The sequence below is a fragment of the Bufo bufo genome, chromosome 10 (assembly GCF_905171765.1).
Source record: "Bufo bufo chromosome 10, aBufBuf1.1, whole genome shotgun sequence".
Classification (NCBI taxonomy): Eukaryota; Metazoa; Chordata; class Amphibia; order Anura; family Bufonidae; genus Bufo; species Bufo bufo.
Window position 1 is genome coordinate 145,089,978 of NC_053398.1, and position 60,948 is coordinate 145,150,925.

General features: G+C 53.7%; 4 protein-coding genes across 7 annotated transcripts; 2 read left to right on the forward strand and 2 right to left on the reverse strand.

The window, feature by feature from the left end:
• The first annotated feature begins 3,424 nt into the window (after window positions 1–3,424).
• On the forward strand, window positions 3,425–9,186 carry PRSS54 (serine protease 54). Its single transcript, XM_040408969.1, has 5 exons — window positions 3,425–3,616; window positions 4,955–5,111; window positions 8,235–8,491; window positions 8,615–8,736; window positions 8,809–9,186. The coding sequence occupies exons 1-5, from the start codon at window positions 3,508–3,510 to the stop codon at window positions 9,184–9,186; spliced, it is 1,023 nt and encodes a 340-aa protein (XP_040264903.1). The 5' UTR covers window positions 3,425–3,507.
• A 929-nt stretch (window positions 9,187–10,115) lies between these two features.
• Window positions 10,116–21,783, reverse strand: CCDC113 (coiled-coil domain containing 113). Of its 3 annotated transcripts, none has more exons than XM_040410002.1 (9): window positions 21,733–21,783; window positions 14,576–14,702; window positions 12,563–12,727; window positions 12,033–12,191; window positions 11,781–11,861; window positions 11,286–11,441; window positions 10,658–10,765; window positions 10,413–10,568; window positions 10,116–10,336 (listed from the first exon to the last, which is right to left on the reverse strand). In XM_040410002.1, the coding sequence occupies exons 2-9, from the start codon at window positions 14,666–14,668 to the stop codon at window positions 10,235–10,237; spliced, it is 1,020 nt and encodes a 339-aa protein (XP_040265936.1). In that variant the 5' UTR covers window positions 14,669–14,702; window positions 21,733–21,783; the 3' UTR covers window positions 10,116–10,234. The 3 variants fall into 3 exon arrangements, with proteins under 3 accessions (XP_040265936.1, XP_040265938.1, XP_040265935.1); XM_040410004.1 differs by lacking the exon at window positions 21,733–21,783 and adding an exon at window positions 15,526–15,902; XM_040410001.1 differs by lacking the exon at window positions 21,733–21,783 and adding an exon at window positions 15,440–15,902.
• A 55-nt stretch (window positions 21,784–21,838) lies between these two features.
• On the forward strand, window positions 21,839–31,845 carry CSNK2A2 (casein kinase 2 alpha 2). 2 transcript variants are annotated; one of them, XM_040410005.1, is made up of 12 exons: window positions 21,839–22,019; window positions 22,857–22,968; window positions 23,075–23,176; window positions 23,266–23,316; window positions 23,388–23,447; window positions 23,567–23,650; window positions 23,752–23,862; window positions 23,938–24,039; window positions 30,629–30,729; window positions 30,814–30,962; window positions 31,042–31,134; window positions 31,224–31,845. In XM_040410005.1, the coding sequence occupies exons 1-11, from the start codon at window positions 21,916–21,918 to the stop codon at window positions 31,116–31,118; spliced, it is 1,053 nt and encodes a 350-aa protein (XP_040265939.1). In that variant the 5' UTR covers window positions 21,839–21,915; the 3' UTR covers window positions 31,119–31,134; window positions 31,224–31,845. The 2 variants fall into 2 exon arrangements, with proteins under 2 accessions (XP_040265939.1, XP_040265940.1); XM_040410006.1 differs by having other exon boundaries at window positions 23,391–23,447.
• Window positions 31,846–35,651: 3,806 nt separating this feature from the next.
• MMP15 (matrix metallopeptidase 15) lies at window positions 35,652–50,410 on the reverse strand. The gene is made up of 10 exons (XM_040410007.1): window positions 50,126–50,410; window positions 47,752–47,900; window positions 47,411–47,533; window positions 46,976–47,283; window positions 46,737–46,898; window positions 46,347–46,564; window positions 42,862–43,000; window positions 42,634–42,784; window positions 42,134–42,249; window positions 35,652–36,577 (listed from the first exon to the last, which is right to left on the reverse strand). The coding sequence occupies exons 1-10, from the start codon at window positions 50,234–50,236 to the stop codon at window positions 36,153–36,155; spliced, it is 1,902 nt and encodes a 633-aa protein (XP_040265941.1). The 5' UTR covers window positions 50,237–50,410; the 3' UTR covers window positions 35,652–36,152.
• Between the last annotated feature and the right edge of the window lie 10,538 nt (window positions 50,411–60,948).

A 60,948-nucleotide genomic window follows, 5' to 3' on the forward strand; every position in this document is an offset into this window, starting at 1 on the left:
AGTGTTTATAATGTCAGAGAGCAGAGATAAGGAGCCCATCAGCTCCTGGTCTGACGGAAAGGACAGAAAATCCAAAGGGCGCTACTAGAGCATCTCAGCTCTGCACAGAAAAAAGGACAACATATTTTTAATAAAGACCAATTGAAAAAAATATTTTTAGTTTATAATGAGTGCAATGCAATAATTAAAAAAAAAATTGTCCCCAAAGGTTTACATAGCCTTTAAGTGCACCCTTCCTTCTGGACTGACAGGCCGGGCTCCCCGGGTGCACGTTTGCTTTATGTTTGTTTGCATTTTGTATATTTTTACATGCAAGTTAATACGTTGTGAAGTATAAAGAATTTTTGATTGAAATAAAATATTACCTCATAACAGATTGGTGTCGTATTTATATGTAGTTGTTCAGAAAAGCGCCAAAACAGGATAAAAGGTACCGAAAACAGAAGGTCTGATCACAGCTCAGTCCGGACATCTCCAGTGCTGGTGTAAATTCACATTGTCCTGTGTCCGCATCAGACGAAGCTGAAACTAAAGCGTCTCTAACAAATTTACATAAAAGCAAATATTTTTATTCAAAACATACCATTATGATTTAAAAATACCTTAATGAAAAGATTACATTAGTCTTTGGCCTTCTTTTGAATTAAAAAAAATTTCTGTAGTTTAGTTATTGCTCTGCGCCTACGGAGGGGTCTAGGCAGTAATGGGCATTTTATTGTGATTTATGTAAAAAAAAAAATGGTGTAAATTAGACCAGAAATCTGTGCTAGCTCCGAGCTAACGGGATGGAGTCTGTCACCTGCGACCACCTTGTCAAACCGAGGGCAAGAAGCGTCAGGTCACCGGATTTCAACACCGTTTTCCTTTTGTTGATCCGAGGCTTCATTTTTCTTAAAATGCTAATTAATCTTTTGGCCCAACAATAATATCCGGATTGCACCAAAACGCTGCTCCTTTCCACGTCCACGACCTCCCCTTTCCGTGTCCTCGACCTCCCCTTTCTGTGATCACTCCCTCCTCTTTCCACGACCTCCCCTTTCCGTGTCCTCGACCTCCCCTTTCTGTGATCACTCCCTCCTCTTTCCACGACCTCCCCTTTCCGTGTCCTCGACCTCCCCTTTCTGTGATCACTCCCTCCTCTTTCCACGACCTCCCCTTTCCGTGTCCTCGACCTCCCCTTTCTGTGATCACTCCCTCCTCTTTCCACGACCTCCCCTTTCCGTGTCCTCGACCTCCCCTTTCTGTGATCACTCCCTCCTCTTTCCACGACCTCCCCTTTCCGTGTCCTCGACCTCCCCTTTCTGTGATCACTCCCTCCTCTTTCCACGACCTCCCCTTTCCGTGTCCTCGACCTCCCCTTTCTGTGATCACTCCCTCCCCTTTCCACATCTCTTGAAGCTCATCAAGAGAATGCCAAGAGTGTGCAAAGCAGTAATCAAAGCAAAAGGTGGCTACTTTGAAGAACCTAGAATATGACATATTTTCAGTTGTTTCACACTTGTTTGTTATGTATATAATTCCACATGAGGTAATTCATAGTTTTGATGCCTTCATAGTCATGAAAATAAAGAAAACTCTTTGAATGAGAAGGTGTGTCCAAACTTTTGGTCTGTACTGTATACAGAGCAGCCTCCATATGTGGTCTGTACTGTAGTTGGTTGCATTGACATTATACCGCCACCTGGGTGCCGGCACAGGCAGTGGAGATTACGTCTTCACTTCACGACCACCTGCGCTTTTCGTACACTACCTCAGGTTCCAGTCCTAGTGAACGGTGGGTCAGGGAGTCATCAGCTCCAGTTCTCTATTTCCGTCCTGAGGGCAGCTGTGGCCAGGCACATAAGTACCTGATGCACAAGTGTTAATTAACGCTGCAAGGGTCAGGTCATTGTGTATCTGACCATCTGCCACGAGGAGACCTTGGGTGGCCCCCAAGGAATCATCCCGAAAGGGCCCATGGGGAGTCTGCACTTGACTACATACAACTGTATAAACCTACAGCATGTCCTACGCTATTCCACATCCACCTTTCTCCAGTGCACTGACATATACCAGCCCGATAGAGGCCAAGAGTCCAGTCCTGAGATCTCTGCCGCTGTGATTACAGTTCTATGAACACATATAACAAGAGATGGCGGCATTGTACCCGTCTGACTGTAACATCTATTTATCTGGGCCGGGTGTTCGCCTTCAATACCGCTAATCAGTTTTAATTTATATTACTGACTCCAGGCAGAGGACCTCCATCTAATAACTGTACAGCTTCTATTACTGACTCCAGGAGGAGGACCTCCATCTAATAACTGTACAGCTTCTAGTACTGACTCCAGGCAGAGGACCTCCATCTAATAACTGTACAGCTTCTATTACTGACTCCAGGAGGAGGACCTCCATCTAATAACTGTACAGCTTCTAGTACTGACTCCAGGCAGAGGACCTCCATCTAATAACTGTACAGCTTCTATTACTGACTCCAGGAGGAGGACCTCCATCTAACAACTGTACAGCTTATATTACTGACTCCAGGCAGAGGACCTCCATCTAATAACTGTACAGCTTCTAGTACTGACTCCAGGCAGAGGACCTCCATCTAATAACTGTACAGCTTCTATTACTGACTCCAGGAGGAGGACCTCCATCTAACAACTGTACAGCTTATATTACTGACTCCAGGCAGAGGACCTCCATCTAATAACTGTACAGCTTCTAGTACTGACTCCAGGCAGAGGACCTCCATCTAATAACTGTACAGCTTCTATTACTGACTCCAGGCAGAGGACCTCCATCTAACAACTGTACAGCTTATATTACTGACTCCAGGCAGAGGACCTCCATCTAATAACTGTATAGCTTCTAGTACTGACTCCAGGCAGAGGACCTCCATCTAATAACTGTACAGCTTCTATTACTGACTCCAGGCAGAGGACCTCCATCTAATAACTGTACAGCTTATATTACTGACTCCAGGCAGAGGACCTCCATCTAATAACTGTACAGCTTATATTACTGACTCCAGAAGGAGGACCTCCATCTAATAACTGTACAGCTTATATTACTGACTCCAGGCAGAGGACCTCCATCTAATAACTGTACAGCTTCTAGTACTGACTCCAGGCGGAGGACCTCCATCTAATAACTGTACAGCTTATATTACTGACTCCAGAAGGAGGACCTCCATCTAATAACTGTACAGCTTATATTACTGACTCCAGGCAGAGGACCTCCATCTAATAACTGTACAGCTTCTAGTACTGACTCCAGGCGGAGGACCTCCTAGATAACATTTCGCGCCTTTCTCACGTCCCCTGACATCACAGCCATCCTCGTCCATTCAGAGCTGCAGTTGCTCCCGCCTGCTCCGTTACCATGGAGATAGGGATGTCTGTTGTCCAGTGCCCTGTCCTGGAGACGTGGGGCCGTGCAGTCTCTCTTGTATGTGGGGCCCCTAAGTTAAGATTTGTCCCGAACAGGTGAATATGAGGTGAGGAAAAAACGTCCATAAGTTGCATGTGTCAGCCCCATTCCTGTTTGCCTCTGACACCATTGCTGTATTTCAGGGCCCACGTACTGATGTGCTGCTGGTTCCTCATTGCCTGCTCCTGCCGCTCGTCTGCCAGTGAGTATCCGCCATACCCTACATGTGGTGCCAGGGCCGGGACAAGGCATTTTCCTGCCCCTCCTCCCCAGCCATAACATTTATTGAAATAGCAACTGGGCCATTAACAAAGAAGAGGTTAAAGGGAAACCATCAGCAGATCCAAGCCCGTGGATCAGGGGCTGCGACAGACGCCATCATCACAAAGATCTACACTCCAAAATACTGTGAGAGAAGAGTCCACAGGGCGCGGGGAGAAGAGTCCGCATGGCGAGGGGAAAAGAGTATTCAGGGTGAGGGGAGAAGAGGGCGCGGGGGAGAAGAGTCCGCAGGGCGCGGGGTAGAAGAGTCCGCAGGGCGCGGGGTAGAAGAGTCCGCAGGGCGCGGGGTAGAAGAGTCCGCAGGGCGCGGGGTAGAAGAGCCCGCAGGGCGCGGGGTAGAAGAGCCCGCAGGGCGCGGGGTAGAAGAGTCCGCAGGGCGCGGGGTAGAAGAGTCCGCAGGGCGCGGGGTAGAAGAGTCCGCAGGGCGCGGGGTAGAAGAGTCCGCAGGGCGAGGGCAGAAGAGTCCGCAGGGCGCGGGGGAGAAGAGTCCGCAGGGCGCGGGGGAGAAGAGTCCGCAGGGCGAGGGCAGAAGAGTCCGCAGGGCGCGGGGAGAAGAGTCCGCAGGGCGCGGGGGGGAAGAGTCCCCTGGGGGCGCGGGGTAGAAGAGTCCGCATGGCGAGGGGAGAAGAGTCCGCATGGCGAGGGGAGAAGAGTCCGCAGGGCGAGGGCAGAAGAGTATGCAGGGCGAGGGGAGAAGAGTCCGCAGGGCGCGGGGGAGAAGAGTCCGCAGGGCGCGGGGGAGAAGAGTCCGCAGGGCGCGGGGGAGAAGAGTCCGCAGGGCGCGGGGGAGAAGAGTCCGCAGGGCGCGGGGGAGAAGAGTCCGCAGGGCGCGGGGGAGAAGAGTCCGCAGGGCGCGGGGGAGAAGAGTCCTCAGGGCGCGGGGGAGAAGAGTCCTCAGGGCGCGGGGGAGAAGAGTCCTCAGGGCGCGGGGGAGAAGAGTCCGCAGGGCGAGGGCAGAAGAGTCCGCAGGGCGCGGGGGAGAAGAGTCCGCAGGGCGAGGGCAGAAGAGTCCGCAGGGCGCGGGGGAGAAGAGTCCGCAGGGCGAGGGGAGAAGAGATGAAACTGTGAGGTGCAATAAGTCACTGAAGCAAAAAATTGACCCCCCAATCTTTGCTGTGCGTTGGTGCCCAATCTTTGCTGTGAGTTGGTGCCCTGGGTGGATTCCTGCCCTTACCTACCTCTGGTCCGGCCCTGTACTCTTCCAGTCTGGGTGCACCCAGCAGTATGGCTGACCAGTGGTGGCTTCTGTGTCTTGTAGGCTGCGGGACGTTGAATGTACTGAAGACACGGTTCCTCGATCTCTCCAGTTTTCCATGGTTGGCATCAGTTCAGGACTACAGTGGATCCCATCTTGCAGGGGGAGCAATCATAAGTGAATTCTGGATAATGACGGCTCCATCTGCTCTGAAGCTGAGGTGACTGATCTCCAGAGAATATTCTAGAATAACTCCCCACCATGATCCATGAGATCCTCCTGGTGTTTGTTCTGTTCTGGAGTGATCTTTAAGGTGACCATACGCATTAGATGAATGATAGCCGACAATCTACGGCCCCATTCACACTGGATTTATTTTGGTATGGATGCTACACCGAAAATCCACTGGCAGCAGCTCTGAATCTGCCTCCCATTGTTGTCAATAGGAGGCAGACTGCAGCCCATGTGGCCATGGTTATAACCGCAACCACACCAAGAATGGACAGAAGTCTGGTGTCCGATCACAGCTCCATTCAGTAGGTCTATCTATATTCCAGTATACAGTATTAACAGTGAAAAACTGCTGCAGATTTTGACATTGTGAAACTCACTGTGTGAACCAGCACTAATAAATTTCAGGGTGTCCCAACTGTCCCCCCAATCCAGATGTCAGAGGGGAAAAAAAGAACTGAGCATACTGAATTTACCCAGCCCTTTTATTTTCAAAGGAGATATCCTGACGGAGGAGGACAGAGGAGTGTGGAGGGGGACAGAGGAGTGTGGAGGAGGACAGAGGAGTGTGGTGGGGGAACAGAGAAGTCTGGAGGAGGACAGAGGAGTGTGGTGGGGGACAGAGAAGTCTGGAGGAAGACAGACTCTGTCACCCTCCAGACCCATCTCAACTGTCCCCCTCTAAACTCTTCTGTCCTCCTCCAGACCCCCCTGCCCCCCCCCCCCATATTCTTCCGTCGTCCCCCCAGACACCTCTGCCCCTTTCCAGACTTTTCTGTCACCATTCAGACCCCTCTATCCCCCTCCAAAACCCTCTGTCCCCTCTGTGCTCCTTCAGACTCATCTGTCCTCCTCCAGACTCCTGTCCCCCCTCCAGACCCATATGTGTCCCCCTCCTCAATCCTCATCCAAATTCCTCTGTCTCACTCCCAACTCCTCTGTCCTTATCCAGACTCGCCTGTTTCACAACAGACCCCTCTGCCCCCCTTCAGACCCCTCTGCCCTCCTCCAGACCCCTCTGCCCCCCTTCAGACTCCTCTGCCCTCCTCCAGACCCCTCTGCCCCCCTTCAGATTCCTCTGCCCTCCTCCAGACCCCTCTATCCCCCTCCAGACCCCTCTATCCCCCTCTAGACCCCTCTATTCCCCTCCAGACTCCTCTGTCCCCTTCCAGACTCCCTTGTCCTCCTCCACACCGCTCTGTCCCCTTCCAGACTCCCTTGTCCTCCTCCACACCGCTCTGTCCCCTTCCAGACCCCTCTGTCCCCCTCCACACCGCTCTGTCCTCCTCCAGACCCCTCTCTCCCCATCCAGACTCCTCTGTACCCCTCCAGACTACCTTGTCCTCCTCCAGACTACTCTGCCTCCCTCCAGACCGCTCTGTCCCCTTCCAGACTCCCTTGTCCTCTTCCAGACGCCTCTGCCCCCCTCCAGACTCCCTTGTCCTCTTCCAGACGCCTCTGCCCCCCTCCAGACTCCCTTGTCCTCCTTCAGACCCCTCTGTCCCCTTTCAGACTCCCTTGTCCTCCTCCAGACTCCTCTATCCCCCTCCACACCGCTTTGTCCTCCTCCAGACCCCTCTCTCCCCATCCAGACTCCTCTGTACCCCTCCAGACTACCTTGTCCTCCTCCAGACTCCCTTGTCCTCTTCCAGACCCCTCTCTCCCCATCCAGACTCCTCTGCCCCCCTCCAGACTCCCTTGTCCTCCTTCAGACCCCTCTGTCCCCTTTCAGACTCCCTTGTCCTCCTCCAGACTCCTCTATCCCCCTCCACATCGCTTTGTCCTCCTCCAGACCCCTCTCTCCCCATCCAGACTCCTCTGTACCCCTCCAGCCTACCTTGTCCTCCTCCAGACTCCCTTGTCCTCTTCCAGACCCCTCTCTCCCCATCCAGACTCCTCTGTACCCCTCCAGACTCCCTTGTCCTCCTCCAGACTCCTCTACCCTTCCACACCGCTCTGTTCTCCCTCCAGACCCCACTGCTCCTCTCCAAACTGCAGTTTATCTGCTATGAACAAAAGGACTGGAAATTGAAACCCAACAGCCCGATCCCCCTTGATATCTGCTATGGTTGGAGAGTCGAGAGGGTTAGGCCAATATACAGCTGATACGTATGGCCATCTTTAGGGTTAAAGGGGTTGAGCCAAGATTTAAAGTTATTCACCACCCACAGGCTCAAGGTTGCGGTCTGATTGGCAGGGCCCACGCGCTCGGACACTCACTGACCACAGGAATGATCACGGGACGGTTCGCGAACGCAATCAAATGTTTGTGAACCGCAAGTTCGCGGCGGGTCCCATTCATTTTAATGGCAGGCGAACCTGAAAAACCTTCAGCTCATATTTGCAGCCAAGAAATAATTACTAGAAGTGCACAAATAGTCCCACATTCGAATTTGCGATCTCCATTCATTATTTTTTTCAATGCAAAATATTGGCAATATAATTTTCGCGTACACGCATGCGCAAATGCACTATACAGTACCCAAATGCACTATAAAGAAAGTATATTGGTATATAACACCCCGCTTTAATCAGTTTTTTGGGGGGGCGACTGGTAGATCACACCAGTTATAATTATTTTTTCTAATTGCGTTTGTCCCTCTATATACCTGCAGTATCGCGGCAGAACCGCACACGACTGCCGCACAATACAAATGCACTATAATATACTTTCTATGTTAGATAGTATATTATAAGTGTATAACACCCCTCTGTACTGCACACCTATACCAGTCCTTAAAAGGACTTTTGTGGCCCTATGTTCGCGTGTTCGGCAAATCGCGAACGCGCAAACTTCGCCGCGAACCACAAGGCCCTCTCTAATCATGAGTCCTTTGTATCCCCCATATGAATGGGATATTGCTCGAGCCTGCCAATCCATTCAGCTCTATGGGAATGGTGGAGATAGGTGAGCGCTGCACTTGGCTTCTCTTCGTCTCTCCATAGAGATGGATGGAGCGGTGAGCGTGTTCAATCATCACTTCATTCAAATGGGGGGGGGGGGGACACAGGACCCCTGTTCTCGTGATCAGTAGGGGATAAGTTTAAATCCTGGCACAACCCGTTGACTGCTGCTGACTGGGCTCCGACATGTTCTGTCTGTCCTCCTCAGGAGAGATCTCTCGGCTGTGGTGGGAATCTCGGAGCTGGACATTATGGGCAGCAGAGCGTCCTACGTTATCCACAGGCTCATCATACATGAGGAATTTGATGAAATTCTCCACAGCAATGACCTGATGCTGCTTATGACCAGGGACAAGATTAAATTTGGCCACAGGGTTCAACCCATATGCTTCCCAAGCCCGGACCCTCACAACTCTGCTCTCAGCAATTGCACGGTGTCCGGGAGGACAGGCTGGAAAGAGTCAGGTGAGAGCGGGGCACAGGGTCTGCACGGCCTGGGTGTGGGGGGGTAGTTTGGGCCTGCAAGGGGTGAGGTCAGGGTACAGAGCCAGCTGTTATGCTCAGGACCTCTGCTCTGTTCTCTGACAGGACATTCGGGCTCTACGCCTTGGTGCAGGTTGTCGGTGGAGAACATGAACCTTTGTCCTTTGCAGCGGACTGTGTCTACAGAGTGCTGTATCCACCGTGGGAGCGGTGAGCGTGGCTGTGCGGTAAGTCATCGGTCAGCACTGGGAGCCTGTGCGTAGAACGTGTGAGGGTCACTAGATGTGTCTGCTCCGCAGGGCACAGAAGGCAGCCCGGTCTCTTGTCAGGTGAAGGGTGAAGAGCGATGGCTGCTGGCTGGAGTCCTGCCCGCTGCTGGCGTGAGGTCCCATGTTCCTGTCCTCTACACTCGCACCTCATATTACAGTGACTGGATTTCATCTCGTACCGCGCAGGCAGGGCGGCCATTCATCCCTACAGTCACCATCAACACTGTAGTTGAAGCGTACAACCAGCTGCACTTCCGATCTGCAGTCAAGAAGTCCCAACCTCATAAAAAGGAAGACGAGGGTCTGCTGTACGATTATTACAATGGAAACGAGCTCCCGAAAACCTGCGGCTATTCACGCAGCCCTGATGTCCACCTCATTGCCATTGTCATTTTACTTACAAGATGAAATAAACATGAGGAACCTGAGGAGCACATGTAGCCGCCACCCTGTGCCAACTAAGTGCCCACAGGTTACTGATTTCAGGGTACCAGGCAGGGCTGGAGATATGGGGTTACCAGGGTAAAGAACAGGAGAGAAGACACAAGAAGCCATTAGACAATACCACCACAGATTAGGCTCCAGGACCATAAGGGATGCGGAGTCTCCAGCAGATTTAGGCTGCCGGGTTAGGAGGTCCACCGCTCATACTAAGTGGAGTGTAATGTAAATGACTGGCACAACAGACATGGCCTCCCCTCATCACACTGTGCCCTGGTGTACAAGGGTCTGTACTAAACCCATTCATCAGGCGCCATGCATGTTTCATACCTCAGTACATGGTTCTTACTCCTATATGTGACGTACGCAGGTCCTAACCTGTTATCTAATGTATATGACGGCTTATCTCTCCAGACACATGGGGAGAAAGCCGCTGCCAATAGTTCCTCTCCCAACAAAAAGGATAGGGCAATTGCATGCGACCTGCCTGATCCCCTCCAACATCAGCCGTCAGGGAGATTCTGGACGCCCCATAGCTAAACCCACAGAAATCGTGGTTTCAGACTATAAACATCTAATGTGTATGACCGGCTGTAGGGGAATCATTACTACCAGCTGGCACCCGGGTCCTGCAAAACCTCCATAGACACGGAGGGCACAAGGTGCAGTGGGCACCTCAGCCATGCAGAAGAGGAGGAGGCTGGATGAAGGTCCATGGGGTCCCTGCCATTGAGGACTGTTGAGGTGCAGTATGTGGCTGATGCTTGCTCACACCTCCATAACCCAGCGCCCAATGCGACAGGTCACCTTCTATTGGAGTCGTGTAACCGCCTCCGTATTACAGCTCGGCAGCCTCCATGGGCTGTGCTCCCCATTGACAATGAACCAAATGGAGACAGAAAGTTTATTATTTTACCTCCATGTTATATTACATGGAAAACAGAAGAAACTACTCAAAAAAACCCACGAAAACAACAAGGAGCTGAGCCACGTGGCTGGAGAAGCTGACAATCATCTAAAGACCCGGGATGTCAACGCCCTGTAGCGGCCCATATTCTGACGTCAGGCTGGCCGCCTTTATCTGCTCCCAACTTCTGCGCTGTGTCCTCAGGGAAAGCTGTGCAGTCAGGAGAAGACATGGTCAGAGGTTACCACATGGACAAGTCTCCTTCCACCACCACGTCGGCACTTACCTCAGCAATCTCCACCTTCCTCTCCCACGCTCGCACATTCTTCTCCAGCTCTTCCTGCTCCATCTTTTCCTGCACGTACTCCAGAACGTCTGGGACCCGATAGTCGCTCAGCTGCTTCCTCAGCTTCTTGTTCAGACTTTCAGCCTTTGCTCGTTCCTGACAAAGGTAATCAGGGACAGAGAAAGGGTCAGAGGCCGGAACAAGGTGCAGACAAAGCCCCTTTGACATAGTGCCCCCCCTGTTACCTGCTCCACCTGTTCAGTCTCCACCTCAATTCTCTGCAGAATGTCATTGCGCATCGAAATCTCTGCGGCCAAATGAGTGGACTCCGCCATATTGTTCTGTAGCCTTTTCTATATAGATAGTCAAGAGAGTCAGTTTTTCCAGAGCGTGGCCCCGACCCTCCCCGTATACACCAAAACCGTGGCGCTCCCCGTATACAACCCGAGCGCGGTCCCCCCCCGACCCTCCCCGTATACAACCCGAGCACGGTCCCCCCCCGACCCTCCCCGTATACACCAAAACCGTGGCGCTCCCCGTATACAACCCGAGCGCGGTCCCCCCCGACCCTCCCCATATACAACCCGAGCGTGGTCCCCCCCCCGACCCTCCCCGTATACAACCCGAGCGTGGTCCCCCCCCGACCCTCCCCGTATACAACCCGAGCGTGGTCCCCCCCCGACCCTCCCCGTATACAACCCGAGCACTGTCCCCCCCCCCCCCTCCCCGTATACAACCGGAGCGCAGCCCCTCGTCCCACCAACTCTCCCCGTATACAATAAGAGTGCAGCCCCCCAACTCTCCCTGTATACACCCAGTGTACATCCTGACCCTCCCCATATAACCCCCTCCTCAGGGCGGCCCCGCAGTCACCTTGTAGGAGTTCAGCACTTGCAGGGTGTCGCCCGTGGTCAGTTTTAGCTGCAGCAGGTCCTGGTTCCGTTCATCAATTCGCTCCAGAAATTGGGTGTTTTCAATTTTCAGCTGCTGGAAATCCACCTCGTTCAGCACCTCCCCCATCTCCTCCTTCTGTAAATGGTGAAAGTGATGTGAAGAAGCCCCCATCCCCTCATATCCAGGGCTGTGAAGAAATATTCACCTCCTCCAGGTGTCGCCCATCTAAACCTGGAGACATGGGATAGATGGGGGTGCGGGCATGTCTCTAGGGGAGGACACCCCCATACACAGCAGTGTGGCACAAGTGCGGTGCGCGCCGCCATACAGGGACACGATAGGCCCATGTCAGGGATCTGCGACATGTCCCTCAGACTGACTGCACAATGATGGGAGTGTTGTGAGGAGGGGAATACTACTACCCATGACCTGCGGACATGTACGGGGTGGAGGGACCTGCGGCATGTTGAGTACCTGCTTGAGCTGCATCTGGAACTTCTTCTTCTGAACTTTTAATGCCGCGTTCTTTAAACGGAGTTTATCCACCAGACTGTCCTGGTCAAAAAAGAGTGGGGTACACAAATCATATACAGTACACCACCCTGTACCCCTATATATTATCTATGTCATGTGTACCCCCATATGCACCCTGACATATTATCCATGTGGTGTGTGCCCCCCATATCTATGCTGCACCCCCAATATACAGTATATCCAGGGACTGACTCTTGCCAGCATCTTCTCTTCCATGTAGCGGAGAGATTTTTCGGGGTTCACGCCTTCCCCCTTCTTGTTGCTCACAGCGGCTCTGCCGATGTCACGCTCAAATTCATACTTGGCCTTTTTCATTTCTGAGCTGCGGACCTCGGCCTCCTCCATAGTGGCCTGAAATAAACAGCCAGAAGGACGGGTCAGAGCGAGCGGAGGAGGGCAGCACCCCATGTCCTGTCCATACACCCCCTGAACCCACTGACCCGCCAGCAGGTATCAGGAAGATGAGGATTGGGCAGCTAGTTTTCAACATGCCCAATACCGTAGTTCTTGTAGAGATAAGTTGGCACCAGAAAGGTCTTAGCAGAGGAGTCGAGCCTCATTCTTTACACATTGAAGTTCTGCAGCAGCTGAGGTGTGCATTATGAGGTTCTGCAGCAGCTGAGGTCAGTTACACTGCTTACGCAGGTAGAGATAAGCAGTGCTGTATAATCACAGAACAGAGACGGGGCTGCGGTCACCCTCCATACAGGTGCCTCACTTACCTTGTAGCCCTGCAGGATGCGCTCGGTGTTGTCTGCGTTCCTCTGCGCCTCCTCTTCGGACTCCTCCAGCTCCCGCTGCACCAGTTCACACTTCTGATCCACACTCAGGCTCAGCAGCCGCTCAGAGATTGTGCTGCGCGACTTAGAGCGCCGCCGACTGCGCATCTACACGAGAAAGAGATGGCGGGTCTATAGGGGTGTACACTGCTGCACAGAGGACAATACGGGGCACACCCTGCAGCGGTATATATACACGAGAGATGGCGGGTCTATAGGGGTGTACACTGCTGCACAGAGGACAATACGGGGCACACCCTGCAGCGGTATATACACAGGAGAGATGGCGGGTCTATAGGGGTGTACACTGCTGCACAGAGGACAATACGGGGCACACCCTGCAGCGGTATATATACAGGAGAGATGGCGGGTCTATAGGGGTGTACACTGCTGCACAGAGGACAATACGGGGCACACCCTGCAGCGGTATATATACAGGAGAGATGGCGGGTCTATAGGGGTGTACACTGCTGCACAGAGGACAATACGGGGCACACCCTGCAGCGGTATATACACAGGAGAGATGGCGGGTCTATAGGGGTGTACACTGCTGCACAGAGGACAATACGGGGCACACCCTGCAGCGGTATATACACAGGAGAGATGGCGGGTCTATAGGGGTGTACACTGCTGCACAGAGGACAATACGGGGCACACCCTGCAGCGGTATATATACAGGAGAGATGGCGGGTCTATAGGGGTGTACACTGCTGCACAGAGGACAATACGGGGCACACCCTGCAGCGGTATATACACAGGAGAGATGGCGGGGCTATAGGGGTGTACACTGCTGCACAGAGGACAATACGGGGCACACCCTGCAGCGGTATATACACAGGAGAGATGGCGGGTCTATAGGGGTGTACACTGCTGCACAGAGGACAATACGGGGCACACCCTGTAGCGGAATATACACAGGAGAGATGGCGGGGCTATAGGGGTGTACACTGCTGCACAGAGGACAATACGGGGCACACCCTGCAGCGGTATATACACAGGAGAGATGGCGGGTCTATAGGGGTGTACACTGCTGCACAGAGGACAATACGGGGCACACCCTGCAGCGGTATATATACAGGAGAGATGGCGGGTCTATAGGGGTGTACACTGCTGCACAGAGGACAATACGGGGCACACCCTGCAGCGGTATATACACAGGAGAGATGGCGGGTCTATAGGGGTGTACACTGCTGCACAGAGGACAATACGGGGCACACCCTGCAGCGGTATATACACAGGAGAGATGGCGGGTCTATAGGGGTGTACACTGCTGCACAGAGGACAATACGGGGCACACCCTGCAGCGGTATATACACAGGAGAGATGGCGGGTCTATAGGGGTGTACACTGCTGCACAGAGGACAATACGGGGCACACCCTGCAGCGGTATATATACAGGAGAGATGGCGGGTCTATAGGGGTGTACACTGCTGCACAGAGGACAATACGGGGCACACCCTGCAGCGGTATATATATACAGGAGAGATGGCGGGTCTATAGGGGTGTACACTGCTGCACAGAGGACAATACGGGGCACACCCTGCAGCGGTATATATACAGGAGAGATGGCGGGTCTATAGGGGTGTACACTGCTGCACAGAGGACAATACGGGGCACACCCTGCAGCGGTATATATATACAGGAGAGATGGCGGGTCTATAGGGGTGTACACTGCTGCACAGAGGACAATACGGGGCACACCCTGCAGCGGTATATATACAGGAGAGATGGCGGGTCTATAGGGGAGTACACTGCTGCACAGAGGACAATACGGGCACACCCTGCAGCGGTATATATACAGGAGAGATGGCGGGGCTATAGGGGTGTACACTGCTGCACAGAGGACAATACGGGGCACACCCTGCAGCGGTATATACAGGAGAGATGGCGGGTCTATAGGGGTGTACACTGCTACACATGGGTTTAGTGGCGTTGTTTGTGGGGTCCGGATCTCACCTGGCTGAAGTCCAAAGGAGACGCTGAGGTGTCGGGGGGTGCGGCCGGGGTCAGCTCCTTGGGATCCAGTCGCTTATAGAATTTTTCAAACATCTCAGTCTCGGCTGTGAGTGCGGAGAGCGCGTGTCTGCAAGAGAGGGAGGAAGCAACGTATAGACCGGGAACATGAGGCGGGGGTGCAATAAACTCTGCAAATGTTTTATATAACCTTATATATGGGAATGTGTCAGTATATAGGTCAGTATATATATATATATATAGGGGTAGGTGTATAGGTCGGTATATATACAGGGCAGGTCAGTATATATATATATATATATATAGGCAGTTATATATAGGGGTAGGTGTATAGGTCGGTATATATACAGGGCAGGTCAGTATATATATAGGCAGTTATATATAGGGGTAGGTGTATAGCTTAGTATATATAGGGGTAGGTGTATAGGTCGGTATATATACAGGGCAGGTCAGTATATATATAGGCAGTTATATATAGGGGTAGGTGTATAGCTTAGTACTATATATAGGGGCATGTGTATAGGTCGGTATATATACAGGGCAGGTCAGTATATATATAGGCAGTTATATATAGGGGTAGGTGTATAGGTCGGTATATATACAGGGCAGGTCAGTATATATATATATAGGCAGTTATATATAGGGGTAGGTGTATAGGTCGGTATATATACAGGGCAGGTCAGTATATATATAGGCAGTTATATATAGGGGTAGGTGTATAGGTCGGTATATATACAGGGCAGGTCAGTATATATATATAGGCAGTTATATATAGGGGTAGGTGTATAGGTCGGTATATATACAGGGCAGGTCAGTATATCTATACAGTTGGGGAAGGTGCGGTACCGCGTGTCCCGGATCAGCGCCCGCAGTTGCTCGGGGCTCAGCTCGGACAGGTACAGCTCCTCCCCAGCCTGGGACTCGGTCCTCACACTCTCCGCGTCCGTCTCCGCCATGGTTGTCAAGGTAAACAGGCAACGACTCCGGCGTCTCCAAGTAGATGAATCACGTGACTGATTTTATGCCTGCCCCAATATTACCATAGTTACCACACCTCCAAGATGTTATTACCATATATATATATAATCCCGCCCACAACAGCATCCTACAGAGAGGGGGCGGGATTACAGGAGGTGCAGCACAGGGGGCGGGGTCACAGCAGGGAGCCCCCCAGTGGTCGGAACAGCTTCCTGCCGACGTGCGCCGTGCTTAACCCCTTGAGGACTGGCCGAGCCCATTTTAGTTTTTGCATTTGGCTTATTTTTGTGTTGGATAAGATGCATTTCTAATGGCACCAATAGTATTGGAAACAATTCTGAAAAACAACAACAATTCCACCAAGTGTTTTTGGGGTTTTGAAATCACAGCATTCGCTGTGCGCTAAAAATGACACAACATCCTTGTGCGATTACGGCGATACCAAAGTGGTATACTTTTATTTTGTTTTTATTCCTACCATGTTTGGGGTACATACAACTGTTTGATCAGTTATTCAGTATTTTGGGGGGATAAGTGACGGAAAAATGACGAATCACGTGTTTTTATTTTTTTCGGTTATGGCGTGCACCGCGCAGGAAAAAGATTTTGACAATTTAATAGTCCAGACATTTTCGGACGCGGCGATCGATACCTGTTATGTCTAAGGGTGAGATTTAATTTTTTTCTTTTTTTACTCAAAAACTTTTAGTCCCTTCAGGGATCTTCACCGCTCAGAGCGGCGGCAATACAACCCTCCCCCATTATGAGGCCTCGGCCCACAATCCGGGAGATGCAGTGTGGTGCGGAACGGAGGCGCAGATCGGAAGCACTACGGAGTGCGTCCGTGGGTTTTCTCTCCGTGCCTCCGCACCGCAAAATAATTTTCTATTTTTTTTTTACGGTGCAGACGGATCACGGACTCATTTAAGTTAAATGGGTCTGGAACCGTCGCGGGTGCCGCACGGATGGGGCCCGTGCATCGGGAACCGCAAATTGCGGTCCCCAATGAACGGAAGAGCCGCGTGCATGAGGCCTAAAAGTCATAATGCGTTACGGGGTTAAGGGCCAAGTGATTTTCTGCTTTTTCGCGTTTCACTCCACACCTTCCCACAGCCATAACTTTTATTTTTCCGTTTTGTGGACAAGGATCGGCATTGTTACAATGGATCTGCAAAAAAAAACGGATGCAAAAGGACGCCATCTGTATTTTTTGCGGATCCATGTTTTGCAGACCGCAAAACACATACGGTCGTGTGAATGTGGCCTTATATCGTTTTTTGTGTTTTGATACTAAAATAAATAAATAAAAACCTTAAATACTATAACTTTTTGTCGTTTGCGGGGCGATAGATAATAGTTTGGACGCAGCGATGCTAATGATGCAGATCAGATGCTGTGGTCACGAATGACCCCGGAATCTGAGGGGTTAAAGGTCTTTCGCGGATCACAGACTCTGTAAAAGCTCAGGCCCCCGGCGCCTGCCATGAAGGGGTTAATATATTTGCCAGATGAAAGATGTCTCTTTGATAGATGGTTCCGGGTCAGAACTCTGGGTCACTGCTCCGCCAGCTCTGGATCTGACGAGGCCTCACTGCTGCTGCAGAACCTCTTGAACATACAGCTCAGATGGAGGCTGAGAGAACATGGCGACACACGAGCACAGATCTGAAGCGGGGGATTCTGTGACCCTGGGGTCACTCTGCAGGGCCCCAGCCAATTACCTCCCCATAATAATTGGCCCCCGCTGCCAAGAAAACCTCAGTTCAGTGTAACGGATCTCCTGGCACCTCCGTCGATGGATGCTCCTAGTGCTTCCCGAGGTGCTCCAAGCACTCCGCTCGACACCGTAAGCACTGCCGACCTCTCGAACCGCCGCAGCTTGGTTGGGATCTCGCCGCCTCTTACCCACCCTGGACCTACGCCAAGGCTTCCAGGTTCCAGTGGGTGAACCTCTCTTCCTTCAGCGAGCGATGCAGGAACAGGAACAGCTCTTACAAGAGCTAGGGATTATACTGTGGAGAGTATAATGATTATAGCGATCCCCAGAGCGCAGTTCTCCAATCCCCCAAACATGAGCCCAGACTTCATGAAGGGTAGAACAGGACACTTAATGGGGCTACATGCCAGCCTTCTATTCCAGAAAGGGGCACTGCCCATGGGGACCTTGTGGAAGACTTTTACATAAACCAATCACAGGCAGAAACCCCCCCCCTGTGATACAATTAACCAACACAATGGGGTAACGTAATCACTCACAGGCAGAAACTACCCATTGTAGAATACTGAGGGGGGGGGGGGGGGGGGGTCTCCATAGTTCTGGGTCTATAGGAAGGAGGCTAGCCCTCAGGCCTCTCCAGCAGCCCCAGTGACGGTTCAGTCCATCACAATCAGGAACCCTGGCTGCTGCTCTATCCTCCATGCCTTACACTGAAGATGGCTGCCCTGTCGTTTGCCCTCTGAGCTGAACTCCAGACTTCTGCCATGTAATGAGTGCTGAGCGGCAGATAATTGTCAGCGATGGGATCAGCCACCATTACCTCCCAGTATTAGCAGCATCCTCTGCCCACCGGCGACGGAAAGATCTGATCAGCGACTGTAATGTGATAGCAGGGTGCATTATAGGGGCGGTGTAGTGGAGCTGAGCACTCTACAGTGTGGTGCAGTGGGGCCGAGCTCTGGTGTAGTGGAGCTGAGCACTGTACAGTGTGGTGCAGTGGGGCCGAGCTCTGGTGCAGTGGGGCCGAGCTCTGGTGTAGTGGGGCCAATCTCTGGTGCAGTGGGGCCGAGCTCTGGTGCAGTGGGGCCGAGCTCTGGTGCAGTGGGGCCGAGCTCTGGTGTAGTGGGGCCGAGCTCTGGTGTAGTGGGGCCGAGCTCTGGTGTAGTGGGGCCGAGCTCTGGTGTAGTGGGGCCGAGCTCTGGTGTAGTGGGGCCGAGCTCTGGTGTAGTGGGGCCGAGCTCTGGTGTAGTGGGGCCGAGCTCTGGTGTAGTGGGGCCGAGCTCTGGTGTAGTGGGGCCTAGCAGGCTTACTCTCCAAGTTCAGTGGGATTATTTAATGTTCAGATTAAGTGAAATTATCACTGTTTTCTGCAGAATGACGAGGGTGACTGACACAAAGGAATGCCTATAGACTATAATAGGAAGTAAACTATGAGCTCATTTAAAGGTAAATGTGTTATGTAGGACATTAACCTTTACCGCCAGTGTTCCCTGGGTAGAGGAGCAGATTGTAAAACGAAAATTACCTTGGATTATAACCGTTTTTCTATAGAATGCAAAGGTGATGGAATGACCATAGGCTATAATGGGAAGTAAAACGTGACTTGGTGCTTGAACCATTCAACATCTCTAATAAATCTGTAGCAGGCTTACTCTTCAAATTCAGTGGGATTATTTAAAATTGACATTAAGTGGGATTATCATGTTAATATCCTACATAACACAGATTTACCTGCAAATTAGCTCAGAGTGTACTTCCTATTATAGTCTATGGACATTCCATTGTGTCATTCATCTTGTCATTCCATAGAAACCAATGATAATCCCACTTAATTTAAATTTTAAATAATCCCACTGAATTTGAAGAGTAAGCCTGCTACAGATTTATTAGAGATGTTGAATGGTTCAAGCACCAAGTCACGTTTTACTTCCCATTATAGCCTATGGTCATTCCATCACCTTTGCATTCTATAGAGGGGCCGAGCTCTGGTGTAGAGGGGCCGAGCTCTGGTGTAGGGGGGCCGATCTATGGTGCAGTGGGGCCGAGCTCTGGTGTAGGGGGGCCGATCTATGGTGCAGTGGGGCCGAGCTCTGGTGTAGTGGGGGCCGAGCTCTGGTGTAGTGGGGGCCGAGCTCTGGTGTAGGGGGGCCGATCTATGGTGTAGGGGGGCCGAGCTCTGGTGTAGAGGGGCCGAGCTCTGGTGTAGTGGGGCCGATCTATGGTGTAGGGGGGCCGATCTATGGTGCAGGGGGGCCGAGCTCTGGTGCAGAGGGGCCGATCTATGGTGTAGGGGGGCCGATCTATGGTGCAGTGGGGCCGAGCTCTGGTGTAGTGGGGCCGAGCTCTGGTGTAGGGGGGCCGAGCTCTGGTGTAGGGGGGCCGAGCTCTGGTGTAGGGGGGCCGATCTATGGTGCAGTGGGGCCGAGCTCTGGTGTAGGGGGGCCGATCTATGGTGTAGGGGGCCGAGCTCTGGTGCAGGGGGGCTGAGCTCTGGTGTAGTGGGGGCTGAGCTCTGGTGTAGGGGGGCCGATCTATGGTGCAGTGGGGCCGAGCTCTGGTGCAGTGGGGCCGAGCTCTGGTGTAGTGGGGCCGAGCTCTGGTGTAGGGGGGCCGAGCTCTGGTGTAGGGGGGCCGAGCTCTGGTGTAGGGGGGCCGAGCTCTGGTGCAGTGGGGCCGAGCTCTGGTGTAGGGGGGCCGAGCTCTGGTGTAGGGGGGCCGAGCTCTGGTGTAGTGGGGCCGAGCTCTGGTGTAGGGGGGCCGAGCTCTGGTGCAGGGGGGCTGAGCTCTGGTGTAGGGGGGCAGAGCTCTGGTGTAGGGGGGCCGAGCTCTGGTGTAGGGGGGCCGATCTATGGTGCAGTGGGGCAGAGCTCTGGTGTAGTGGGGCCGAGCTCTGGTGTAGGGGGGCCGAGCTCTGGTGTAGGGGGGCCGAGCTCTGGTGTAGGGGGGCCGATCTATGGTGCAGTGGGGCCGAGCTCTGGTGTAGGGGGGCCGATCTATGGTGTAGGGGGCCGAGCTCTGGTGCAGGGGGGCTGAGCTCTGGTGTAGTGGGGGCCGAGCTCTGGTGTAGGGGGGCCGATCTATGGTGCAGTGGGGCCGAGCTCTGGTGCAGTGGGGCCGAGCTCTGGTGCAGTGGGGCCGAGCTCTGGTGTAGGGGGGCCGAGCTCTGGTGTAGGGGGGCCGAGCTCTGGTGTAGGGGGGCCGAGCTCTGGTGCAGTGGGGCCGAGCTCTGGTGTAGGGGGGCCGAGCTCTGGTGTAGGGGGGCCGAGCTCTGGTGTAGGGGGGCCGAGCTCTGGTGTAGGGGGGCCGAGCTCTGGTGCAGGGGGGCTGAGCTCTGGTGCAGGGGGGCAGAGCTCTGGTGTAGGGGGGCCGAGCTCTGGTGTAGGGGGGCCGATCTATGGTGCAGTGGGGCCGAGCTCTGGTGTAGGGGGGCCGAGCTCTGGTGCAGTGGGGCCGAGCTCTGGTGCAGGGGGGCCGAGCTCTGGTGCAGTGGGGCCGAGCTCTGGTGCAGTGGGGCCGAGCTCTGGTGTAGGGGGGCCGAGCTCTGGTGCAGTGGGGCCGAGCTCTGGTGCAGTGGGGCCGAGCTCTGGTGTAGGGGGGCCGAGCTCTGGTGTAGGGGGGCCGAGCTCTGGTGTAGGGGGGCCGAGCTCTGGTGCAGTGGGGCCGAGCTCTGGTGTAGGGGGGCCGAGCTCTGGTGTAGGGGGGCCGAGCTCTGGTGCAGTGGGGCCGAGCTCTGGTGTAGAGGGGCCGAGCTCTGGTGTAGGGGGGCCGAGCTCTGGTGTAGGGGGGCCGATCTCTGGTGCAGTGGGGCCGAGCTCTGGTGTAGGGGGGCCGATCTCTGGTGTAGAGGGGCCGAGCTCTGGTGTAGGGGGGCCGAGCTCTGGTGCAGTGGGGCCGAGCTCTGGTGTAGGGGGGCCGAGCTCTGGTGTAGGGGGGCCGAGCTCTGGTGTAGGGGGGCCGAGCTCTGGTGCAGTGGGGGCCGAGCTCTGGTGCAGTGGGGGCCGATCTCTGGTGTAGGGGGGCCGAGCTCTGGTGCAGTGGGGCCGAGCTCTGGTGTAGGGGGGCCGAGCTCTGGTGCAGTGGGGGCCGAGCTCTGGTGTAGGGGGGCCGAGCTCTGGTGCAGTGGGGGCCGAGCTCTGGTGCAGTGGGGGCCGATCTCTGGTGTAGGGGGGCCGAGCTCTGGTGCAGTGGGGCCGAGCTCTGGTGTAGGGGGGCCGAGCTCTGGTGCAGTGGGGCCGAGCTCTGGTGTAGGGGGGCCGAGCTCTGGTGCAGTGGGGGCCGAGCTCTGGTGTAGGGGGGCCGAGCTCTGGTGCAGTGGGGGCCGAGCTCTGGTGCAGTGGGGGCCGATCTCTGGTGTAGGGGGGCCGAGCTCTGGTGCAGTGGGGCCGAGCTCTGGTGTAGGGGGGCCGAGCAGGCCTCCGTGGGAGCGGCGCTGCCTCCCTCCGACCACCTGGTGTCGCTGTGATTTGCAGGCGCCGCCCGTTCACTCGTCCCTTTCAGTCCCGGAAGCCCGTGATCCCGGCCCGGCCTGGCGGTCCTGTGTGTGGCCGCCCCACTCTTCTTGCGAGCGGCCTCCCGCCGCCTCCCTAGCCCGGGGCTGCGGGGCCTGACCTCCAAATTCTCAGCAGCTATGCCGGGCCCGCAGACCGGGAGCAGAGCCCGCGTGTATGCCGATGTAAACAGCCTGAGGAGCCGCGAATACTGGGACTACGAGGCGCACGTCCCGAACTGGGGGTAAGAAAGGGGAAGGGGGTGGATGATTGGGGGGGATGAGGAAGAAGGGGAGCAAAGAGGGGGGGGGATGGGGGTGTGAGGAGGGAGAGGGGGGACAGAGAGGGAAGGGGGGCGATGATGATGATTGGGGGGTGGGTTGAGGAAGAAGGGGAGCAGAGAGGGAGGGGGGGGGGGGTGTGAGGAAGAAAAGGGGGGACAGAGAGGGAAGGGGGGCGATGATGATGATTGGGGGGGGGTTGAGGAAGAAGGGGAGCAGAGAGGGGGGGGTGTGAGGAAGAAAAGGAGGGAAGGGGGGCGATGATGATGATTGGGGGGGATGAGGAAGAAGGGGAGCAAAGAGGGGGGGATGGGGGTGTGAGGAAGAAAAGGGGGGACAGAGAGGGAAGGGGGGCGATGATGATGATTGGGGGGGGGTTGAGGAAGAAGGGGAGCAGAGAGGGGGGGTGTGGGGAAGGGGGGCGATGATGATTGGGGGGGGGTTGAGGAAGAAGGGGAGCAGAGAGGGGGGGGTGAGGAAGAAAAGGAGGGAAGGGGGGCGATGATGATTGGGGGGGGGTTGAGGAAGAAGGGGAGCAGAGAGGGATGGGGGGTGAGGAAGAAAAGGAAGGGGGGAGAGGGGGGTCTGATGAGAGGGAGTGGGGGGAACAGGAGGAAGGTGGTGGGAAAGAGGGGAGATGGGCGGATTGGGCATAGACCTTACAGGGAAATTTCCCGGTTGGGGGGCGCACTGGTGAGATTTCCGGAGGGGCGCACTGGTGAGATTTCCGGAGGGGGGTGCAGGGTTGAGGAAGCCTTTGTTCTGAGCTCCAGCCTCCTGATCTCTTCTTTTTGGCGCAGGAACCAGGAGGACTATCAGCTGGTGCGGAAACTCGGCCGTGGCAAATACAGCGAAGTGTTCGAGGCGATAAACATCACCAATAATGAGAGGGTCGTGGTGAAGATCCTGAAGGTGGGCTCCGGCCGGATCCCCATCTCCCTCCCCCGCCAGATCCCCCACCTGTTCCCCCGTGTCGCCCCCCTCCTCCCGACCTCTTCTGAGCTCTTTCTTTCTGCAGCCGGTGAAGAAGAAGAAGATAAAGCGGGAGGTGAAGATCCTGGAGAACCTGCGAGGGGGCACCAACATCATCCGCCTGCTGGACACCATCAAGGATCCAGTGGTGAGTCTCTTTCTCTGAAGGGGCCCAGGAGGGCGGAGCGAGAAGGATGATGGGTGTTATAGTCTGACAACTCCATCTTTCTCTCATAGTCCAAGACTCCGGCTCTCGTGTTTGAATACATCAATAATACAGACTTCAAGGTGAGTGCAGCTCCTTAGGAGGGGCGGGGGAGGGGCGACTGACTACTCACTGCTCCCTTTTATTTCTGCAGCAGCTCTACCAGATCCTGACCGACTATGACATCCGATACTACATGTACGAGCTGCTGAAGGTACGGGGGTCAGTCCTGTGTACGGGGGTTGTCAGTGGCAGTGTGTGTATCCCCGCCCCCGTGACAGCGGGTTGTCGGCGTCTTGTGGTGGTTGTCATGGATGCCCCTCCCTCTTGCAGGCTCTGGATTACTGCCACAGTCAGGGTGTGATGCACCGAGATGTGAAGCCGCACAACGTCATGATAGACCACCAGCAGAAGAAGGTAGGGGTCATGTGACCACAGCTGAGCCCCGCTGATGATCAGCCACTGTGTCATGTGACTGTTCGGCTACATGTGACATTTAACCCTTTTGTGTCATGCAGCTGCGGCTCATAGACTGGGGATTGGCGGAGTTCTATCACCCGGCGCAGGAGTACAACGTACGCGTCGCCTCCCGATACTTTAAGGGTCCGGAGCTGCTGGTTGATTATCAGGTAATGAGGCTCTGGCCTGCGGAATGCTGACTGCTGCCATGGCTGTCCTCCACTGACCGCCGCTGTGCTCCGCAGATGTACGACTACAGCCTGGACATGTGGAGCCTCGGGTGCATGCTGGCCAGTATGATATTCCGGAAGGAGCCATTCTTCCACGGTCAGGACAACTATGACCAGGTGAGTACCCTACCTACCCTCATAGTGTGTGAACTCAGGGGTGAGGAGCCGGGGCCACCTACCCCTCATAGTGTGTGACCCCAGGGCTGAGGAGTTGGGGCCACCTATCCTCATAGTGTGTGAGCCCAGGGGTGAGGAGCCGGGGCCACCAACCCTTTATAGTGTGTGAACTCAGGAGTGAGGAGCCGGGGCTACCTACCCCTCATAGTGTGTGAGCTCAGGGGTAATGAGCCGGGGCCACCTACCCTCATAGTGTGTGAACTCAGGGGTGAGAAGCCGGGGCCACCTACCCCTCATAGTGTGTGAGCTCAGGCTTGAGGAGCCGGGGCCACCTACACCTCATAGTGTGTGAGCCCAGGGGTGAGGAGCCGGGGCCACCTACACCTCATAGTGTGTGAGCCCAGGGGTGAGGAGCCGGGGCCACCTACACCTCATAGTGTGTGAGCCCAGGGGTGAGGAGCCGGGGCCACCTACACCTCATAGTGTGTGAGCCCAGGGGTGAGGAGCCGGGGCCACCTACACCTCATAGTGTGTGAGCTCAGGGGTGAGGAGCCGGGGCCACCTACACCTCATAGTGTGTGAGCCCAGGGGTGAGGAGCCGGGGCCACCTACACCTCATAGTGTGTGAGCCCAGGGGTGAGGAGCCGGGGCCACCTACACCTCATAGTGTGTGAGCCCGGGGGTGAGGAGCCGGGGCCACCTACACCTCATAGTGTGTGAGCCCGGGGGTGAGGAGCCGGGGCCACCTACCCTCATAGTGTGTGAGCCCAGGGGTGAGGAGCCGGGGCTACCTACCCTCATAGTAAATAAGCTCAGGGTGAGAAGCCGGGGCCACCTACCCCTCATAGTGTGTGAGCCCAGGGGTGAGAAGCCGGGGCCACCTACCCCTCATAGTGTGTGAGCCCAGGGGTGAGGAGCCGGGGCCACCTACCCTCATAGTGTGTGAGCCCAGGGGTGAGGAGTTGGGTGATATACTGGTATCCACAATATATCACAATATTAAAAAAAAAATGGGCGATATCGCTGTTTCTTAAAGAGGACCTCTCCCCTCTCCTGACCGGCCTCTGTTCATAGCTTCATGCACCCCCCATGTAATAACCGTTCCGGAGCCTCTATTCGTATGGCTCTATGTTGTCATTCCTGTATTATTTATATATTTTTAAACTGTACATTTTTTATTAGCACTGAATGTGCAACTTTTCAATGGTACAGAAAAAAAGGGAGAACCATAAATGGATACAACATATCTCGTACAGAGTCATTCAGCAAACCATCAAAATGGGGAAAAAGCACAGAAAGTCCAATAGTGCCAGACCTAGAGCTGTACCCAAAGGTATAACGCATAAAACTCCAGACAAGGAAGAGGACAACTGACAAAACACGAAGGGAGAGGGACGGATATGAGAAAATAGGAGCAGGAGGGGCAGGACAGGGGAGAGACCCTTAGGGGGATGCGAAGTGTGTATCCCAAGGTAACCATACGGTGTTAAGGGGTGCCGTGAGACCGTCCATGGACCTGAATCCACGGACCCTGGCTAGGAGCGTGGACTTGGTAGGGGGAGGGGTCAGCTTCCAGGATTTGGCTGCAGTACATGGAACAGCTTGGAGGAGTGCTTGTTCAACCTCAGGGGTGGAAGGTTAAGTAAGTAGACCTTCGGGTCTAGCGGTATGGGAAGTCCAAAGAGGGAGTGAGCCACATCCAGAAATGTGGTACAAAGAACCCACGTCGTTCAAGCACCGCCAGCAGACAGAATAGTGGGGTTTATGAAATGTAGGCGTGCAGGGGTATGGTACCAGTGCATTACCAGGTTATATATGTGGTGCAAATAGATGACTGGGCTGCCCTATGCCATACAGTCTGCCAGGCTCCGCGAGAAAGAGGCGATCCCAGGGCGGTAGCCCATTTGTCCATATATGCATGATGTGGGGTCTCTCCCTCCGGGATGTGGCCAGAAGGCGATAAATAACAGATCAGACCTCTCGTCTCGGTGCCTCGTCTACACAGACGCTCAAATGGGGTAGGGAGGGACACCTTAAGCGAACCAAAAGTAGAGCTCACATAGTGGGGAACTTGGAGGCAGTGAAGCCCCTCCGCCGCCGGCAGGTTTGATTGGTCCTGGAGCTGCGCAAAATATTTCAGCGTTAGAGTTGAAGCATCCACAATGTCAGCCAGGTGGAAGAGACGACGACCAGACCCGGACCATTGGGGTGGTTAGCTGGAGGTCATAGAGGAGTGCTGAGAGGCTGGGGCAGGTATCCCATATGTGCTTGGTAAGGAGGGGGTGTGAGGGGCTTCTGGGGTCTGCTGCCATAGCAGGGTATTCGGGTGGATCGGGGCAGTCCAGAGTTTTTCGATTTCCACCCATTTGGAGTATGCCAATTGGGATGCCCAGAAGGGGACAACACGTAAATGAGAAGCCCAGTAATAGTGCAAGATATTAGGGACCGATAGGCCACCTCTACCTGTGGCCCCGAGCATAACCTTGCGGGGGATGCGGTGACGTTTACCTTGCCATATGAAGTCGAAAATGGCTTGTTGAAGGAGGCGGAGTTCTGGCATACGTATTCGCACTGGAAGGGTCTCAAAGTAATATAGCGGTTTTGGGAGGAGGGACATTTTCAGCGCTGCTATGCGACCTAGCAATGATATGTATAGGGGTTTCCATTTTTGAGGAGGGACTTAAGCTCACGGAAGAGGGGCGATAAATTACTGGAGTACAGTGAAGCATACGTGGGGGGGGTAATATAAACCCCCAAGTACTTCAGCTTGGTATCCAACCATCGATAAGGAAAATGGAGTAGCGTTAAGTCACGGGCGGGTATAAGGACAGGCAGGGCCTCCGTCTCAAAAGCATTGATTTTGTATCCAGAAAGGGCGCCATAGTGGGACATAGCCGTATGTAAGTTTGGTAGTGTAATGTGGGGCTTGGTCAGGGTGAGGAGGACATCGTCCGCGTAAAGGGAGATCTTAAATTCCTTATCGCGTACCTTACGTCTCTGGATATCGGGGTTCAATCGTATGTGAGCCGCAAGGGGTTCTATGCATAATGCAAAAAGAAGCCGTGAGAGCGGGCAGCCCTGACGTGTACCGTTAGCGATGTCAAACGGAGTGGAGGAGCCGAAGGGGCAGAGTAGAGGCTGAGAATGGCTTGTAAGAAGGGCCCTGCCATGCCGAAGGTTCGGAGGGTTTTCGAAGAGGAAAGACCAGTCGAGCCGGTCAAAGGCCTTTTCTGCGTCAAGGCTCAGGACAACTGTGGGGGTCGAGGAGCATGTCGCCACATCAATCAGATTGACAGCCCGGCGAGTGTTCTCTGCCCTGTCTATAGGGGATAAACCTATAAGCCATACATTCAGGCGGGCAGCGAGGATATGGGTGCGAATCTTAATGTCCGAGTTGAGAAGGGCGATCGGTCTATAACTAGCGCAATCCTGAGGGTCTTTACCCCTTTTGTGAATGACTACAATATGAGATGACAGCATAGACGGCGGGATTGGGGAACCCTGTAGAAATGAGTTGAGTAAGGACAGGAGGTGAGGGGAGAGTTCTGATTGGAACGTTTTGTAGTACAGGTCCATGAACCCATCAGGTCCCGGTGATTTGCCGAGGGGGAGAGCTTTAATCACATCTCTGAGTTATTTGGCCGATATAGGGTTGTTGAGGGACGCAACTGCTTCTGGGGAGAGCCTGGGCAGTTTACAAGAGGATAAGTCATTCTGTATGCGGAGTATTGGGGGTGCGTGCGAAAGTTTATCGGTCAGGTTATAAAGTTTGGAGTAGTAATCACGAAAGTATCGAGCAATCGCATCAGGGTGGTATTGGAGGCAGCCGGTTGAATCTTTTACCGCCTGTAGGGCAAGTTTAGAGGCAGCGTCCCGCAAGTGACGAGCCAAAATGGTGTGGGCTTTATTTCCCTTCTCGTAGTATCTCTCCTTGGAGTAAAGCAGCCGGCGCTCCACATTATGCATAGAGGCATCCTTTAGCTTCACACGGATTTCCACTAGTTCCCGGAGAAGAGAGAAGCTCGGCCCGAGGCTTAGTCGGGATTGTAGCGAAGTAATTTGCGCCGTGAGCTCTCGACCCCGGAGCGTTCTGTATTTATAATTTTTTTTAGCTGCGAGGCCAGTGCAATTCACCGATCCTTTATTATTTCTACTAGAAGTTCTGAATGAATTGCTAGCAGTCTGCAGTAAGGGTACAGAGGGGTGGTAACCAGTTGGGGGTTTGTACCTGCACAGACTCGCTCTATCCAATCAGTGCTGCCATTTTCAGTCCCAACTGGTTAAGGCCCCCCCCTTCCTCTGTGCCCTTACTGCAGACTGCTGGCAATTCATGAATAACTTCTAGCAGGAATAATAAAGGAACGGCACAACATAGAGCCGTAAGAACAGATGCTCCAGTGGTGAAAGGTCCTCTTGAAATACTACAATATTTAATGGCATCATAGGGGCGGTTGGAAAGTGCTGACCGCCTCTAAAACGGCGCCGATGCACTCCATAAAGCGGTGTCATGATCTGAGCATGTCCCCGACGTTCCAGGCTAACAGTAGATGCCGAAGCCTCTGCAGCTTGTGACAAGAAAGTGGCGTCATATGATAGAAGCGCACTGGAGCGTATACCGCCCTCCCGCTCTGGTTTCCTCGGCAGTGGTGTATGAGAAGCATAGTAAAGTGCGCCTGGCCATTGTGTTTAGTCCGTATGCTCTCAGGTTTGAGGCTCTGCTGGAGGGTTTAGCTGGGACTTTCACTGAAGAGGAGCGCACCGCCGATCTTCCAGTCCGCGGCTCCGGAAAAAAATAGAACATGTCCTATTCTTGTCCGCAATTGTGGACAAGAATAGGCAGTTCTGTGGGGGGGCTGGCCGGCCGGGTGTATTGCGGATCCGCAATACACTACGGACATGTGAATGGACCCCAATAGAATAGTGGTGCTATAAGCTGTGTTATGGCAGTGGCATAAATACATGATATACTGATGTGCGACCGCCATCCCACAAGTTACTTCTCGGTATAGTGCACATAGGTGGGGATGTGCTAGAGCCAAGGGGAATACACGGGCCCCATGGAGAGTATAAGTCCCATACAGTATGACGTCTTCTTGTGGCCCCCATACAGTGTAACGTCTCCTTGTTGGGTGGGTATTAATCGTGTGATATATATCGTTAAAAATTTCTTAATATCGTTGTTGTCGTGGGAATATTTTTGATATCGCCCAACCCTAAACCTACCCCCCCCCCCCATAGTAGCCAGGGCTACCTACCCTCATAGTGTGTGAGCCCAGGGGTGAGGAGCCGGGGCTACCTACCCTCAGTGTGTGAGCCCAGGGGTGAGGAGCCGGGGCCACCTACCCTCATAGTGTGTGAGCCCAGGGGTGAGGAGCCGGGGCCACCTACCCTCATAGTGTGTGAGCCCAGGGGTAAGGAGCCGGGGCTACCTACCCTCAGTGTGTGAGCCCAGGGGTGAGGAGCCGGGGCTACCTACCCTCAGTGTGTGAGCCCAGGGGTGAGGAGCCGGGGCCACCTACCCTCATAGTGTGTGAGCCCAGGGGTGAGGAGCCGGGGACACCTACCCTCATAGTGTGTGAGCCCAGGGGTGAGAAGCTGGGGCCACCTCCCCTCATAGTGTGTGAGCCCAGGGGTGAGGAGCCGGGGCCACCTACCCTCATAGTGTGTGAGCCCAGGGGTGAGGAGCCGGGGCCACCTACCCTCATAGTGTGTGAGGATCCGGGTCCACCTACCCTCATAGTGTGTGAGCCCAGGAGTGAGGAGCCGGGTCCACCTACCCTCATAGTGTGTGAGCCCAGGGGTGAGGAGCCGGGGCCACCTACCCTCATAGTGTGTGAGCCCAGGGGTGAAGAGCTGGGGCTACCTACCCTCATAGTGTGTGAGCCCAGGGGTGAAGAGCTGGGGCCACCTCCCCTCATAGTGTGTGAGCCCAGGGGTGAAGAGCTGGGGCTACCTACCCTCATAGTGTGTGAGCCCAGGGGTGAAGAGCTGGGGCCACCTCCCCTCATAGTGTGTGAGCCCAGGGGTGAGGAGCCGGGGCCACCTACCCTCATAGTGTGTGAGCCCAGGGGTGAAGAGCTGGGGCCACCTCCCCTCATAGTGTGTGAGCCCAGGGGTGAGGAGCCGGGGCCACCTACCCTCATAGTGTGTGAGCCCAGGGGTGAGGAGCCAGGGCCACCTACCCTCATAGTGTGTGAGGATCCGGGTCCACCTACCCTCATAGTGTGTGAGCCCAGGAGTGAGGAGCCGGGTCCACCTACCCTCATAGTGTGTGAGCCCAGGGGTGAGGAGCCGGGGCCACCTACCCTCATAGTGTGTGAGCCCAGGAGTGAGGAGCCAGGGCTACCTACCCTCATAGTGTTAGAGTAGGCGTAGCAGCACATAGGGGTATACTGGGCTTATATGTCGTGGTGCACGCGGTGTTAGACGCCAGTCCGCAGCGTCCCTCCAAGCAGGCATCTAGGGGTTAAAGAAACCGCAGCAGTCTCTTGTCTCTTTGTATCCTTTATTCCAGTGCAGCGGTTTCTTTAACCCCTAGATGCCTGCCCTCATAGTGTGTGAGCTCATGATATTCGGTTTCTTTCTGCAGTTGGTGCGCATTGCCAAGGTGTTGGGCACTGATGACTTGTACGGATATCTGAAGAAGTACCACATAGAGCTGGACCCGCACTTCAATGACATCCTGGGACAGTGAGTAGAAAGTGACGTCCCCCGTGGGCCCCTGTGGCCCCCTGGTGTGCGGGAGCCCGCTCTGATCGTCCTCTCTCCCTGTAGACATTCCCGGAAGCGCTGGGAGAATTTCCTGCACAGTGAGAACAGGCACCTGGTCAGTGCGGAGGCTCTGGACATGCTGGACAAGTTACTGCGCTATGACCACCAGCAGAGGCTGACCGCACGTGAGGCCATGGAGCACCCCTACTTCTGTGAGTCTGGTGAACTGAGGGTGGGGGGGGGCCACGGGCCCTGGGTCCTCAATAACTGGGTCCTGTCCTTCTTCCTCAGATCCGGTGGTGAAGGAACAGCCGGCAGCTCCGACGGACAGTAACCTGCTCCCGGGCAGCCTGTCCGCGGCACGATGAGAACTGGGGATTGTGGGTAACTATCTGCTCGTTACATCCCCCATGTCTGATACCTGACCCCCACCACCTCTGCACTTTCTCCATGATGTCACTTCTCTCCTGCAGGATGCCGCTGCTGATGTCATCTGGTTTTCGTGGGCGGAGCCAGGACTATGTACCGGAGCACTCCCTGGTTTTGGCTGCAGTGGATGTGGACGTTATGACCCAGCAGCACCTGAACCCACTTCTCTAATTTCACTAAGCTGATGGACTGGTCGGAGCCCCGCACGATCCCTGGGGGACCACCCCCGAGGACGGGAAGCGTCTGTATACCTGGAGTTAACCCTTTGCCTTCTGGACAGAGCTTCCTTGTAGGGTTGTCAGGTCAAACCAGGGTGTGCTGGGCCCAGCTGTAGATAGTGGTGGAGCTGGGGTCCCCCCTGCCCCCCATTCCTGTGATGTCACAGGGTGGAAGCAGCAATACCCCTTTCCCCCCCCCCCCCCCCCCTCCCACCCCCCCATCATTCACCAGTATCCAGGGACATTTTTAGTTCTGGTGCCAAGATCCCGGGCGCTGCCGGTGAGGGGGAGCGGGGGCCGTGACCCCTGTGTGGTGCCCTGCCCCCGCTCTCCGGTGATGCGGTGTACGTTATAAGCTACCTCGGAGACCAGGGCCTGGTGTATGTTCAGATCTGCTGTGCAATGCATTCTGGGATGTTATGAAATACACTTCTCTGTGTGAAGGAAACCGTGTCCTGTGGTGCTGCAGCTCTCCACTGGGTGGCACTAGTGCAGGGTCACACCATTGTCTGGAGGCGGGGGTTGGGGTACTGCTTCGTAGGTTATTTCTCTTCTCAGCTGCTGTGTACATGAAGGATCGGACCACGAAAGGTCCCCCCTGCTGGTTGAGGCACACCTCGCTGCTGCTACCTACAGCATGCAGTGCTCTCCGCCCGTGGAAGGGTTAAACACGGCTCCGGACTCATAAAGCCTCCAAGGATTGTCTGTCACCAGGTTCAACCATGCTGATGGCACCAGGCAGAGGCCAAGGGGAGCAGGACAGACTTAGGTCTTATCTACAGGAGCAGTTTGAACATGAGGTTTTATTCCGCCAGGTTCTGCTCATCTAGGTGTCAAGGAGGTGGAGCTTCACTGCTCCGGACCCTCAGCATCTTCACAGCCACGCCCCACTGAGCTCGGTGACAGCTACCACCTCCAACCAATAGTCACTCAGCAGAGGGCATGTCACACTGAAGCCCCGCCTCCTGGGCACTTGCAGGAGCAGAACCTGGAGTAAATAAACCTCATGTTGATACTGCTCCTGATGAGAAGAGGTAAGCCTGCTTGCCCCTGCCTGGTGCTGTCAGCAGTTCAGCATGGTTGAACCTGATGTTAATATAAAGGACCAGCCTGACCACGAAACAAAAGCTTACACATGGGGGGGGAGATAAGCAGCGCCATGTCATGTGAGGGAGTCACATATTAGAGTCCGCGCCGTGTGCTGGTCACAGACCTGAAGGGTCTGTTTTTCATCAACGTGAGGCACATTTCTGAAATGAATGGCTGTCAATGTCGTTTGCATTTTCTGGTCATAGACGTCAGTACGGGGGGGGGGCGCAGAGGTTGTGAAAACCGTATGTCTCGTCATCTGCCACCCCAGCTACCATCGTGTCATAGGCCGCAGTGAGGGAAGGTGTCATCAGAAGACGACCTACAGTTTATATCGTGTTCGACGTATGTGATTTCTTCCTAATTTCCCTTGTCCCTACATTTAAAAAAAAATAAAAATCATCCGTAAATCCTGCAGTTTCCGCGCTGGCCACTAGACTTCCTGTTCTGTGAGAGCAGCCGCACTGGCTGAAGACACAGTGGAGCGGAGTCTTCTGGGCATGCCCTGTGCAGGGAGGGGGAGTAGGTAAGCTGTGCCATCACCTATTGAGGTGAATATCATTCATTGTAATCCCGTCTGTGATGATGATGAGACGACTGCTGGTTGTCCTGTACAGACCAGGCAGTTTCCGCTTATTTTAGGTCAAGCACAAAAGCTGTAAGTTTTTAGGATGTTGTGACCTAAAAAAGTGATATAAACAATTTTCTGATGGCAGTGTCCCTTTAAGGGGCTGTGTGCGCCAGCCACATACAGAGGTCTATTGAGGGTCTCACCCTGAGGCCACAGAGGATCGGCAACAACTGGTGCGGGGGAGATAATGGAGCCTGTGTGTGAGAGGGCTGGACCCCCCTGTAATGTGACCCTACACGTCCCCCCCTCCAAATAATTACCTCATACATAATGGCACGCACCACTTGTGTCTGTTACACTGGTCATATGAGGGGGGTGTACTGGTGCTATTGGGGAGGACAGGTTTACTGTGTACTGGTTATATACTGCATGTACTGGTTTTATGGGAGGTCCTGCCATAGTATGACGAGATGAACAAGTAGGTGGGTTGTTGAGAGTTCTCCCCCTTCAGGTCGGATTCTGTCGGCAGATGGTGTTTGTGATGTTCTCCTCGAGTTCATGGACACTTTCTGATTTGAATGTCCCCGCGTGTGGACAAGTCTGAGGACCATGATGGCCATAACCCCCCCCCTCGCAGTTCGCTCCTCCGTAAATCGCACATGACCCGTCCAGCGAGGCGCGGCAGGCTGCCCCATCTTGTTGGAAAAAGCAGGACACGTTCTTGAGCAGAATCCGACACCTGAGCAGGGACCACTTTCTGCAGCGCTGCTCGTCCATCTTGGCATACTATCGCTGCAGAAGGACTACTTTTTTGCGGGCCGCCCTGTATAAGGTGTGTGCTGGTTGGGGGGTATAGTCCGTAGCCATCGTCCTCCGCTGTAGTGATGCAGATTCTTGAGGCGCTGACGGGACTACTTTTTCCATCTCATTACTGCTGAGTGGTGACCATTAAGAAGATGAAAGGAGCAGAGGAAATGTCATTAGGCTGAGAGCAGCGCCGGCTGTGACGCTCATCCCCTTATACACACCCCTCGCCCCGCAGCAGATGCTGACTGTACCGGCTCAAGGGCCCTGCAAAAACTGCGCACCCCTCTCCAACACAGTGTGAACAGAGCCCAAGCCCACGGGCATTAAAGGGGTTGTCACGTCAGCAAATGCCATTGCTGTAGATGCAGTTAATACAAGGACTTACTAATGTATTGTGATTCTCCATATTGCTTCATTTTCTGTCTTGATTCATTTTTCCATCACATTTTATACACGGCTCGTTTCCATGGTTATGACCACCCTACAATACATCAGTGGTGGTCGTGCTTGCACACTGCGGGAATGCGCATAGGCTCGTGCCTTTTCCTATAGTGTGCAAGATAGAACAATGAATCCAGCCGGCAAAGGAGGCGATATGGAGAATCACAATGCATTGGTAAGAGCCTTGTAGTAACTGCATCTGCAGGGACATAACCCCTTTAATCTTCACCCCCCTGGGATCAGTCCAAGTCGCTGCGGTCCCCTTCTCCACCCAGGTGAAGCTCCATGATCTGCTCCTCACAGAGGATGTGACCCCCGGGGCCCCTTCCTCTAATGGAAAGAGGAAATGCATGATGTCAGTCCGAGGGAAAGGATGCAGAATTAACCCTTACAGCACCTGGGGGGTCCGGAAACAGCTGTTCTGCTGGAATCTCTGGACAGTCGCACCCGGTGTCCTGAACGCTCAATCATTGGCTGGGGGTCCCCACTGTCCCCCAAATCTGCTGCAGAGCTACTCTTACCCATCAGCCTGAATGTGTACCTCTGGTGCTCTTACCCATCAGCCTGCCGTACTGCTGCCTCCTGTCTGTGTACCTCTGGTGCTCTTACCCATCAGCCTGCCGTACTGCTGCCTCCTGTCTGTGTACTGTGCTCTTACCCATCAGCCTGCCATACTGGCACCTTCTGTCTGTGTACTGTGCTCTTACCCATCAGCCTGCCATACTGGCACCTTCTGTCTGTGTACTGTGCTCTTACCCATCAGCCTGCCATACTGGCACCTTCTGTCTGTGTACTGTGCTCTTACCCATCAGCCTGCCGTACTGCTGCCTCCTGTCTGTGTACTGTGCTCTTACCCATCAGCCTGCCATACTGCTGCCTCCTGTCTGTGTACTGTGCTCTTACCCATCAGCCTGCCATACTGGCACCTTCTGTCTGTGTACTGTGCTCTTACCCATCAGCCTGCCGTACTGCTGCCTCCTGTCTGTGTACTGTGCTCTTACCCATCAGCCTGCCATACTGCTGCCTCCTGTCTGTGTACTGTGCTCTTACCCATCAGCCTGCCATACTGGCACCTCCTGTCTGTGTACTGTGCTCTTACCCATCAGCCTGCCATACTGGCACCTTCTGTCTGTGTACTGTGCTCTTACCCATCAGCCTGCCGTACTGCTGCCTCCTGTCTGTGTACTGTGCTCTTACCCATCAGCCTGCCATACTGGCACCTTCTGTCTGTGTACTGTGCTCTTACCCATCAGCCTGCCATACTGCTGCCTCCTGTCTGTGTACTGTGCTCTTACCCATCAGTCTGCTGCTCTTTCTCACTGTAGTCACACAAAAAAATCTCAAAATTTAAGGTTTAGAAAACTTTATTAAAAATCAACATTTGGGCTCCGCTGATCGCTTGGGCTCAGCCCCCACAGAACTTCCCTTCTTCTCCACAGGAACCGCGGACTTCCAGCAGACCCCAGGGAGCAGACCCCCCTATCTCTAGCCGGCGGGGGAGGGGGAGCCTGCTCGTTTCTATCCTGTGTCCAACTTAGGAATTGTTCAGTGCAAAATTAATTGTAGATGGCGGCGCCCAACCCGTGCTCCTGGCGGACATTCATTGTAAGGGTCAGGGTCACGTGCAACATAAAGTACCAACAGCTTACAGGGTGCAATTCACAAGTGCAATTCTCACAGCAACCACATGGTGTCACTGTCCAGAGCAATACCCCAGCACACCTGCAGGGGGCGGCAGACACCACTCCTCCACTGCCCGGGGGGCAAGGGGCCTGATCCCATGTTAGCACCACGAAAAAGACTAAATAAAAATGTCCAAAACCAAGATGGCGGCAGATGGCGAGTGCTTACACCCATTCCTGCAGGGAACGCTTGCAGTATCGGAGAGATTTTGGGGCCCCCCTCCTGTGCATCTGAACAATGATGTAGATCAACCCCAGGATGCATAGCAGCAGTAGTAGTGGCACAATCACCATGGCAACACTGACCTCCTGGCTGTACTCATCAATATGGACAACCACATCCACATCGCGGCCAGTGTCCTCCCTGCTGACGCTCTCCTCATCCGTGTCCTGCTTTTCGGGCTCAACGTCAGGGTTAAATGGCGGCTGCTCTACATCTGGCCACCGGGGGGCAGCGTCTGGCTCTCTGAACACCTCCTCCTGGCAGCCCATGAAGTCCTTAAGTATGGACTTGGGGTACCCGGGCTCCGTCTTCAGCCGCTGGTTGTCAAACTTCCAGTACTTGGCTCCACGGTAGAAGTAAGTGTACGCTGCCGCAAGAAGAGATCGTGGTCACATGACAGTGAAGCTAGGACCCCTCCCCCGCAGAGTCATCACAGTTCCCATCACTACAGAGCGCCCCTCCCCCGCAGAGTCATCACAGTTCCCATCACTACAGAGCGCCCCTCCCCCGCAGTCCCCTCATTACAGTAAGTACAGTCTAGTATTTCAGGCCGAGGAGAGGATGACTGTAGGACAGGAGAATACAGTCTATTGCCCCCTGTTATCAGCCATTTCAGGGGGAGGATGACTGTAGGACAGGAGAATACAGTCTATTGCCCCCTGTTATCAGCCATTTCAGGGAGAGGATGACTGTAGGACAGGAGAATACCGTCTATTTCCCCTGTTATCAGCCATTTCAGAGGAGAGGATGACTGTAGGACAGGAGAATACAGTCTATTGCCCCCTGTTATCAGCCATTTCAGGGGAGAGGATGACTGTAGGACAGGAGAATACAGTCTATTGCCCCCTGTTATCAGCCATTTCAGGGGAGAGGATGACTGTAGGACAGGAGAATACAGTCTATTGCCTCCTGTTATCAGCCATTTCAGGGGAGAGGATGACTGTAGGACAGGAGAATACCGTCTATTTCCCCCTGTTATCAGCCATTTCAGAGGAGAGGATGACTGTAGGACAGGAGAATACAGTCTATTGCCCCCTGTTATCAGCCATTTCAGGGGAGAGGATGACTGTAGGACAGGAGAATACAGTCTATTGCCCCCTGTTATCAGCCATTTCAGGGGAGAGGATGACTGTAGGACAGGAGAATACAGTCTATTGCCTCCTGTTATCAGCCATTTCAGGGGAGAGGATGACTGTAGGACAGGAGAATACAGTCTATTGCCCCCTGTTATCAGCCATTTCAGGGGAGAGGGTGACTGTAGGACAGGAGAATACAGTCTATTGCTCCCTGGTATCAGCCATTTCAGGGGAGAGGATGACTGTAGGACAGGAGAATACAGTCTATTGCTCCCTGTTATCAGCCATTTCAGGGGAGAGGATGACTGTAGGACAGGAGAATACAGTCTATTGCTCCCTGTTATCAGCCATTTCAGAGGAGAGGATGACTGTAGGACAGGAGAATACAGTCTATTGCTCCCTGTTATCAGCCATTTCAGAGGAGAGGATGACTGTAGGACAGGAGAATACAGTCTATTGCCCCCTGTTATCAGCCATTTCAGGGGAGAGGGTGACTGTAGGACAGGAGAATACAGTCTATTGCTCCCTGGTATCAGCCATTTCAGGGGAGAGGATGACTGTAGGACAGGAGAATATAGTCTATTGCTCCCTGTTATCAGCCATTTCAGGGGAGAGGATGACTGTAGGACAGGAGAATACAGTCTATTGCCCCCTGTTATCAGCCATTTCAGGGGAGAGGATGACTGTAGGACAGGAGAATACAGTCTATTGCCCCCTGTTATCAGCCATTTCAGGGGAGAGGATGACTGTAGGACAGGAGAATACAGTCTATTTCCCCCTGTTATCAGCCATTTCAGGGGAGAGGATGACTGTAGGACAGGAGAATACAGTCTATTGCTCCCTGTTATCAGCCATTTCAGGGTAGAGGATGACTGTAGGACAGGAGAATACAGTCTATTGTCCCCTGTTATCAGCCATTTCAGGGGAGAGGATGACTGTAGGACAGGAGAATACAATCTATTGCCCCCTGTTATCAGCCATTTCAGGGGAGAGGATGACTGTAGGACAGGAGAATACAGTCTATTGCCCCTGTTATCAGCCATTTCATGGGGGAGGATGACTGTAGGACAGGAGAATACAGTCTATTGCTCCCTGTTATCTGCCATTTCAGGAGAGAGGATGACTGTAGGACAGGAGAATACAATCTATTGCCCCCTGTTATCAGCCATTTCAGGGGAGAGGACGACTGTAGGACAGGAGAATACAGTCTATTGCTCCTTGTTATCAGCCATTTCAGGGGAGAGGGTGACTGTAGGACAGGAGAATACAGTCTATTGCTCCCTGTTATCAGCCATTTTAGAGGGGAGGATGACTGTAGGACAGGAAAATACAGTCTATTGCTCCCTGTTATCAGCCATTTCAGGGGAGAGGATGACTGTAGGACAGGAGAATACAGTCTATTGCTCCCTGTTATCAGACATTTCAGGGGAGAGGATGACTGTAGGACAGGAGAATACAGTCTATTGCCCCCTGTTATCAGCCATTTCAGGGGAGAGGATGACTGTAGGACAGGAGAATACAGTCTATTGCTCCCTGTTATCAGCCATTTCAGGGGAGAGGATGACTGTAGGACAGGAGAATACAATCTATTGCCTCCTGTTATCAGCCATTTCAGGGGAGAGGATGACTGTAGGACAGGAGAATACAATCTATTGCTCCCTGTTATCAGCCATTTCAGGGGAGAGGATGACTGTAGGACAGGAGAATACAATCTATTGCCTCCTGTTATCAGCCATTTCAGGGGAGAGGATGACTGTAGGACAGGAGAATACAGTCTATTGCTCCCTGTTATCAGCCATTTCAGGGGAGAGGATGACTGTAGGACAGGAGAATACAGTCTATTGCCCCCTGTTATCAGCCATTTCAGGGGAGAGGATGACTGTAGGACAGGAGAATACAATCTATTGCCTCCTGTTATCAGCCATTTCAGGGGAGAGGATGACTGTAGGACAGAAGAATACAATCTATTGCCCCCTGTTATCAGCCATTTCAGGGGAGAGGATGACTGTAGGACAGGAGAATACAGTCTATTGCCCCCTGTTATCAGACATTTCAGAGGAGAGGATGACTGTAGGACAGGAGAATACAATCTATTGCCTCCTGTTATCAGCCATTTCAGGGGAGATGATGACTGTAGGACAGGAGAATACAGTCTATTGCCCCCTGTTATCAGCCATTTCAGGGGAGAGGATGACTGTAGGACAGGAGAATACAGTCTATTGCCCCCTGTTATCAGCCATTTCAGGGGAGAAGATGACTGTAGGACAGGAGAATACAATCTATTGCTCCCTGTTATCAGCCATTTCAGGGGAGAGGATGACTGTAGGACAGGAGAATACAGTCTATTGCCTCCTGTTATCAGCCATTTCAGGGGAGAGGATGACTGTAGGACAGGAGAATACAGTCTATTGCTCCCTGTTATCAGCCATTTCAGGGGAGAGGATGACTGTAGGACAGGAGAATACAGTCTATTGCCCCCTGTTATCAGCCATTTCAGGGGGGAGGATGACTGTAGGACAGGAGAATACAATCTATTGCCCCCTGTTATCAGCCATTTCAGGGGAGAGGATGACTGTAGGACAGGAGAATACAGTCTATTGCCCCCTGTTATCAGCCATTTCAGGGGAGAGGATGACTGTAGGACAGGAGAATACAGTCTATTGCTCCCTGTTATCAGCCATTTCAGGGGAGAGGATGACTGTAGGACAGGAGAATACAGTCTATTGCTCCCTGTTATCAGCCATTTCAGGGGAGAGGATGACTGTAGGACAGGAGAATACAATCTATTGCCCCCTGTTATCAGCCATTTCAGGGGGGAGGATGACTGTAGGACAGGAGAATACAGTCTATTGCCTCCTGTTATCAGCCATTTCAGGGGAGAGGATGACTGTAGGACAGGAGAATACAGTCTATTGCTCCCTGTTATCAGCCATTTCAGGGGAGAGGATGACTGTAGGACAGGAGAATACAGTCTATTGCCCCCTGTTATCAGCCATTTCAGAGGAGAGGATGACTGTAGGACAGGAGAATACAGTCTATTGCCCCCTGTTATCAGCCATTTCAGGGGAGAGGATGACTGTAGGACAGGAGAATACAATCTATTGCCCCTGTTATCAGCCATTTCAGGGGAGAGGATGACTGTAGGACAGGAGAATACAATCTATTGCCTCCTGTTATCAGCCATTTCAGGGGAGAGGATGACTGTAGGACAGGAGAATACAGTCTATTGCCCCCTGTTATCAGACATTTCAGAGGAGAGGATGACTGTAGGACAGGAGAATACAATCTATTGCCTCCTGTTATCAGCCATTTCAGGGGAGATGATGACTGTAGGACAGGAGAATACAGTCTATTGCCCCCTGTTATCAGCCATTTCAGGGGAGAGGATGACTGTAGGACAGGAGAATACAGTCTATTGCCCCCTGTTATCAGCCATTTCAGGGGAGAAGATGACTGTAGGACAGGAGAATACAATCTATTGCTCCCTGTTATCAGCCATTTCAGGGGAGAGGATGACTGTAGGACAGGAGAATACAGTCTATTGCCTCCTGTTATCAGCCATTTCAGGGGAGAGGATGACTGTAGGACAGGAGAATACAGTCTATTGCTCCCTGTTATCAGCCATTTCAGGGGAGAGGATGACTGTAGGACAGGAGAATACAGTCTATTGCCTCCTGTTATCAGCCATTTCAGGGGAGAGGATGACTGTAGGACAGGAGAATACAGTCTATTGCCCCCTGTTATCAGCCATTTCAGGGGAGAAGATGACTGTAGGACAGGAGAATACAATCTATTGCTCCCTGTTATCAGCCATTTCAGGGGAGAGGATGACTGTAGGACAGGAGAATACAGTCTATTGCCTCCTGTTATCAGCCATTTCAGGGGAGAGGATGACTGTAGGACAGGAGAATACAGTCTATTGCTCCCTGTTATCAGCCATTTCAGGGGAGAGGATGACTGTAGGACAGGAGAATACAGTCTATTGCCCCCTGTTATCAGCCATTTCAGGGGGGAGGATGACTGTAGGACAGGAGAATACAATCTATTGCTCCCTGTTATCAGCCATTTCAGGGGAGAGGATGACTGTAGGACAGGAGAATACAGTCTATTGCCCCCTGTTATCAGCCATTTCAGGGGAGAGGATGACTGTAGGACAGGAGAATACAGTCTATTGCCTCCTGTTATCAGCCATTTCAGGGGAGAGGATGACTGTAGGACAGGAGAATACAGTCTATTGCCTCCTGTTATCAGCCATTTCAGGGGAGAGGATGACTGTAGGACAGGAGAATACAGTCTATTACTCCCTGTTATCAGCCATTTCAGGGGAGAGGATGACTGTAGGACAGGAGAATACAGTCTATTGCTCCCTGTTATCGGCCATTTCAGGGGAGAGGATGACTGTAGGACAGGAGAATACAGTCTATTGCTCCCTGTTATCAGCCATTTCAGGGGAGAGGATGACTGTAGGACAGGAGAATACAGTCTATTGCTCCCTGTTATCAGCCATTTCAGGGGAGAGGATGACTGTAGGACAGGAGAATACAGTCTATTGCTCCCTGTTATCAGCCATTTCAGGGGAGAGGATGACTGTAGGACAGGAGAATACAGTCTATTGCCCCCTGTTATCAGCCATTTCAGAGGAGAGGATGACTGTAGGACAGGAGAATACAGTCTATTGCCCCCTGTTATCAGCCATTTCAGGGGAGAGGATGACTGTAGGACAGGAGAATACAGTCTATTGCTCCCTGTTATCAGCCATGTCAGGGGGGGGGGGGGGGGGCAGTGCTCTTCAGTAGATAAGTGACCCTTTCCCTCTGTGGACAGGACTCCCATGATGTCATACTCACATGTATCTGAGCTGAGGAAGGCGCCTTTTGGGGTGTCTGGGATCCCGGCCCAGACCTTTATGGATTTGGGGTAACCTGTGTCCACAGAGCGAGTCTCCTCATTGAAACGCCAGTAACTAGAGGAGAGCGGAGAGATTATATGGGGTAGCACGGCAGGGGCGGAGTTAGTCATGAGTGGGTGGGCAGGAGGCGGGGTTAATATATTTTCTGAAGATGCTGGCAGCGGGCATGACTAACATGGATAATCCCTCTAATGAGGAGGGGGTCACACAGTTTGCTGGCTCCTGAATGACCAAGATGGGGGCTTCCTCTCCATTTCCTGTTTTCTAATGTCTTCACGCCCCGTCACTCTGTATGGGGACATCCTCAGGAGCTGCACCCCCATATTACCACACTGTGCCCCCTTGTTTCTGCACTGGGCTCGGCTATTTATTTCCAGCAATGGTTTGGAACCCCCAGATCCCCATTCTTGTGTGGGGGATGGGTGAACCCCGTCTTACCTGTCTCCCCGGAAGAAGTAGGTGTGTCCGGTGGGCTCCCACCATATAGCCGTGTCAATCCTGTCGTAGGGGAGGCCGTACCCCAAGGTGCTCAGCGGCTGCGGATACCCCAGCTCTAGATTGGCCTCGCGGAAGAGCCAGTATTTATCCCCTGCCAATCAACAGATGTTTATAATCACATGTCCACACCCCCAAAGTGACTCCGCCTCCTGCACCCCCCACACTCACCTTTAAAAAAGACAAACTTCCCATCATGCCTTTCGTATACAGCACTTATGTTAGCCGGAAGTCCCCTCCAAAAATGGCCGATCGGCATGGGGTAGTTATCCAAGACCCGGTTATGGCGCACTCTCCAGAACCAGGCGCCCTGTGCAAGAACACAGCACCATCAGCGGACCGCGGGGGAGGGGCCGTCACGTATGGTGGAACGGAGAATTCTGGGGTTGACAGTGATGTCAGCACTGAGTGCGGGAGGGTGATGTCAGCACTGAGTGGGGGAGGGTGATGTCATGGTGATGTCAGCACTGAGTGGGGGAGGGTGATGTCATGGTGATGTCAGCACTGAGTGGGGGAGGGCGATGTCAGCACTGAGTGGGGGAGGGCGATGTCAGCACTGAGCGGGGGAGGGCGATGTCAGCACTGAGCGGGGGAGGGCGATGTCAGCACTGAGCGGGGGAGGGCGATGTCAGCACTGAGCGGGGGAGGGCGATGTCAGCACTGAGCGGGGGAGGGCGATGTCAGCACTGAGCGGGGGAGGGCGATGTCAGCACTGAGCGGGGGAGGGCGATGTCAGCACTGAGCGGGGGAGGGCGATGTCAGCACTGAGCGGGGGAGGGCGATGTCAGCACTGAGCGGGGGAGGGCGATGTCAGCACTGAGCGGGGGAGGGCGATGTCAGCACTGAGCGGGGGAGGGCGATGTCAGCACTGAGCGGGGGAGGGCGATGTCAGCACTGAGCGGGGGAGGGCGATGTCAGCACTGAGCGGGGGAGGGCGATGTCAGCACTGAGCGGGGGAGGGCGATGTCAGCACTGAGCGGGGGAGGGCGATGTCAGCACTGAGCGGGGGAGGGCGATGTCAGCACTGAGCGGGGGAGGGCGATGTCAGCACTGAGCGGGGGAGGGCGATGTCAGCACTGAGCGGGGGAGGGCGATGTCAGCACTGAGCGGGGGAGGGCGATGTCAGCACTGAGCGGGGGAGGGCGATGTCAGCACTGAGCGGGGGAGGGCGATGTCAGCACTGAGCGGGGGAGGGCGATGTCAGCACTGAGCGGGGGAGGGCGATGTCAGCACTGAGCGGGGGAGGGCGATGTCAGCACTGAGCGGGGGAGGGCGATGTCAGCACTGAGCGGGGGAGGGCGATGTCAGCACTGAGCGGGGGAGGGCGATGTCAGCACTGAGCGGGGGAGGGCGATGTCAGCACTGAGCGGGGGAGGGCGATGTCAGCACTGAGCGGGGGAGGGCGATGTCAGCACTGAGCGGGGGAGGGCGATGTCAGCACTGAGCGGGGGAGGGCGATGTCAGCACTGAGCGGGGGAGGGCGATGTCAGCACTGAGCGGGGGAGGGCGATGTCAGCACTGAGCGGGGGAGGGCGATGTCAGCACTGAGCGGGGGAGGGCGATGTCAGCACTGAGCGGGGGAGGGCGATGTCAGCACTGAGCGGGGGAGGGCGATGTCAGCACTGAGCGGGGGAGGGTGATGTCAGCACTGAGCGGGGGAGGGTGATGTCATAGTGATGTCAGCACTGAGCGGGGGAGGGCGATGTCATACGGATGTCAGCACTGAGCGGGGGAGGGCGATGTCATACGGATGTCAGCACTGAGTGGGGGAGGGCGATGTCATAGTGATGTCAGCACTGAGCGGGGGAGGGTGATGTCATAGTGATGTCAGCACTGAGCGGGGGAGGGCGATGTCATACGGATGTCAGCACTGAGTGGGGGAGGGCGATGTCATAGTGATGTCAGCACTGAGCGGGGGAGGGTGATGTCATAGTGATGTCAGCTCTGAGCGGGGGAGGGCGATGTCAGTGATGTCAGCACTGAGCGGGGGAGGGCGATGTCAGCACTGAGCGGGGGAGGGCGAGGTCGTAGTGATGTCAGCACTGAGTGCGGGAGGGTGATGTCAGCACTGAGCGGGGGAGGGCGAGGTCGTAGTGATGTCAGCACTGAGTGGGGGAGGGTGATGTCATAGTGATGTCAGCACTGAGCGGGGGAGGGTGATGTCATAGTGATGTCAGTACTGAGTCGGGGAGGGTGATGTCATAGTGATGTCAGCACTGAGCGGGGGAGGGTGATGTCATAGTGATGTCAGCACTGAGCGGGGGAGGGTGATGTCATAGTGATGTCAGCACTGAGCGGGGGAGGGTGATGTCATAGTGATGTCAGCACTGAGTCGGGGAGGGCGATGTCATAGTGATGTCAGCACTGAGTCGGGGAGGGTGATGTCATAGTGATGTCAGAACTGAGCGGGGGAGGGTGATGTCATAGTGATGTCAGAACTGAGCGGGGGAGGGTGATGTCATCGTGATGTCAGAACTGAGTCGGGGAGGGTGATGTCATCGTGATGTCAGAACTGAGCGGGGGAGGGTGATGTCAGCACTAAGTGCGGGAGGGTGATGTCATAGTGATGTCAGCACTGAGTCGGGGAGGGTGATGTCATCGTGATGTCAGAACTGAGCGGGGGAGGGTGATGTCATCGTGATGTCAGAACTGAGTCGGGGAGGGTGATGTCATCGTGATGTCAGAACTGAGTCGGGGAGGGTGATGTCATCGTGATGTCAGAACTGAGCGGGGGAGGGTGATGTCATAGTGATGTCAGCACTGAGTGGGGGAAGGCGATGTCAGCACTGAGCGGGGGAGGGCGATGTCAGCACCGAGTGGGGGAGGGCGATGTCATAGTGATGTCAGCACTGAGCAGGGGAGGGTGATGTCATACGGATGTCAGCACTGAGTGGGGGAGGGCGATGTCATAGTGATGTCAGCACTGAGCGGGGGAGGGCGATGTCAGCACTGAGCAGGGGAGGGTGATGTCATAGTGATGTCAGCACTGAGCGGGGGAGGGTGATGTCATAGTGATGTCAGCACTGAGCGGGGGAGGGCGATGTCAGCACTGAGCGGGGGAGGGCGATGTCATACGGATGTCAGCACTGAGTGGGGGAGGGCGATGTCATAGTGATGTCAGCACTGAGCAGGGGAGGGTGATGTCATACGGATGTCAGCACTGAGTGGGGGAGGGCGATGTCATAGTGATGTCAGCACTGAGCGGGGGAGGGTGATGTCATAGTGATGTCAGCACTGAGCGGGGGAGGGCGATGTCAGTGATGTCAGCACTAAGCGGGGGAGGGCGAGGTCAGTGATGTCAGCACTAAGCGGGGGAGGGCGAGGTCAGTGATGTCAGCACTAAGCGGGGGAGGGTGATGTCATAGTGATGTCAGCACTGAGCGGGGGAGGGCGATGTCAGTGATGTCAGCACTGAGCGGGGGAGGGCGAGGTCATAGCGATGTCAGCACTGAGCGGGGGAGGGCGAGGTCGTAGTGATGTCAGCACTGAGTGGGGGAGGGTGATGTCAGCACTGAGCGGGGGAGGGCGAGGTCATAGCGATGTCAGCACTGAGCGGGGGAGGGCGAGGTCGTAGTGATGTCAGCACTGAGTGGGGGAGGGTGATGTCAGCACCGAGTGGGGGAGGGGAGCGGTACTAGATCTCAGGATTCCCTTACCTTGAAGACAAACATCTCTCCTCGCAGGACGGTCACCGCATCAAAGTTGCCCTCGCAGATATTAGGGCCATATTGGTCAGGACCAGAGGGGTGTCTAGGAGGGGCATTTCCAGGCCGCTCTGGTTTGCCCCCTGGGGGTGGCTTTGGAGGCCTCCTGTCAGGGTGGCCTGCAGTGGGAACAGGAGACGGGGTGCTCGGTGCCTCGTTGCTCGGGCTCCCTGCACAGATAAGAGACACGGCTGCTCAGCGGCCCTGGGGAAGGTGATGGGGCAGGAGCCTGGAGGATCATGGGAAAGGGCAACAGGGTGAGTGGGGGGAGGAGGGGATACGACATAGGGGCAATAATGGGGGGTGAGGGAATTGTGGTGCAGGCAGAGTGGGGGTCCTCACCGTACAGCTGCTGGATTCCTCGCTGGTCGTCTTCGGGCAGCTGGAAGTTTTCCGTGTCCATCCACTGGTAGAACGGCGCCATGATGGCGGTGGGGTTATTAGAGTGCTCCAGCCCCAGGGAGTGTCCGAGCTCATGGACCGCCACTAGGAAGAGGTGATTCCCTGAGGAGGCGACAGTGGCGGTTACCCCACGCCCGGCCGAGGTTACCCCCCCGTTAACCCTTCTGACCCCCCCTCACCTGACAGATCGCTGTTGTCCACTGTCCAAGGTTCTTCTAGGTCAAAATGAGCATCGCCGCCCATGCCCGGTCCGGGAAAGTAGGCGTGCGCCAGAAAGCCGCCGGGACCATCGAAGGGCGAACTGTCACCATGGAAGCCGGAGGCAAATAGGATGAGGATGTCGGGGGCAGTGGCCGGGCGTTGGCGCAGAGTCTCATATGGGATCTCCGAGAAGGTCAGCGGTGTTACGCCCGACCACACGGCAAAGGCTTTACGGATGGCGTCCAGCGAGTTATAGGCGCCGAGCCGCGGAGAGTGATTCTGTACACTGCGGGGAGAGCGCGACCTCAGAGGACGGGACACACACGTAAAGCCCCCCCGCTATACACACACATATACCTCCCGGCACTGGGAGCCTGGGGCCCTGTGATAGCAGTCCGGGGCCCGGTGCTCACCTGTACGACAGCTGCAGCTGGCTCCACTTGCGTCCAGTGTGTGCGTAACGTCTCCTCCGCAGGCTGGACTTGACTTTGCTGCCAAACTGGTCGGGGACCCCACAGCGCGGCTTCTGCATCCACCTGTCCGGGGGCCACAGTCATTACATACATGGCGGTGGTGGTGGGCCCATCATTATATACACGGGGTGGGGGGGGGGGGGGGGGGGGAGACACAGTCCTATACATGGTGTACGGTCACATACACAGGGGTACCCCACACCATACAGTGAGTGAGGTGCCCCTCCCTGTGATGGCGCCTCTTTGTGGCCGTACATGCCCCACAGCTACGTGGCCCTTACTCTCTAGTGGTCTGGTCCATCTCCCCCGTCACTGGGATCCCGTAGAACTGCTGCATTTCAGAGATGGCGGAGGAGAAGATCTGAGCGGAGCGCAGGGTGGACATCTGACGGTTGGCCGGGGGCAGGTAGCCATAGAGCCGCAGCCAAGCCTGGAGGAAGAAGACAGCATGTCAGACGGTACCAGGAGCTCGCCGAAACCCGCCCCATCCTCTTCCCCGTACAGAGGAACATCAACCCGCATCCAGCTCCCCACACCCCGCCTGCACACTGCTGCTCCCCGCACCCCATCAACACCCCACCTGCACACTGCTGCTCCCCGCACCCCATCAACACCCCACCTGCACACTGCTGCTCCCCGCACCCCATCAACACCCCACCTGCACACTGCTGCTCCCCGCACCCCGCCTGCACACTGCTGCTCCCCACACCCCATCCGCACCCCGCCTGCACACTGCTGCTCCCAGCACCCCGCCTGCACACTGCTGCTCCCCACACCCCATCCGCACCCCGCCTGCACACTGCTGCTCCCAGCACCCCGCCTGCACACTGCTGCTCCCAGCACCCCGCCTGCACACTGCTGCTCCCAGCACCCCGCCTGCACACTGCTGCTCCCAGCACCCCATCCGCACCCCGCCTGCACACTGCTGCTCCCAGCAGCCCGCCTGCACACTGCTGTTCCCAGCACCCCGCCTGCACACTGCTGCTCCCAGCACCCCGCCTGCACACTGCTGTTTCCCGCACCCCATCCGCATCCCGCCTGCACACTGCTGCTCCCAGCACCCCGCCTGCACACTGCTGTTTCCCGCACCCCATCCGCATCCCGCCTGCACACTGCTGCTCCCCGCACCCCGCCTGCACACTGCTGCTCCCCACACCCCATCCACACCCCACCTGCACACTGCTGCTCCCCCGCACCCCGCCTGCACACTGCTGCTCCCCGCCTGCCCACTGCTGCTCCCCGCACCCCGCCTGCCCACTGCTGCTCCCCGCTCCCCATCCGCACCCCGCCTGCACACTGCTGTTCCCAGCACCCCATCCGCACCCCGCCTGCACACTGCTGCTCCCCACACCCCATCCGCACCCCGCCTGCACACTGCTGCTCCCCGCACCCCGCCTGCACACTGCTGCTCCCAGCACCCCATCCGCACACTGCTGCTCCCCGCCTGCACAATGCTGCTCCCCGCACCCAGCCTGCACACTGCTGCTCCCCACACCCCATCCGCACCCCGCCTGCACACTGTTGCAGATCTCACTGTGACTGGAGAGATTAGATCCGGGTGTAACTGGCAGCAGGAAGAGGAGCCCAGAGCACCCAGGGGCCCCTGCAACCATGTAGTGTTGGCCCCCTTTAGTCAAGTGAGTGAACTGTTTCTCCCAAACCCCACAGAGATGAAGAAGAAGAGTTTTCAGCCCTGTGAACAAACTGCTGATGACAGATCCGGCGGGGTTCAGCGAAAACGCTTCCGTTACTGATAATACAACCGTCTGCGTCTGTTCGGAACGGATCCGGTTGTATTATCTTTAACATTGCCAAGACGGATCCGTTTTTTATTGTGTCAAAATTAAAAGGGGTTCTGCAGTTCTTCTAAACTGACGATCTATCCTCTGGATAGATCATCAGCATCTGATCGGCGAGGGTCCGACACCCGGGACCCCCGCCGATCAGCTGTTTGAGAAGGCAGCGGCGCTCCACGAACGCTGCGGCCTTCTCTCGGTTTCCCTCAGGCCCAGTGACGTCACCGCTTGTATCACTGGCCTGGGCGGGGCTAAGCTCTGTTCACTTGAATGGAGCTCCGCTGCCTTCTCACACAGCTGATCGGCAGGGGTCCCGGGTGTCGGACCCTCGCCGATCAGATGCTGATGATCTATCCAGAGGATAGATCGTCAGTTTAAAAGAACTGTAGAACCCCTTTAAACCGATCCCCGCCCATAGACTTGCATTGCGGGTCAGGACGTCTTGCTCTGCATCCCATGACGGAAAGAAAACCACAGCACGCTGCTCTCCGGTATGAGAACGGAACGCATTCTGGTGACTCCGTTCTGTTCAGTTACGTTTCGTCCCCATTGACAATGAATGGAAGCGTTTTTTTTCCGGTATTGAGCCCCTATGATGGATCGCAATACCGGAAAACGAAAACGCTAGTGTGAAAATAGCCTAAACAACTGCTGATGACGGATCCTGACAGGTAACAGTTTCACCCCCACATTAATGCCTGCGGACCCCACTACACTGGGCTGGGGGGCGTCCTCTCGATGTCTGGAGGGGTCTGATTGCTGATGACGGATCCTGTTCCTGCTCCGGACACTGGCGGCGCTACCTCCCCAGGGTCACCGCAGACTGAGGGGCCAATGAGAAGCCTATAGCAGCCGGTACCTCTGCCCGAGACTCGTCGTCGCCGCCGGCCGTGCATCCGTGACAGCAGAGGAGGACGAGGCTCCATCCCAGCAGCAGCCCCCGGCCAGCATTCCCCCCGCCGTCCGCCATGTCCTTCTCCGCTTTGTTTTGCTCTTTGTCGGGCGGATGTGGCGACGTTCCCGCTCTCAGGGCCTTGATCCCCCCGGACAGCCGGCCTCCTCCATGGGAGCGCCCCGAGCAGCACCTCCGGCTCACAACGCGCCCCGGGGCCTGCACCGACGAGCCCCGCCCCGCAGCCACACCCCTGAGCCCCGCCCCGCTCTAGAGCCCCGCCCTTCTCTAGAGCGGACGCCGGCGGCGTGATGCTTCCGCCACCTAGCGGTGATCCCGGGCGCGGCCTTTCCCGCAGCGCTGCGGCAGTCACCTTACGGGCATGTTCAGACAGGGGACTGAGTGTGGGGTTCCGCGGCGGAATCCACGCTGAAAGCGCCTCCCACTGTTTTCAATGGTAGGCTGCACCCCAGTTCTTGTGGCCTAAGGTTTTCAAGACCATATTCGTGGCGCGGTTACGGCATGAACGCACGAAAAGCCGCAGCCGGTATTCAGGGGAGGTAACGCATGGAAACCCACGGCCGGACCCACAGCGTGTGAGCATAGCCCGCTTCTGGATCATTTCCTATTGGGTTCACATCTGAGTTCTGGATTCCGTTATAATATTGTTATAACGGAAAATAACAGAATCCATAAGACGAAAGTCAAAACGGAAGCCTTTAACTGATCAGTCTTAAAAATGCATTGAAATGCCGGATCTGTCTTTCCGGTGTCATCTGGTAAAACGGATCCGGCATTTATTATTTTCACCTTTTTTTCGGTCTGCGCATGCCGGATCCGGCACTAATACATTTCTATGGGCAAAAATGCTGGATCCAGCATTCAGGCCTAGTTCACACGAACGTGTGTGACCCGTGGGTGTATTGTGGCCCGCGATACAAGGCCACAGTTCCATGTGCATTCCGCTTCACAGATGCGGACCTATTCACTGCAACCGCGGGGTGGCGTCCGTTACTTCCGTTCCGCAAAAAGATAGAACATGTCCTATCTTTTTGCGGAACGGGCGGATCGCGGACCCATTAAAGTGAATGGGTCCGCGATCCGATGCGGCTGACCCACGGCCGGCGATCGTGCATTGCGGCCCGCAGCACAGGCACGGGTCACACACGTTCGTGTGAACTCGGCCTCAGGCAAGTCTTCCGTTTTTTTTCGCCGGAGATAAAACCGTAGCATGCTGCAGTTTTAGGGCTCTTTCACACCTGCGTTCTTTTCTTCCGGCATAGAGTTCCGTCGTCGGGGCTCTATGCCGGAAGAATCCTGATCAGGATTATCCTAATGCATTCTGAATGGAGAGTAATCCGTTCAGGATGCATCAGGATGTCTTCAGTTCCGGAACGTAACGTTTTTTGGCCGGAGAAAATACCGCAGCATGCTGCGCTTTTTGCTCCGGCCAAAAATCCGGAACACTTGCCGCAAGGCCGGATCCGGAATTAATGCCCAAGGCATTGATCCGGATCCGGCCTTAAGCTAAACGTCGTTTCGGCGCATTGCCGGAGCCGACATTTAGCTTTTTCTGAATGGTTACCATGGCTGCCGGGACGCTAAAGTCCTGTTTGCCATGGTAAAGTGTAGCGGGGAGCGGGGGAGCAGTATACTTACCGTCCGTGCGGCTCCTCGGGCTCTCCAGAGTGACGTCAGGGCGCCCCAAGCGCATGGATCATGTGATCGCATTGGACACGTCATCCATGCGCATGGGGCGCTCTGACGTCATTCTGGAGCGCCCCGGGAGCCGCACGGACTGTAAGTATACCGCTCCCCCGCTCCTACTATGGCAGCCAGGACTTTAATAGCGTCCTGGCTGCCATAGTAACACTGAACGCATTTGGAAGACGGTTCCGTCTTCAAATGCTTTCAGTACACTTGCGTTTTTCCGGATCCGGAGTGTAATTCCGGCAAGTGGAGTGCACGCCGGATCCGGACAACGCAAGTGTGAAAGAGGCCTTATCTTTTGGCTGATCAGTCAAAAAGACTGAACTGAAGACGTCCTGATGCATCCTGAACGGATCGCTCTCCATTCAGAATGCACGGGGATAAAACTGATCAGTTCTTTTCCAATATTGAGCCCCTGTGACGGAACTCAGCGCCGGAAAAGAAAGTTGGCCTACGTTTTGCCGCAAGTGTGAAAGTAGCCTTAGAGGCATTCCGTTTTGCTCCGTCCTAATAGAAGTCTATGGGGAAGCATAACGGATCCATCTGGGTCCCGTTATGCAAGACGGAAAACAAAGTCCTGTCGACAGGAGACCAGACGGTTCCCTTTCGTCCTAACCAGCAGCACAAGTGGGGTATTCGCCCCTGTGAAGCTGGTCAGGACAGGCGGAATTTTTGCTGAATAAAATTCTGCATCATAAGTAATTAATTAATTAATTAACTCCCCCCTCCTTATATAGGCCGCCCTCACACAGGGCTAGTTGCTTTTATTTTGTCCTGTGTGGTGGTCTGACAGGCATGACTCTATTCAGAGTCTCTCCCTTACTAATTTGGGGAGAAATTTGCTAAATTTCTGCATGTTTATGTTGCCTTATGTTATAAACTTTCTTTTATAGGTTCAGGCAGAGGACGGCTGTCTCCTGCCTTGCTGGGAGCGTAAGTATGTGGATATCCTGGCTGTAGTAGCCGGTAAGTTAGACAGGGAAGTGCGCACAAGCGGAGCTGTGGAGCCCCCTTCCCCCTGTCCCCTCTCCACTCCGCTCCTTCCGCCCTCCTTCTACCTCCTCTGTAGTCTGCAGCCGGCCCTGGGATCGCGTCTCAGCTCCGGTGTGTCGGACGCGAAACCGGAAGTGCATCACTGTCACTTCCGGTCCACACTTAGATCGGCGCCGCTATAGAATACAGCTCAGATTGCTGTATTATGCTTGCAGAGCAAGGGGGAGGAGGGAATGTGGTTAAGTTCCAGCAAGGAACTTCTATTTTTATAAGTTAGTCCCGCAGTGTGGTGCCTGGACATTACTGGAGGAGGAGCTGTTGCTTCCTCCTCCCCCCGCCCTCCCCTTCCTGCTATATAAGGCCAGGTTGCTGGCTGGGTCAGTGTTGCACTCAGTTTCTGTGTGCAGCTGACCTTGAAAGTTGGCTGATCCAGTGTCCTACTCTGATCTGAAGGCTCAAGGTTGCTCAGAATTCTTAAAGTGATGACGTCACCTTCTCAGGGTAAGATCGACGTCTGGGCTGGGGCCTTCTTTGGGGGCGTTGGAACCATTTTTTTTTTTTTAATGCTTGCTTCTTTTCTTAGGAAAAGCTGCCCACAAACAGAAGCACCTGGCTTGTTCCAGTTGTGGCACCCCGTTACCGGATGCCTACGAATTTCATCGCTGTCCAGGCTGCCGCCCTAGGCCAGCCAATCCTGAGCCGACAGTCGTAGAGATGTTTTCTTGGATGAAAGAGTTCCTCGACACCTCCGTCGCGGAGATCAAGGGGGCGGTCTCCAACAAGAGACCCAGGCAGGCCTCGCCTGGGCCTGTTCCAATGTCGGAAGACGTGATCTCGCTTGGCGAGAATTCTTCCTCTGAGGAAGAGGAGTCGGTCTTTTCCTTTCCGGCGGAGAAGACACAGAGATTACTGCGCTCCATCAGGTCAAGGGACCAGGATGTTGAGCATGGGGAAGCTCCACACTCCACCGCTAGGGGGCCAAGGGCCTTCAAAGTGGACGAGTCGCTTAAAAAGTTAATGGCGACCGAATGGAAACATCCTGAGAAAGGACCAGTTCTAACCAAGAGGTTCAAGCTGATGTTCCCCCTACAGGAGGGGGACTCCCTGGATTGGGTCCCACCACCTAAAGTGGATATGGCAATAGCCAAACTTTCCAGAAGAACCTTGGTGCCTTCCGATGACGGGAGTAACCTGAAGGATCCCCTGGATAGACGCGCAGAATGTTCGCTCAGGCGTAACTATACTGCGGCGTCCGCCTCTGCCTCTGTGGCCATAGCCGGTACCGAGGTCTCTGATTTCATTCGCGCCCGTACGCTGAAGATCCAGGCAGACATAGATTCGGGAGTCGCCAGAGATGACATCCTGGATCAATTTAAAACCCTCCTTTTAGGCATAGATTTCATGGCGGATGCGTCTCAGCAGCAGCTAAGACTTGCTGCCAAGTCAATGGCTTTGTCTGCTGCCAGCAGACGGCCTTTATGGCTGAAGCCCTGGGTGGCGGATAACATATCAAAATTTAATTTGTGCTCCCTCCCTTACGAGCCTGGCAGGTTGTTCGGCTCCGAGCTAGACCTCCTCATGGAGAATCTTGCAGACAAGAAGGGAAAATCACTCCCTCAGCAATCCTTTCGAGGACGTGGGAGAGGCAGAGGTGGAAGATTCCAGGGAAGAGAGAGGAACCAGAGACGTTCCGAAAATAACAGGAGAGGTAGAGGTCGCGGTCGCGGGAACCGCAGGGCTGATCAATGACTCTCGGCAGCCCACCACCTCCCCATCCCCACCCCCCACACTTCCACACGAATCTCCCTGCCTGAATCCTCCAGTAGGAGGTCGTTTATTTTTGTTCAGAGATTTTTGGGAGCAAATAATCCCAGATCCTTGGGTGCTGCAGGTCATCAGCACCGGTTACAGGATCGATTTCAGTTCCCAGCCTCAAGAGAGGTTCGTCCTTACAGGACGTCTAACACCCAGCAGACAACTGATCCTGGAAGACTCTGTACTCCAGTACATTGTCAAAGGGGCCCTAGAGGAAGTTCCTCCTCGAGAGCTCGGTCAGGGAGTGTATTCTCCCATCTTTCTTGTTCCAAAGCCGTCAGGAGACTGGCGCATGATTATCGATCTGCGTTACCTAAATCGGTTCATCAGAAAGAAGCGTTTCCGGATGGAAACCATTCGCTCAGTCCTAAACATCCTGAACCCGGCAGACGTGATGGTGACGATAGATCTGAAGGACGCTTACCTTCATGTTCCTATCTGTCCGGCCCACAGGAAATATCTCAGAGTTGCTGTCTGCATAAAAGAGGTAGTGAAGCACTACCAGTTTGCTGTGTTGCCTTTTGGCATCTCCTCTGCGCCACACACCTTCACAAAGGTTGTGGCTCCTGTGGTCGCCCACTTAAGGCTCCTCGGCTTAGAAGTCGTCCCCTATTTAGACGACTGGCTTTTAAAAGCCGCGTCCGCAGACATCTTACAAGCCCAGCTTCAACAAGCTCTCCACACTCTGCAGAACCTGGGGTGGCTCGTGAATTGGGACAAATCAGAGTTGGTCCCCTCTACCACAAGGTGGTTTCTGGGGTTTGTGATAGATTCACAACTAATGACCCTATATCTGTCTCCACAGAGGAGAGACAAAGTAATAAAAGCTGCAGAGTTTCTCCTACCCCCCAGACGGGTGTCTATTCGGGTTCTCATGAGGATGTTAGGCCACATGTCAGCGTCTGCAGAGGCAGTACCTTGGGCCTTGTGGCATCTTCGGCCACTACAAGAGGAAGTCTTAGCGGTTTGGAATCGCAAACCCAGAGACCTAGATCGGAATCACTCCCTGTCTGCAGAAGTCCGTTCCTCCCTCAGGTGGTGGAAGAACCTAGTGGATGGAATGCCTCTAACCCAACCTACTTGGGTGATCCTGACCACGGACGCCTCCCTTCTGGGCTGGGGAGCCCATCTGGGACACAATACAGTTCAGAATACCTGGAATCCTCAGGAGAGACTCCTGTCGTCCAATCTGAGGGAGCTAAGGGCGGTGAGGTTAGCCCTCAATCACTTCTCACCTCTCATCCAAGGTCAAGCCGTGAGAGTACGGACCGACAACACGACTGTGGTTGCTTATCTAAACAGACAGGGAGGAACGAGATCCCGGACCCTCCTGAGGGAGGTGGGATTGATTTTATCTTGGGCAGAGAGCAATCTATCTCATCTAGTGGCAGTTCACATCAGAGGGGATCTCAATATAGTAGCAGATCGTCTAAGTCGGGGCCTTCCGGTACCAGGAGAATGGTCCCTGAACGACAACATCTTCTCCAGGATAGTCCAACGCTGGGGGACTCCAGAGATCGATTTGATGGCAACCCGTCTGAACGCCAAAGTAAGCAAATTCTGCTCCTTGTACAAGGAGGACAATCCGGTAGCGATAGATGCTCTGTCCATAACATGGAGGTTCAGGCTGGCCTATGTATTCCCTCCAATTTCCATGATACCAAGGGTATTGATGAAGATCAAGCAAGACCAGACCTCAGTGATAGCCATCATCCCATTCTGGCCGAAGAGGTCTTGGTTCACCCAGCTCATGCAGATGAGTCAGGGCAATTATTGGAGACTTCCCCTAATACAGGACCTTGTGTATCAGGACACAGGTCCCTGTCTAGATCTGAGGAGACTCAGTCTGACAGCCTGGAGACTGACCGGTCCCTTCTAGAAGCTAGAGGGCTTTCGGTGGAGGTCCTGAGAACAATCTCTCACTCCAGAGCGGATTCTACGAATCAGAAATATTCCCGCATATTCAAGATATTTATGCGATGGTGCACGGATAGAGAGGTAGTTTCCTCAGATCCTCCTCTCTCTGAGATTCTTCAATTCCTGCAAGATGGTCTAGACAAGGGTCTAAGCCCATCTACATTGAGAGCTCACGTCGCTGCCTTGTCAGCATGCCTTGGTAAGCCAATTTCTCAGGACCCCCTAATTAAGAGGTTCCTTAAGGGTGCTCAGAGGCTTAGGCCCAGCATCCAGAGACCAATCCCTGAGTGGGAGCTGCCAGTGGTCCTAAGGGGGTTGTGCTCCCCCCCCTTCGAGCCTTTGGAACAGGTAGACTTAAAGTACCTTTCCCTCAAGGTTACCTTTCTCTTGGCCATAACATCAGCCAAGAGGGTTGGGGAGCTCCAGGCTCTGGGGGCAGCGGAACCATACTTAAGTTTTCTGCAGGACAAGGTCCTGTTAAGATTTCTGCCTACCTTTTTACCAAAGGTTCCTTCGTTTGCGAACACCAACCAGACGATAACACTGCCGGTGTTCTCTCCTACCTCTAACTCTCCTGAGGAGGAGAGATTACTTTCCTTGGACATCACAAGAGTCCTTAGAATTTATTTGAATAGAACGGAAGAGTTCAGGAGATCAGAAAACCTGCTGATCTCTTATTCGGGGAACAATAAAGGGCTCAAGGTTTCCAAACCCACCTTGAGCAGATGGATTAAGGAGGCTATTAAGCTGGCGTTTACGTCCCAAGACTTACCACCGCCATCCTTCTTATCTGCCCATTCTACAAGGGCAGTTTCTACGTCATATGCGGAAAGGAAACTAATCCCTTTAGAGCAAATTTGTGCGGCTGCCTCGTGGAGCACGCAAAACACCTTTATTTCCCATTACCGCCTGGAGAATAGGCGTTTACAGGGAACAGCCTTTGGACGGTCCGTGTTAAATGCTGCTCGTCCATAGGTCAGCTCTCTAACTCCTGTGGGATAATCCAGCTACTTAGTAGTAGTCCTTTAGCCCTCCCAAAATTTGTGCGAGGTTCCTTGCTACTTCCCCACTTGTGCTGCTGGTTAGGACGAAAGGGAAGCGTCAATTTTGACGTAAATTTGTTTTCCCTTAGTCCTAACAGCAGCACACAAATATCCCTCCCTCTATGCTGTTATGATTACTTGTTAAAAAAGCAACTAGCCCTGTGTGAGGGCGGCCTATATAAGGAGGGGGGAGTTAATTAATTAATTAATTACTTATGATGCAGAATTTTATTCAGCAAAAATTCCGCCTGTCCTGACCAGCTTCACAGGGGCGAATACCCCACTTGTGCTGCTGTTAGGACTAAGGGAAAACAAATTTACGTCAAAATTGACGCATCCGTTATGTTTTCCCATAGACTTCTATTAAGAGGGAAAGCAAAACGGAATGGGCCAGATTCATCATTAGCTCAGGTCAGAATAATGGAGTGAAAAAGTCCCAAAAAAAGTCCCAAACGCTAAAACTGCGCACAAATTTGCGACTTTTTTCTGCTCTGCACTATGCTCGCCAATTTTCTGAAAGTGGGCGTGTTTTCTTATGTAAATGAATCTCTAGACAGATTAACTATTGGGACTATTTAAAAAGTCGCAAAAAAGTCGCAATTTCACTCCAGTGAGGACCATGCTTATCTTATGAGACTTTTTAATAGAACATGCGACTTTTTCATAAAAACGTGCGACTTTTGTAAAGCTGCTTACTGACAGATAAACTGCTACCGTCAAACCACATTTATTACAGTCTTAAAGGGCCGATCATAAACCTGACTTTAGCCATATGTGAAAGTGGAGTGAGCGGTCAGAGGAATGATAAATCTGGCCCAATGTCTCTAAATACGTTATCCATGTGTCTGAATAGCGCAGAATCCATCCTGGACGTCAGGATCTTCTTAACTAAACTGCCCCCTTGTGACTGATGGTGGAGGAGTACAGACAACCATGGCGACCCCAGAGGACGGTGGGGGAGTACAGACGACCATGGCGACCCCAGAGGACGGTGGGGGAGTACAGACGACCATGGCGACCCCAGAGGCCAGTGGGGGAGTACAGACGACCATGGCGACCCCAGAGGCCGGTGGGGGAGTACAGACGACCATGGCGACCCCAGAGGCCGGTGGGGGAGTACAGACGACCATGGCGACCTCAGAGGGGCAGTACAGACGACCATAGTGACCTCAGAGGGGGGGGGGGGGGGTAGGGTAGCAGACAGCCATCGCGACCCCGGAGGGAAGGGGGATTTGGGGGGAGTACAGACGACAGTGGCGTCCCCGGAGGATGATATATACATATAAGCAGGATGACACATTGAATACTGTACAGTGTTGTGCCTTTTCATAGGTAAATGCATTGATATCCAATTCATTCTAGGCAAGATGAATGTTCATTGCCTTTAAGAGTCATGCTCGAATATATTTATAAATTTTGTATGTCTTGAGTGGCCAAAGTAAGGTCGTACAAAGGTTTCTGCTCTTCAGTGTTATTCTTCTCATGAATGTACCAGTCTGAGAGGAGTCCTCCTGGTCTACTTATACATTTATGACGGGAGATAAAGATAAGCTCTATGCAGCTGGTGATAATTACCTATACAATTAGGTATTTATTAATGAAGCAAAATATATAATATTCATGTATTCATTTAATAAGCCTTAGTTAGTCCTTAGCATAAGACAATCGGTAGGATATATATATAATTACTTTATATTATATTGTTATATGTTACAAAGACAACATGTGTCCAGTATATTATATATATATATTTCTCATTAGGAGAATATTCGTCTCTAAAAGAGTGTCCCTGAGGATGTGTATTTTGTAACCATTATTCACATCTTTGGTGTGACAGGAGGTACTGATATCTCTGTGAGAAAACAAGGCCATTCATACTATTATGATCCATAAATCAACATTGTGAGAAACATTCAGAGAGACGCCTAGAGGTCTGTCTCTAATTGCTACAAGTGTCAGAATTAATCCCCTATAGCTTTGAATTAAAGCTTCTAAGGTCAAATGTATAAAATATGTTTTATTCAGACTTACATAAGTTAACCCTTTATACTATGATGCAAATAGCTTATACAGCAGTGCCACCTAGGTATGAGTAGGTGACATTACAACAGTAGCAAAAGTGCATTCTGGGTAAGGTTATGATGTCACATTTTTATCAATGGTCACGCCCATCCGACCATAATTGGAAAGTTCCAAACTAGGAAGGTGCGGCTAACTGATAAGTTTGTGATCATAAACCACACAAAGGGGATAGAGGAAGGGGAAGAGAAGTGGATCTCTAGAGGGGTCTATCAAGATGAAAGCCATGGTGAGATGCGCTATAATGGACCACCCAGCTTTCCTAGGAGCAGAAGTGAGATTCCTACTAGGACTTGGTAAGAGACACAGAAAATAATATTTCATTTTATTAAGACTAATTGGATAATGTGGGTGAAATTATACCATCTAGATTGGCGAATAAATAATTAAATTAATTGATCATCTCCATATTGAGATGTAGTCTTAGGATATTGTGAGGCTTCATTCTACCTGCAGAAGAATCTAGACTCATAATCTAGCAAAGCATTAAATGATTGCTTAGATAGATATTATATATTGATAGAACATTCTCCGCCAAGCTAAGTGATGGATTCCCACAGGAAGGACTTGTTTCAGTCCTTCCCATTTAAGATATGGTCGAGCAAAGATCCTAGATCCCTGTTATTTGTCTTAATAGTCTTACCAAAGTTATATATGTGAAAATAGTCCAAGATGGGGCGGAAGGATACAGTTGTCTCTTCTAAGTTATATCCTTGAAGGAGGTTAAGCATGCATGGGATAGGCATAAGGCCATCCTTAATATAAGATAGGGCCGGGGGCTATCCATAGTATTCAGTATATTGGGCAGAATGGATGGGTCACATGGTTCTTATCTGCCGACACATTCTAGGTTTCTATGGTTTTGCCCATCTTGTGATGTGTAGTTGGTTAGGGGGGCAGAATGTATTTAGCATCCTATAATGATGTCTAGGATTAGACAGGCCCGTCCTGATATCATGAGGTTTTCTCTGAACAGAAGTGATGTATATAATTTATGTTCCTCCTTTGATATCCTAACCTAATAATAGTTTGGTTATAATGTGACAAGTTATTTCCACTCACATGTATTGTTAAGCTTGTAATGCTTTATATCAGTGTTTCCCAACCAGTGTGCCTCCAGCTGTTGCAAAACTACAACTCCCAGCATGCCCGGACATCCTTTGGCTGTGCACACTGGTTGGGAAACACTGCTTTATATTAACACCATATATTCATTTGCATGTATCATTGTGT

What these genes read in the sequence shown, in the direction of transcription:
- PRSS54 (XM_040408969.1), top strand. Translation starts at nt 3,508, where the DNA reads ATGTGTCAGCCCCATTCCTGTTTGCCTCTGACACCATTGCTGTATTTC. An exon ending in CTCCTGCCGCTCGTCTGCCA is followed by an intron (nt 3,617 to 4,954) that starts GTGAGTATCCGC and finishes TGTGTCTTGTAG; the next exon opens with GCTGCGGGACGTTGAATGTA. An exon ending in GCGGTGAGCGTGGCTGTGCG is followed by an intron (nt 8,737 to 8,808) that starts GTAAGTCATCGG and finishes TCTGCTCCGCAG; the next exon opens with GGCACAGAAGGCAGCCCGGT.
- CCDC113 (XM_040410001.1), bottom strand. Translation starts at nt 15,549, where the DNA reads ATGGCGGAGACGGACGCGGAGAGTGTGAGGACCGAGTCCCAGGCTGGG. An exon ending in AAGAGAAGATGCTGGCAAGA is followed by an intron (nt 11,862 to 12,032) that starts GTCAGTCCCTGG and finishes TTTTTTGACCAG; the next exon opens with GACAGTCTGGTGGATAAACT. An exon ending in AGACTGAACAGGTGGAGCAG is followed by an intron (nt 10,569 to 10,657) that starts GTAACAGGGGGG and finishes TACCTTTGTCAG; the next exon opens with GAACGAGCAAAGGCTGAAAG.
- CSNK2A2 (XM_040410005.1), top strand. Translation starts at nt 21,916, where the DNA reads ATGCCGGGCCCGCAGACCGGGAGCAGAGCCCGCGTGTATGCCGATGTA. An exon ending in TAGACCACCAGCAGAAGAAG is followed by an intron (nt 23,651 to 23,751) that starts GTAGGGGTCATG and finishes TGTGTCATGCAG; the next exon opens with CTGCGGCTCATAGACTGGGG. An exon ending in GTCAGGACAACTATGACCAG is followed by an intron (nt 24,040 to 30,628) that starts GTGAGTACCCTA and finishes TTCTTTCTGCAG; the next exon opens with TTGGTGCGCATTGCCAAGGT.
- MMP15 (XM_040410007.1), bottom strand. Translation starts at nt 50,236, where the DNA reads ATGGCGGACGGCGGGGGGAATGCTGGCCGGGGGCTGCTGCTGGGATGG. An exon ending in AGGAATCCAGCAGCTGTACG is followed by an intron (nt 46,565 to 46,736) that starts GTGAGGACCCCC and finishes TTATCTGTGCAG; the next exon opens with GGAGCCCGAGCAACGAGGCA. An exon ending in CTTCCTCAGCTCAGATACAT is followed by an intron (nt 36,578 to 42,133) that starts GTGAGTATGACA and finishes TTCTTGCGGCAG; the next exon opens with CGTACACTTACTTCTACCGT.